Genomic DNA, 72,089 nt, shown 5'->3' with positions numbered 1-72,089 from the left:
ACTTTTAGATTACAGTTAAAGACTGGATTTTATTTTGATTTGTTTGAGACTTTTGTTGTACCGTCTTTTAGATGGAATTTAATTTCTATTTCTAGTTTGGACAAATTTGGTTTTTCTTGTTCATTTGGAAATAATAAAGTTAGTCTCTACCAGAATTCGAATTTGATTAGTTCCGGTTTCTTAATTGATAATCTATATATGTTGGATGTTAATTGCTCCTATAATGAAATATTGCAAACAAATTCACATGGTACAAAAAGAAAATTAAAAGATAATTCAGCCACTTTATGGCACAAACGCTTAGGTCATATCTCTAAACAGAGAATTCAAAGACTTGTGTCGGATGAAATTCTTGAACCTTTAGATTTATCTGATTTTGAAGTCTGTGTTGAATGCATAAAGGGAAAACGGACAAACATAAGGGAATTAGGTGTCGAAAGAGCTAAAGACATCTTAGAACTGGTACATATGGACATTTGTGGTCCTTTTCCAACACCTTCTTACAATAGGCAATAGTTGTAACACCCTGATATATATATCTATATATTATTAGTAATTATGTTTGATGTTTGATTATTTGTTGCGTTATTTTCATCCGTAATTATTTTTAAGGAAGTTAATTTAGTTAATAGAGGGGTGTGGATAGATAAGGATCTAGCTTCTCAAAGAAGCCTGTTGAGAAAGCTTCTCAAAGAAGCCACGAGGAAGCTTCTGGAGGAAGCCTGTTAATGAAGCTTCTAGAGAAAGCTACATGCAACTGCCTCGGTAAAAACGCTGTCCAGCCTTCATTAACCGTTGGATCTTCTCGAAATTTGGTCTTAAACTTCACAAGATACTTGTCCATGATCTGACCGTTGGGATATTTAAGAAGATGTCTGGAGTGTGCTAGAAGCCTCTTAATGAAGCTTCTCGAGGAAGCCTCTTAATGAAGCTTCTAGAGAAAACTACATGAAGCTGCCTCGGTAAAAATGCTTCCCAGCCTTCATTAACCGTTGGATCTTCTCGAAATTTGGTCTTAAACTTCACAAGACAATTTTTCATGATCTGACCGTTGGAATCTTTGAGAAGATGTCTGGAGTATGCTAGAAGCTTCCGTTCCCGAGAGCATCTCTTATTTAAGCATTTCAGCCTTTGCTTTCGTGTAGCTTAGGAAAAACGTCATTTCTTCTTCTTTCTTTCTTCCAAAGCCATTTCTAAAGTTCCAAGAACTTTCTCCATCACCCACATCCACCATTAGCCACCACAAACCATCATTGTTCTCCATTGAAAACCCTCATCGAGAGGAACCCTTCAACCGAAGCGGAATCTTCCAACTTGGCTTGCGGTTCCAGTAGAGAACGAAAACCCTAATCTGACCTTTCGTTTTCTTTCGAGGTAACCATGGTTCTATGCTTGTTTCGTGTTAGTTTCATCTTGTCTTTGCATCTTTTCTGACTTTGGAACCGTCATTGCATGTCTTATGCTTCCTTTGAAAAACCTTAGAGAAAGAGACTTTGTAAACGTTATCCTTTCATGAAATGCATGTTATTTTCGTAACCTACACTGAACCCCGGTCACATTGACGTGGTCGGAATTTCCAAATGATGTTCCTTTGTAAAACCCGAAATGCTCTCAGCTCTTTCATGTAGTGATGTGGGTGTTTGACCCAGAGCACTGTTACTAGCTTTGTTTTTTTGAAATCCATACTAAGTCTCCTTCGTTTTGGCATAGTAGAGGCTTGCGTGGAATTGACGAGCAAGGACGAAAAGGAATCTTCAAGTGACGCGATGAGGAATCCGCGAGGTAGCTCATGATAGGTAAGGGGAGTTTATTATAAAATTTACCATTTTAACACCATAGTTAGGGTCAGGGAACCTAGCTATGAGGATATCTGCCTGTCCCTGTTGCATGCTGATTTTTCTTCAAAGAAAATTACGTTTTAACTAATGGGATGCGATATATATATGTATTGTGATGAATGATATTGTTTTGGTTGTTTGAAATGTGTTGTTTGAAGACCGTGCGTGTGGAAATGATATTGTTGTGTTTGTTTGAATTGTTGTTGATGTTGCTATTGAGGATTTTAATTGATATGTGATGATAATGATAATTATGATGATATTTATTTGAGATGATGTTGTTAATAAAGACCATGTCAACATGAATTGTTATTATTGATGAATATGTGAATATGAAATGAGGTTGTTGTTGTTGTTGATAACGTCATTGAGATGAGATGATATTTATTTTGTGAATGACATGGAAATATGATTTGTTGATTGATGTTGGAAATGCATTGGCATGTGCATGTTGTGTATGTTCGTGGGGGGCACTGTGCACTGACCTTTCAGGGTCTTTGGCACTAGCTTTTGGCCACGTTCATACGTTGGATGTTGTGTATGATCGTGGGGGGCACTGTGGACTGACCTTTCAGGGTCTTTGGCACTAGCTTTTGGCCACGATCATACGTCGTATGAAGTGTATGTCATGGGGGGGGTAGAGTGCACTGACCTTGTCAGATGGCCCAGACGTGGGTAACTAGCGTGGTTAGAGAATCTAAGCATTCCTGAGGGGATGCTTAGGTGCTTTAATTGGTCCATGGTCTTTGGCACTTACTTTTGGTCGTGATCATAGCTCATACGACACAGGAAATAGAGTAACTATGGCCAAGTGTACTTTGTACTAGGGGGCTGTCACCTGGTAGGGAACACCTTTGGGCTCTCAGGCTGATCACCTATGGGAGGGGGGCTGTTACGTGCACAACCGGGTGGTCTCGACAAACTCAGCACAGTTCCCTAAGTGAGAGTGTCGTGTGGACACGCTTAGGCTATTTCCTGATATTTGGTTGTTGTTGGTACGTACCACATTGCATCTGAGTGTTGAGTTAGGTGCATGCATCATTTTGTGCAGTCTTGATTGGGTCCATGGATGGATGATGAGTAATTGTTGGATGTGAATGATGAATATTTGTTGGATATGAGTGTTGAATAATGATTGTTGTGTATGCTTATCATGTTTGCCTATGTTCCTTGCTAATTGTGGTTATTTGGAATTGGTATTGGTTCTTTTATAATAAACTCACCCTTGCAATTTTGTATCGTGTGGTTGATACCTGTGATGATCACGAACCTTGTTCGTGGGAGCAGAATGACAATGGCAGGGTGTAGGGAGTAAGATTCTGGTGAGGAGCCGCCGAACCGACGTGATGACGTTGGCGTTATTTTGTGAGAGAGTTGTGTTTTGTAATCAACTCCTCCATAGTTTGCTTTTAAGTTTTATTTTGTTGAGTTAAAGATGTAAAACTGGAATTTTAATTATATATATATATATATATATATATATATATATATATATATATGAACATATTTAATTTTCGTTATGTGTATGACATGTACTGAATTATTGTTTCTATGTAATTATGCATATTCACTTAAGTAATGGCGTGTTGTTGGATGAATTTATGTTGTGACAAAATCACTTCTATTTTCATAATCAAAAATTAAGGGAGTTCTTTTTATAAAAATTGAAATTATCGAATATTAGAGTGTGGATACCGTAGCGACGAGGCGGGTCGTTACAATAGTACTTTATCTCGTTCATAGATGACTACTCTAGATACGGTTACCTTTATTTGATACATGATAAGTCCCCATCCCTAGACGTTTTTTAAGAGTTTCAAGGCTGAAGTTGAACTTCGACTTGGAAAGAAAATTAAGGTTGTCAAATATGACCATGGTGGTGAGTACTATGGTAGATATGATGGATCAGGAGAACAACGTCCAGGACCTTTTACGCTTTTTCTCAAAGAGTGTGGAATTGTTCCGCAATACACTATGCCAGGCAAACCTAGCATGAATGGTGTTGCAGAATAATGAAACCAAACTCTTAAGGATATGGTGAGAAGTATGGTTAGTCATTCTTCTTTGCCAGAGTCACTTTGGGGAGAAGCCTTAAAGACCGCAGCTTACATCCTTAATAGGGTGCCAAGTAAAGTAGTTAATAAAAACCCTTATGAACTTTGGACTGGCAAAAAGCTAAGCAGTAAGCATTTGCATATTTGGGGTTATTGTTCAAACCCGACATGTGCACCGGATCGCACAAGTAGTATAAAACGATAAGAACCGAGTATCGAACTCCCGGGGAACTTTTGTTACTTGGTAAAGCTATATTCAGTGGATAGGTGTCTAGTATGAAAAGATATGAGTGGACTATGAACATGTATGTAAACTAACTATTAAAAGGAAAATCATGTGAGTAATGATGTGTAAAGACAAGTAGACAATATGTTGGTCTTCCTATTAGGTGCCTGATTTTATAAGGATATTCTCTACTTAACAATGTTCATGTATTCTATGGTGTCTCCTAAAATGCTAAACCCTGATTCCTCATGATAGTCTAGCCTAATACTGATCAAGCATCGTCCTCAGATTCCTCTTGTTGGACTAAACTCGACCAGAACCGCATTATGACAAACATACAAATAACTAGGTTACCGTACCCCGATCCCTCGTGATAATACAATAAACTAGCCTTGTCCTATCAAGTTCTAAGAATCAGACCAGTTTCCACTACTGAATAATCCTAACAAAGCATGCATCTATGTGATCAAGGCAAAAGCACACTGAAATGACGTACTGATAGCACAAAGAACACATAAAACATCATTAAATAGATATACATGTATTTACATCAAGTACCTACAAGGAAGAACCAACAGAGGATTTAGCTCTCCATATCTGAGAAGCTTCCTTTACAACAAAGAGAAGAGAAAAATGAAGGATTGAAAAAATACAAGCAATAGGGATGTCTCATCTACCTCTAGAACCTCACAATCACTCACAGACTCATCTCATGCTCTCAGGATGGCTTCTTCTTCATGCTCAGTTCTCTATCAGTCTTCGCACAGCAAAAGCTCTCAAAAACTCTCTGGAACTTTGACCTTCCTCTCTCTAGAAATCTCTAAACATGCAAAAGCTACGAGAATTGCCCAAACTCCCTTTTCATTTCTGATTTCAAGCTTAAATAGGTGGCCTTGTTTGTGCTTGCACGCTTAGCGTGAATCTGGGCCGCTTAGCGCACATAAGTGAATTTCGGCTTAGCGCTCGTATTCTCGCTTAGTGGATGCATGCAAGCGGTGCGCTTAGTGGGATGAGCCCTCGCTTAGCGCGTGTGTCCAGCTCATCCTTCTTCCAGATTCTTCCTTCCACTCAGCCTCAAGAGCGGTGCGCTAAGCGAATGGCTCGCTAAGCTAGCAGATTGGCTTAGCAAGCATATGAAAATCATCGCTTCACAAACTTGCCTAATTAACCTGAAATTGAGAGGAAATGATTATTAAATACACAAAATTGGAGTACTAAGTATTTATTACCTATCTTTAACAAAAAGTAATTACAACACTACAAAATGACCATAAATTGGAGGAGTTTGATACAACTTACACGGATTTCTTACACAAAAGTTAGTCGTATTCATCGACTAACAGTTGTCCGGCTAAGGCACGGCCTTATAGGCCACATGAAAGAAAGATGGATTCAAGAACAATTAGTTGTTATTTTGTTGGCTATGTTGAATGCTCTCAGGGCTATAACTTTTATGATCCCACTTTAAGATCAATATTTGAAACAGGAAATGCAAGATTTCTTGAGAAAGTTGAGTTTGGGAAGGAAGAGAACATAAGAAAAGTTGTCTTTGAGGAAGAACCTGTTATTGACAGTGCTCAAGTCCTCATACCTATTGTTGTTCAAGAAACAACTCCAGTAATAGAAAACAACGTTCAAACTATTGTTGATGACATTGTTCAAGAACAAGACAACGACGAAGTTCTTCCTTAAATACCTATACAACAACCTCAACAACCTCAAGAAGTGTCATTAAGGAGATTTGATAGAGAGAGGAAAAGTGCAATCCCTGATGATTATATTATCTTTCTCCAAGAACATGAGGATGGCATTGGTTTAACAAAGGATGATTCGATTAACTTCTATCAAGCCATGCGTAGTTCTAACTCTCAAAACTGGATCAATGCCATGAAGGATGAGATGAAATCTATGCAAGACAATGACGTTTGGGATCTCGTCGAATTTCCTGAAAGTGTGAAACCTATTGGTTGAAAATGGATATTTAAAACCAAAAGGGATTCAAAGGGCAATGTCGAGAGATATAAGGCTCATCTAGTCCCTAAAGGATTTACCCAAAAGGAAGGCATTGAGTATAAAGAAACCTTTTCTCTAGTATCTTCAAAGGATTCTTTTAGAACAATAATGGCACTGGTAGCTCATTATGATTTAGAGCTACATCAAATGAATGTTAAGACTACATTTCTAAATGGTGACATTGAAGAAACAATTTATATGATGCAACCAGAAAACTTTGTATCAGGTGACTCAAAGTCTATGGTTTGTAAACTAAATAAATCCATCTATGGTTTGAAACAAGCTTCCCGTCAATGGTATTACAAGTTCCATCAAGTCATTACCTCATATGGTTTTGAGGCAAATGCAGTTGATGATTGTGTATACCACAAGTTTAGGGGGAGTAAATAGTCATTCTTGGTGTTATATGCCAATGATATACTGCTTGCTAGCAACGATATAAGCTTCTTACAAGAAACTAAGAAATTTCTGACGAAAAATTTTGAGATGAAAGATCTTGGGGAAGCCTCTTTTGTATTAGGAATCAAGATACTAAGAGATCGCTCTCAAGGTATCCTAAGGTTATCATAAGAGAGTTATATCGATAAGGTCCTAGATAGATTCGGCATGAAAGATAGTAAACCAGGAGATAGCCCGATAGCTAAAGGAGACAAAATTAGTCTCAAACAATGCCCCAATAATGACCTTGAAAGAATATAGATGCAAAAGGTTCCTCATGCATCAACAATAGGAAGTCTAATGTACGCTCAAGTTTGCACTTGTCTCGATATAGCATTTGTAGTAGGAGTACTGGGCAGATATTTGAGTAATCCTGGAATGCAGCATTGGAAAGCAGCAAAATGTGTGATGCATTACCTGAAGAGAACAAAAGGATACATGCACACTTATCAGAAGTCTGAGAATTAGGAGATCATTGGGTACTCAAACTCTGATTTTACTGGATGTCAAGATAGCAAACGCTCCACATCTGGATACATATTTGTGCTGGCTGGAGGAGCTATCTCTTGGAAGTCTACTAATCAAACTCTCATAGCTTCTTCGACCATGGTCGCGGAGTTCATTACTTGTTTTGAGGCATCCAACCATGGGATATGGCTGAGAAATTTTGTCACTGGTTTGTGTGTGGTTGACGGCATTGAAAGACCATTAAAGATTTATTGTGACAATAACTCAACAGTTCTTTACTCCGACAACAATAGGAGTGCAACCAAATCAAAGTTTATTGACATCAAGTTTTTGGTTGTTAAAGAAATACTTCATAATAGACAGATTTCCATAGAACATTTAAGGACTAATGATATGCTAGCTGACCCACTTATGAAAGGTTTGGTACCTAAAGTTTTTCATGAGCACACTGCTCATATGGGAGTAATTCCTTATAGTACCTTAGTTTAGTAGAAGTCTCATTTATGTTCTATATATGCCTTATGTTGTTTAGATATTTGTATAGATTGTTTTTCTATAAAATAAAGTTGAAGGTTATCATTTCATTCTGAGCTTGTTTTGTTTGCAATATTTATATTGTGTTTGGATTGATCTCTATAAAGAATAGGCAAAATTGTATTTTTGGTCCCCCAGTTTATCTCTAGTTTCGGATTTGGTCCCCCAGTAATTTAATTCACGAATTTGGTCCTCCTATTTTGTAAAAGCATGCAATGTTGGTCCCCTAGGCCATAATTGGACGTTGACTGTTAACAAGTGATGTTGACTACCACATGTCACGTTCTTATTGGATGATGATTGTCACGTGTCATATTCTGCTTGGTCAATGAAAACAACAATGCATTTCATCTTTCATGGAGTTGACATCCAATCAGAACATGACACATGACAGTCATCATCCAATAAGAACGTGACACGTGGCAGTCAACATCACTTGTTAATGGTCAACGTCCAATTGTGGCCTGGGGGACCAACATTGCACGATTTTACAAAATAGGAGGACCAAATTCGTGAATTAAATTACCGGGGGACCAAATCCAAAACTGGAGATAAACTGGGGGATCAAATTTGCAATTTTGCCTAAAGAATAAAGTTTGGACTAGTTGGAAATGAACATGAATGATATCACATTGCATGTTATTTTCATGTCGCTTATCCATATTTGATCTATGTCATCAAGTATATGTGACATTGGTGATCATTGTGGCTCAATCACGTTGGATTGTGAAGAAAACTGCAATGGTTCTGTGTTACTATATAAGATGGACCAGATTGTCTAAGGAAAGTCTAAAAGTAAATAACATACGGTTGCGCGCGTAAAGACTTTTGCAATATAAATGATTAAGGTTAATATGAAACTCAAGTGGGAGATTGTTAGGAATTTTATAATTCCTAATTAATTAATTAGTGTGAGCTACATATTATATTTATCATTTATATTAGTTATTTACATTTATGGGCTCAATAAGAGTGATGTAATTTGGTAAGCCTATTGGACTATCATCAGAAATTAATATGGACTTGATAAGCGAAAACCAGTTTGGCCCGTTAGGGAATAATGCGAATTCTAGCAGGTTAAAACCTAAAGCAAGGTTGTGGTCCCCAAGACACCAAATCAAAAATTGTATTCTCTTCTCCCCATCTGACGAGAAACCTAAGGTCTCAAAAGGAAAACGGTGATTTGGTTGAGAAAGAACATAAAACCAACAATTTCTCAAACTCAATTCTGCTGCTTATCATGAATCTAGGTATTTTTCACAACCCCTCTTAATAATATAACGTAATGTGTTTCCGGTGATTATTGATATTTTATTAGGATTCCTAAAATATCAAACAAGTGCACCACAAGTCTTGTATGGTAATCTTGGATTTTCTTTGAACATTTATTTGTGCATAAAAGATGATGAACATTGTATTATTTATCTGGCCATATGATGCTGCTATAAGATTTGTTTGAAGCTCAAAACTGAGTATCTTCCCCGTAAATAAGGATGCCAATGGTTTTTTTACCTACATAGTGCAATTTGGAGTAGAATTTATCAAAGTAGAGTAACTTGAAAAGTTATTACAGGGATTAGGGATATATGAGGTTGAAAACATCTAAAAATGAAGTCATAATTCCGGGTACAACTTACTATTTTAGTGTTTTTGTTTAAATAAAAAATAAAATAGGAAGTATGATTTCCATTGCCCCTGGTCATCAAGTTCTTTTAAAAAACATTGAAATGATACTATGCAGATTAAAATTTCTGTGATGGCATTGACTGTGTGTTATTCTCTGACGGCATCGATAAGGATGAGATCCAACACCACACCTGCATCCTCATTAGTCATAACTACTTGAGTTTTTCCTTTAAGAAAAAACTAGAGTTTTTTTTTTTTCTAATAAGCCTCGCAATGGAGGTGCTAATTCATAACTATAATGTTATGGGAGCCACGGCCACTGCTTGCTCCTGAAACCAGAGTTCATGAGTTGCTTTGAGCAAAAGAGTTTATTGTTTTGTGTAATTTTGTGTGTAGTTGCAAATTGGGGTTGTCGAGGAGCATAAGGGTTTATTGTTTTGTGTAATTTGGTGTAGTAGCAAATTGGGGTTGTGGAGGAGCAAAACGGTTTATTAAATTTGTTCTGTATATTTATTCTGACTTGTTTGGTAAATTTAAGTGGGTTAGAGAGGGATTGAGTGGATTTTGAGCATTGGTTGGGCTTTCACTTGGGGTTAGGGGACATTGGATTTGTTTTTGGAGTTTAAGCTTTCATTCAGATCTCAGTACATGAGGGGAATTGCTAAAATTGTAGTAAATCTTGGTTTCATAGTGTAAAATGCTTCAGGTTGGATATGCTTCAGCATTGTTGGATGTCTATGAACCTTCAATTGCTCAAAAGCTCTTTGAGCTTAGTTGGATCTAACAGATTGGTGCATAACCATTATTGATCCGTGTTTCTTGAATTTAACTATTTCAGTTATTTTGGATGGACCTTGAGGTGGAATTTTGATTTATGAACCTGCTGGTTGCAGTACTAAAACTACTAATCGACAAAACTTAGTATAGAGGCAGTAGCTAATTTCGTTCATATTAAAGTCTATTTAAATAATCATCGAAGGACAGTTCTGTGTTTTTGATTATTTTGGTTGAATTGATGGGCCTAGAATCGCAGTAACCAAGCTTGGCTTATATACCCTCTCTTTTTGTTTTTCAATTCAAAGTTTATGCTTCTCTCCTTTCAGAATTTTGGTTTCTTGATTATTTTGTCAAAGCAATAATAATTTGATTTAATTTCTCTTTACAACAATAATTTTACAATCAAATACTGTGTAAAACAAAAGTATAAATCTAAACCCCTTCAAAAGCAAGGAGAAATTTCAGGAACGATGCCAAAAAACTTCAAGCTCCAATGGATCATTAATGGTTAAATTATGTATCTCGATCGAATGCTTTTCAAAAAATGTCAACAAACAAATCAAAAGGCTAATTTTGGTGAAAAACATTAACAGATCCTTAAAATAAATAAAGGTAGAATTAATTTTTTAGTCTTCTCATTTATTTTTTAAATTCAATTGGATCTTTTAATTTTTTTTAATAATTGATTCAATTTCATCTCAGTCTAAATAATAAAAAATTATTTTTTGATGGTTCAAAAAATAAATTATTGTTTTGACTGTTTAAAACTTATCGCTAACAATTTTAAATCACTATAAAATACAAATATTTCAAAACAAATGCATCAAAAAACTAGATGATCAAACCCATCACTTAATAATATTAAACCACCACAAATATATATTTTTCCAAAAAAAATATTTTTTTAATATTAGATGATCAAATTGAACCAATTTAAAAAATAAAAGATCAAATGGAAACAAAAAAAAAAACTAATTTAACCGTAAATAAATAATGTGCTTGAGCCTACTAGACCAGCTTCAGAGAAAATCTCAGCAAGTCTGAAGAGCAAAAGCATTTGATTTACGAGTAGTTTAACACCTTTAATGCCATTTTACAATTGTGGCAAGAAGGCTGCCTGAATTACCACTCGATACTTAAAAAAAAAGTTCATACTCACAACTTTGCACTATTAAAAACATTGACTGATATATAAAGGAGGGTAACAAAAAAAATTGAAAAAGAAATGTATCAACCTTACCAAAGAGATCCGCTGGACCCATTGAAAAAACATGGTAGCGAATGTTAGTGAAAAGGTTGATAGGGCTTGGTATTGGGTGCTGCATTCATCTCTAAGGCACTGGGTTTATAAAGCCTAAGAGCCAAACTCCAGACCCTTAACAAAAATAAAATAAAACAGAACAAGAATCGATTGGATTGAAACCCTAACACAGAATCGATTGGATTGAAACCCTAACACAGAGATATGGGACAGACACAATGGTTGCGTTTCGTTTGAAACTGTGGTAGACAAATTACGCCGCTTGTTATCGTTAACCCTAAGCATGAAGTAGGGGGGATTCGTGAGTGTATATATAGCCAACAAGGTAGTGAGTTTATGTCGCTTTGTGTTAATGCCCTGTTGGGCCAGAGTATTTTGGACTTATGTTTGGCCGGTTTAAATATTAAAAAAAAAAACCAACATTGTACTTTGGTTCATGATAATTACTTAATGGAAATTGCTATTTACACTTCCTTTTTCTACTTTATTTACTCCTCCTTTTAATTTTTTTTTTCCAAAACTACCTAGTAAACACACTCCCCCATCTCTATTCCTCTTTTCCATAAAAAAAGCAACCCTAGTTCTATATACACAACCTCAACAGCCTCACCCATTATACTTTCTCTTCCTAAACCCTTAATAAGGCGAAACCCTTCAAACTCAATGTAATTAGGAAACTAAACCTTCCCTTTCATTGAATTGAAAACATAAATTACAGCACCAACGTGATACAATCGACATAGACACGACTAGGGGTGTTCATGAGTTGTTCATTCTAATAACTATAACTATAACTATTTAATAATTAGATTACAAACAATTATTATAATCATAATTATAACCAATTTTGTATAAGTGGATATTATTTTTAAAAATTAGTTACATAACCTTTTATGAATGCGTAACTAGTTATATAACTAGATATATATATAACAGTTATAAATAAATAACTAGTTATATAAATAATTATTTAACTAGCTTTTATGCGAAATTAAATTAATATTTTTATCTTCAATTAATTGTTAAATTAAAAAAAATCACTTTCCTTAATTTTTTTAGTAAGAATGCAATCCCTTTTAATTATAATTTTACTCAAAGTTTTAAGACTTGGAGACCCGAAGTGCTTTTGACTCGGAGTGACCAACCGAGTTTGCGGTCAAATCGATGATCCATCAACCCAGACCAGGTCACTTATCCTTTTTATGGTTGTAGTCATTTTTTTAACTTGTGTTCTTCATATTTTGTTTGTATTTTTTAAGACTTGTGGATTTCAATGTGCTCAGAGAAAGATTTTTGGAACATGGGTGGCTATTTTTGGGATGGTTGTAGGGTTTCATAAAAGGAGAAAGCTATTCCGTTATGCTTTTGTTGGTTTTTATTATTGTGAACTAGTTGAGTGTTATTTTGCTCAGTGGAAAGCAGTTTTATTTGTGATTATAAGTTGAATTTTTTTTCATATTAGGGTTTAGTTGATGTTTTGGTTTATCTAATTTGTTGTGAGTAGGATAATTATCATTGTGTGAACTAGTTGTTGTACTGGAAAAATGTGAGTTGATTAGAGAACCTATCCCAACACCAAAAAATTGGCAATAGTGAATATAATTAGGTATTATATTAAATATTGACCAATAGAAACATATGTTGAACTTGAACTTATTTAACTATTTATTTATGTGTGTAATCTTTGTTATTTATTTGTTTGAACTTGGACAATGATATTTTTTTTAATATTTTGGTATCTAATTATCTGTTGTATGAAATTATATTAATTTGTGATGTTATTTTAAATATTTTAAGATATGTATTAAATTTTTATATTTTTTTATTATAGATCAGGTCATATGGATCAATTAATAACTCACCAATTTAATCCCTGATTGAGTGACTCAGTACCATAATCGGGTCAGTCACCAGGCCAATTTTTAAAACTATGATTTTACTTTATATATTAAATTAAATGTAACACATCTTTAATAAGACTTTATTTTTAACCATTTAATTATCTAAGCAATTAAGTTTAATATAGAATTGATTCCAAATGACAACATTGGAATGTTTTTAAATTAGTTTTTAAAATTTATTTGATATATTTTAGAAACTGATTTCTAAAAATATTAAAAATTTAACATATTCAAACTTTAATTTCTGAAAAAGTTAACTTTTGTTTTGAAAAACTTGTTTCAACAAGAAAAGGTAAGAAACATGTAACCACTGGATCTTGGTTTCTCGCTCATATTATTTATTATCAAAATCATCTCTTGAACCAGAATTCATAGTATTTATTTATTATGAATTTTAATTATAATATATATATATATATATATTTAAAATATTTATTTATAATAAATATTAGTTCAAAACTAAATATTAGAAGTGTTAAAATTTTATTATTTTTTATATTTAGTTTTTTAAAGTATATTTTTTATATATTGAGAAATTATTTTTCAAAATATATTAAACACAATTTATAAACAAAAGCTCATCATATTTACTTATTTAAAAAAACATTTTGAAATTTAGTATTTAAAAAGGGATATTTATTTAGAAGAATACAAAACCCTAAAGGAGGGGACAAAGAAAAATATGAATGGTTCTATGCAATTATTAAAATCCAAATATGAACTATAAGCTGTAAGTTATAACTGGTTCATTATAAAGTAAATAACTAATAAAACAATTATAATTATATAACTAGTTTTAACTAATCAGTTATTATCCTCTTAATTATATACAATTAAGAGTAACTAGTTTTATAATTAGTTTATTTGAGCAGCCACAGGACAAAAGCACATTACAACCTCAAGATTGAACCAAACGCCGAGATCACCCAGGAGTAAAACACGTTAATTGCCTTATACGCATGACCAGCCCTAACAAACACATTTTGGGCACTGATGCAGCAACATAAGGTATTAATGAGCGACTTTCATGGGGACACAGTTGGTCGCCACATTGCACAGAATCGGCACACTCATCATTATGTGGATGAGTCATGAGTCTTATTCCCTAATGTTCTTCCACAGTGGGTTTTTTTTTTTAACATAATATTGGTATGAAGTAGATTTTGTGGAAAATATTAATTATTTTTGTTAGGAATTATAAATATATACAAGATGGATATTTCTTTTACCACACGATTTATTTTATATCTAATAATTAATTAAAATTTAAATCTTAAATCAATTAATTAAAAAATATAATTTATTATCACTTGTGTCAATCACTATAAGTTATTTGATGGCGAGTAGAATTGGTAGTTTCCATTTGTTTTCAGATTGGATAGTTCCAATGTAGGATCAGGGACGGCTGAAACATAAAGCAACCCAAGCCCTTGCTTTAGGCCCCCTAATTAATATCCCTTACAACTAATATTTTATATAACTTTTAATGTATGTTATTCTAGTGTAGTGGGCCAATTTTCTTGTAGGGCCGAAAGTGATGCTGCAAATCTGCAATATTTGGTATGAGTGATGCTCCAAATCTCGAATATTGGTATTTGAACCTAAAATTTATCCCTCATTATAGCGAGCCTCTTTTTTATTATTTTGTGTCACTTAAAAAATTAATTACTCATTAATTATATTATACATTAATGGTATTTTTATAATTGAGTACATGAAAAGTTTCTCTCTAAATATATCAATTATTACTAAAATTAGTCCAAAAATGACTTTTACATTCTCTATTCTAAACATATAAATTCTCAGCAGAATACACTCAAAAGTTATTCTCTCTAATCCTTTTTCATGCTCATCAATATCTAATCATTTTTCTTGCACTTTTCAATTCATCATTTTTGAAAACGCCTAGCGCATGCCGCTGCTCACTTGCTCCTAGAATGCATTTATTTCTTATACAATAATGTTAACCATCCTTGTAAATGTTGCTTCAAAAAAGATTTTTCAAAATAAAAATTAATAAAATCTTATGTAAGATTAACAATATCTTAACAAAAATTGAATGGATTGGCTTTAATATTGACTAAAAAAGAAATGTTAAAGAAAATTGATCACAATAATTTTATAAATAATTTTGCATCTTTAAAAGCTCGAAAAACAAATTTTCAATGATAAAAAATATAGTTATTTTAATAAAATATAATAATTTTTTTTAAAACAAATTATTTTTTTTGAAAAGGCCTCACTTTCAAGATTAGTTTTAGGCCTAGAAATATGTTGAGCTGGTCGTGTGTAGGGTAAGGACATTGTTTGGTTAAACTCAGAGGGGGTGTATGTAACGCCCTAAAATTTTGCTAACTGTAAATCGATGTTTAAATGTATTTATCATATTATTTGATTATATGATTGACTTAGATGAGTTGAGGTATGATGTGAATTAGTCATGTGTGATTTGCTTGATGTGAATGATGAGTCATGTGGAGTTTTATTGACTTAGGTTGAAATTATGATATTTCAAGTTTCACCTAAATGTGTTTTGGTAAAATTACAATCTTGAATTTGTTAACCGTTGGATTGTCTTCCAATTTGAACTGTAGGTTAATAACCCAGGTCTTCACATTTTGACCATGGGGATTTGAAAAATAACATTTTTTTACATCTCGCTTAGTGTGAGAAGCACGCCAAGTGCAATTCTAACTAGAGAGAGAATTGCGCTCAAAACGAAATGTTGTGCTTAGTGAAAGAGGAGTTGCACTTAGCATGAATTGTTGTGCTCAGTGTAAGATGAATTGCGTTCAGTGAAAATTGTCACGCTCAACGCAAATCCCAACTCGAGAGGGATTTGCACTCAGCGCGAAAAGTCTTGCTTAACGCCAAAAGTGAATTCTCGCTTAGCGAGACGAACTCACTAAGCTAGATCTACAAATTATGAATACGTTCTTCAACATGAAAACATGATTTTCATGCCTCCCTCTCTCAAAAATCCGTCAAACCACCCTAGAAACTCCTCCTCCACCACCCACAACCACTGGTGGCCACCACGAGCCATCTTTGCTTGCCGTTGGACCACCACATGGAGAGGAATGTCTTAATCAGAGCGGAATCCTCAAAATCCACCTCAAGGATTTGGTGGAGAACAAACTCTCAATCCTTTCCTTCGTAGTTCCTCCAAGGTAATCTTAACTTCTATGTCTTTCTCCTAGTTAGTTTGAGCTTCTCTTAGTGTCTCTTGTGTTTTGAGTATCATAATAGGATTTTTTACACTTTCTTTGAAAAACCTTTGAAAATGAGATGTTTTAAAAGTTATTTTTTTTTTATAAAATTGATGTTGTTTTTGTGACCTTCGCTGAACCCCGGTCACATTTCCATGGTCAGAATTTCAAAAAGATGTTTCCTTGTAGTAGACATCATTTTGAAATTCTGAGACGATGTTGGTAATAATTGATATGAGATGATGTTGGTGTTTATGATAATATTGATAGGAGATGATGTTGTTATTGATGATTATGTTGATATGAGATGTTGTTGTTGTTGTTGATAATGTCATTGAGATGAGATAATGTTGATATTGAGAATGACATTGAGATGAGATGATGTTGATGATGACATTGAGTTGAGATGTTGTTGATGTTGAAAATGTCATTGTGATGATGTATATTGTGTATGTACATGGGGGTGTAGTGACCATGATGGATATCTCTAGTGGGGGGAATAAAGTGGTTAAAGAGTTTTAAGCATCTCTGGAGGGGGATGACTTAGAATCTTTAATTATCCACGGTCAGTGCATTGATGGTGACCATGTTTCATACTTAATATTGCATGGGAATAGTATAAATTGTCAGTAAGTATTTGTAGTTTCTCATGAAGGGGAATGTTTGTACTTGGGGGTATGTCACTCTGTTTGGAACTCCCTTAAGAGTCAGGTTGATCACCATGAGGAGGGGAGTTGCCTGTGCATGACAAGGTGACCTCGAAATTTGCTGTCTAGTTTTGCTAAGTGAGAGTGTCATGTGGACATGCTTAGACTATTTCCCGATAAATGGTACCACATTGCATTTGAGAGTTAAGATCAGGTGCATGCATCATACTGAGCATGATTGATTGGAATTATAAAAGGTTGATGACTATTTGTTGAGTGTATGTTGGACTAATGGATGTTTGTATATGATTATGGTATTTGTTAATGTTTTCTTACTTATCATGATCATTTGATTTTTGTGTTGATTTCTTCTATAATAAACTCGCCCTTGCAATTTTTGTACCATGTGATTGGTACCTATAATAATCACGAACCTTTGTTCGTAGGAGCAGATGGACAACAATAAAGTATGTGAAGTGAGATTTTTTGGTGGAGCTGTCAAGCTAACATGATGACATTGAGATTATTTTGGGAGATAGTTGTGTTTTGTTAATCAACTCCTCCATAACTAGTTCTATAATTCTTTTTGAATTGAGAATGTAAATGACTGATTTAATTATATGTATGAACTAATTTACTTTCTGTTATGTAAATAATGTGTACTGAGTTAATATATATATATATATATATATATATATATATATATATATATATATATATATATATATATATACACACACATTTAAGTAATTGTGCGTTGTTTGTGAATGTATATCGCAAAAAATTTACTCTCATTTTTCATAAGCAAATTAACCAAGTTTTCATTTAAAAATTAAAATTTACACGATTTAGAGTAGTGATATCGTAGCAACGAGACGAGTCGTTACAGTGTACTGCGAACATATGGGAGGGGTTGTAATTTTTCTAAAAAGGAGAATGATTACCAAATTGTATGGAGGGGGTGTATGATTTTTCTGGAAGTGAGGTTTATCGGAGGGGAAAAAGACAAGGGGAGTGTGTTCCCAAGGGGAGTGTGTTCCCTGGGTAGTTTGGGAAAAAAAATTAAAATATGGGAAATGGAGTGTATAAAGCAGAAAAGGAGAGTGAAGATAGCAACTACCTTAACTTAATGCATTTAATTTTTTGCTTGGGGCATGCCAAATTCCCAATATTCTCAAATATATTTGTTTTACTGATTACTCAATACTCAATCCGTAATGCATAGAAATGTATTATGGATTGAGGAATCCAGGATATAAATGTATTTTTGGATTATACAATTGGGAATTATGATTCTTGTTTCTTTTACTGCCTTCTTTCCCATTATGGCCCTCTAGATTTCTGCCAAGCTCCCACACTACGTCAGCCAGCCTCAGGGCTCAAACCCGTCACCACCCTAAATTTTGGGATTGTATGATTTTCATCAGCTACATCATATCATAACCGTCTCTGGTGGAAATGGGGTGGAGTAAAACACTACCAACAGACATAATAGCACATTCTCGTTCATTATTTTAGCTTATTATGTGATGCACCAAAATAAATGGAGTGTATTAAGTAATTGCCTCAATTCATTTTCTTCCTAGTAGTGGAATAGAATAAAAAACTAAAACTCACTTTTGATCAATATAGTATCACAATTATGGAATTTTTTTTATTAAATATTTTATCAATTTTGATTCTCACTTTTTTTATTGTACAAATTTGAACCTATTGTTAGTTTATTATAAATTTTTTAATAAAACTTACTGACATGACATATAAGTGATGATGGGATGACATCTAATAGCATAACAATCTAATACATATGTTAATATGGCATTAACACACATGCTAAGGTGACACAAACATACTAATATAACATTAAAATATCAAAATTATACTATCGTAGTAGTTAACCAAAATTACACACTTAATCTATTGCAATTTTCTCTTCATTATTTATTTTTATTTTCATAATAAAATTTTAAATTAAATATTTTAAATTTTAAAATAACATTAGTAAATAAATAGATGGTGGTAAAATTGAAAATAAGAAAAGGAATAAAAACGAAACAGAACCAAAAGTAAAATAAAAAAGAGTTTTGACAAAAAGAGAACAGAATAGAGTAAATGTTTATTTAAATAGATACAAATATCAAGAAGAATGGAAAAAAAATTCTATTTGTTTGGATGAGTATAACAGAATAAAAGAAAATAAAAATATTAAATGAAAAATAAATTTATATACTAATTAGATTACACTCAGTCCTTAAGAAATTTAATTTCATTAACAAATATTATTTGTTATTTTTTAATTTTTTATGTTAAAAGAAGATCTACTTTTTAAGAAAATAAAATAAAAAATAAAAATGAAAGAGATTTTTTTTACTCGTTTTATATTAATTTGGAAGAAATTTTTTTCTTCAAATTTCTTTTTTAAACAAACATAAAGTTTTTTTTTTTTTTTCATTTCCTACCTTTGTGTAGAAACTCACAAGCAGTTACTTAGCTTTGAGATAACGACAGGAAATAATTCTAGAACTTCTTTCCATCACGCCAAATCAAGATATCACAAACTACCCTTCACTTACACTACAAGATGTCACTCCATATATTGCGATATTTTCATTGGTCTTTCTTACAAGCAAGAGCAAAAACATGGCTTTGCAGTTTGCCTTATTAAAAGAAAGGAAATTTTCCTCTCTCTCTCAAAAAAAAAAAAAAAACAGTGCCTCCTAATTAACGTTCTCTCTGAGTTTTCTGTCATTCACAACAAGAATTCAAGCGGCAAATTAAACCTCACTTCATTAAGGTTCTCATAAAGGTTAGCATCCAATTATATTTCCGTAGAAAAATTTACATTTAAATACATGTTTAATCTTGCTATTTAATGTTTTTTATTTTTTATCTTTGTAAATTAAAATTTTATACCTCGTAAAGACACTCTAGATATCATTTTCAACCGTGAAAAAAATAATATCTAAAATATTTTAAGGACTAACAATAAAACAAACATAATTTATAATAACTAAAAATAAAAAAAAATTATAAGAATGAAAAACAACAAAATATTAAATTGTATCGACTAAAAATGTGTTTAATTAAACCAAAAATTTGTATTTATTACACCTATTTTACTTCTTTTATGTTCCTTTTGATAATTACTGTAATTCATTGCATGCATATCTTCTGATTTTTCTCTTGCATCCTTGATTTGCAGTGTCACGTTTAGGAATGAAGATCAAATTGGTTCGCCGAATCAAAAAATTGCTTTCGTGTTCTGGTAATCATGTACTCCTTTTCCTTCTTTTTATGAACTGTTTTTCTTTTTCGTTATTGAGTTTGGTCTATAGGTATTGTTACTTGTTAGCATCAGAAAGATAAATTGATTAGGGAAAACAATGTTTCTTTGTAATTAAAAAAGACATTTGTAAAAGTTACAAGTTGATCATTGAACCTTAATATAGACAAATAGTGTGTTTGGATACTTCCTAGAATCAATTTTGATCCAAAAATCATGGTGGGAAATTGAAGAAGTTGAAGTAACTATTTGCTACATTAGCCTTCAACTTTTGGAATTGATTTTGATAGAATTGAAAGTTAATCCAAACACACATATAGAAAACAGAAGTATATCTGTTAGTTTAACTGTTTATGTTTTATTATATACTATCATATTTCTTTCTCTTTTATCTTTGTCTCTTAGTAGTATAATTTGCTACACAAATAATTTAATATATATGATCAATTAGGTAATCTTCATCTTGAAGTACCTTGTTACTACTTAATAACATAAGAAGAACACAACCCAAAAGCTTCCTATTAACCTCTATTCCTTTAACAGACGATATTGCTAACTGCTGCTTCACTTTAACACTAATCCAATGCTAACCCTTTTCACCTACTTTCCACCTCCATGAAAATTCTGTACATTAACCCTTAATCTAGCTTGTAAGTAGTCCTTCACTCTCACCAATCAGTATTAAATACATTATATAACCCTTAATATATCTAGCTAAATAAGTAGACCTTTCCAGAATTCTCTATGTAAGTTTCAGTTGTTACTACTCACACAAAGAAGCTAATTAAGACAGTCCATCCCAAAAAGCTAAGGTTGGTTAGTTGGGAGAATCTCACTGTTTAAGGCTTCTTGTTGTTCTACTCAATTGTCGTTCCCACCCATGTAGCTTTTGCCTCAAAACTTAACAAATTGTTACCTTCAAAATGAGCATAAAGTTCTAGCAAATATTTCTTAATTAGTAACTTGCCCATTTGAAAGACAGTATTGGTTGTACATGTTGCAGACATGTTTTTTTTTTATATAATTTTTTTTATTGTAGTACCCTGTCATTATGGTTTTGGTGTCAAGGCACATTTTCACACATAGAGGATCATCTGTTTGCTTGTGGGCAATAGGACTAGATCATATAAACCTACTGTGCTTTTATTGCTTCCTCTGGATTTTATGTTTCTTTTTTCCTTCAAATCCATTATTTAATCTGAATGTTATAACTGAGTGACTACTGAGGCGTATATGCTGCCTTTATTTGGCTTAGTCTTCCTTGCCAATGATGCGATCTTTTGATATATTGGGTATTTGTTATGTACTCTGTAAATGTTTTTGATAATGCGAGAAAAAGAAATAAAAAAAAATGCAACTTAATGGGGATGTATGTATCATGCATGTGCCACTACACAAACTCATGTACTTGTGTTTATTTCAATTTTGAATTTTTGATTTCATAAAAAATATTGCGGTTGATCAAGAACCTAAGGAATGCTCTTTCCTCCATCTATTAACCCATACCCATACACATCCATTAATTATAGTGTAATTAAACTTAAAAGAATTTTTCTTTTAAAAGAAGTAAAAGTTGTTAAGTACAATACAAGTTATACTCTGTGGGATAGGTTTTTGTTAAGCCTTCCGAAAAAAAAACAAGTTATACTCCGTGGGATAAGGCTCTTGTTTTTGTTGGTAACGGAAGTATCAATTGTTTGGCTCAATCAAAGAAGTTAGCATCAGCAAATTTTAGCAAGTTCAGATTTGTTATGAATTACTGTTACATGAAGGAGAAAACTTATATGCTGATCCTTGAGTAATTTTGATGATGTTTTTCAATTAAAATTAGAATTTCATCTTGATAATCAACACAATAAAACATAGATATTGAAATGAAATTCCATTTTTGATTGGACGACAACACCAAAAATGAAGCAACTATATCTAAGTTTTGTGTTTTTAGAGAAAAAAAAAACGCAATTAATCACCTTATTTCAATATTTACTTTAAAAACGTATTAATGACAATGACATGCAACAGAATGTAGCACCAGTTCCCCAAATCACCAAACTTGTGTGGACGTGCGTGAGGAATATGCCAACACATTCCGTACGGAGTCATACACTGAGTTTTGGACACGTGTCCTTGCATATTCCAAGGATGAATCCTCTACTTGTTTGTCTAGAGAGTCCACCACTTCGGCCAGGCTTCCCTCTTACCGTTTGTTTGCGGAGCATCTCTTGGACCCAGATCAGTCCACGGTTACTCGGGCCCTATCAGAAGCCCAATGTCGGCCCATAATCCATTCTCTCTTGTCTGACTATTTTGCACACACTGCTAATGCTTCTCTTCTTTGTAGTCATCTATTAAAGGAAATTGATCGTGTACGTGTGAAGTATAGGTCACTCAAGACCATCCTTCAATGTGTTCCAACTAATCAAATTCCTTCCCCAATGATAATGATACATTTAACTGAATTTTCCAACTTCTTGAACCCGTTTGGCGCATCCAGCTCGCCGTCGGCCCGGATTCGGGCTACCCAATGCCAATGCTCTGACTTGCAAAAGCGGCTTGAGTCAAGTCGTGACAAGGCGCGAGCCAAGCTTCAATTAGTTGCTAGGTTAAAATGTGGCTCGGCTTGCCTTTTTGTGGTAATTACAGCTTCATTTGTTGTGATTCTTGTGACTCATGGCTTTGCAATGATTGTGGCTGTGTCGGGATTGGCTTCCATGAATTTGGCTTCAGAAAGGAAGTTGGCTAAAGTGACATCTCAACTTGATGCAGCCACGAAAGGAACTTATATAGTTAATAAGGACTTGGAGACAACAAGTCGACTTGTGGCTAGACTAAATGACGAGTTAGAGTACATGAAAACAACAATGAGATTTTGGCTTGAGAGAAAAAAGGATAAGTTTCAAGCCGATGGTGAAGTGATGCGCTTGTTGAAGAAGAACCAATGTAGTTTTAGCGATCAATTGGATGAGTTGGAAGAACATTTGTTTTTATGTTTTATGACTATTAATAGGGCTAGAGACCTTGTGTTGAACCAGATCACTAACTCAACTTGATCCTATACTAAAGTGTCATATAATGATTAACTAATGAATTATTTACTCATTTAGTTTTCAATTATTGATGATGTAAAAGTATTTTATTTACATTACTTCAATATGTTAAAATTAGATATTTCTAGAATATAACTTTCAAGTTAGTTATGCGTGGTGTGTGTATTTTTTTTCCTTTTCCTTTTGTTGGAAGCAAGATAGTCTCATAGTTGGAAGTCGAGACTAACTCTCGATAGTTAGAGATTATCCAAAGTGGATTTTATCTTTTTCAACAATTTTTTTTTAATATGCACAGTCAAAGGATTGAATCACTGTCAATATACTTAAGGAATCTAGTCATTTATCAATTATATTAGACCTTGTTAGTTGGTGTGTGTATTTTTAAGTCCAAGATAAAAACACTTGTACATATTGAATTGGATAACTATATGTAGTAAAGATTTATCTAGTGAATTTTATCACATGCATTTTAAGGACAAAATCAAAATTATTGGTTTGATTAAAATAGTTTTGTGGCATTTGATTTCTTACCTAATTATTATATTTTGTTTTTTTTTTGTTAGAACCATGTTTAGAAGTTATGATATGCAAAATGTGCATCTTTAATCAAACAAAATTTTGCCCACACATTACTTAGGTAAGACACTTAATTTATGCATGTTTTGATCATTTGAAAGAATAGAAAAAAAAATAGGATTGAGGGACATTGACATTTCTTAACTTTTATTTACTTATACATGTGTACTTACACTATTAGAAAATACACTTTCAACATCGGTCATTTGAAAGAATGTATTGTTGTTAACATCGGTTTTAAAAAACCGATATTAACATAAAAACGTTAACATCGGTTTTATAAATAACCGATGTTATAAAGAAAGAAGTACAACAAAATAAGTGTATGCGTGAGGGACGTTGAGATCGGTTTTCCGCTAAAACCGATGTTAATATGCTACATTAACATCGGTTTTTACAGAAAACCGATGTTAATATGTTATATTAACATCAGTTTTTAGAGGAAACCGATGTGAACGTTAATCATTCATGCACCTATTTTGCTGTAGTAATTTATGTATAACATCGGTTATTTATAAATAACCGATGTTAACCTATGTACATTAACATCGGTTTTTTATAAATAACCGATGTTAAGTTGAATGTTGACATCGATTTTTGTTAATAACTGATGTTGTTTTCTTTAGTAACATCGGTTATTGTTAATAACCGATGTTGTTTTCAAGTTTTTTTTATATAACCTTTATGTTTTTACAATAAACCCAAAATTGTACCTGTAAAATGTAATTTCAGACTCAATTCACAGCAAATAAACATTTAACCTGCTTTCAAGCAGTTTTAATCACACAATAAACAATTAATAATTGATTTATCATAAACAAATTAATTCAATGTTCAAATTACATAAGAAATGTCAAAAATGTTAAACCAAAGTAAACTAAGCTAAACTTAATATCCATATACCCTAAGTCTGATCTCTACATCGAAGATAAAACTGTGCCCACTAGATCTGCAACGCCTTTAATCTCTTTGGCTCCAATGGTCTAGGATCATTAAAATACTGCATGATGAAATAAATGATAATAAGTTAATAATGTAATACAAATTATTAAAAAATCATATTTGTTTGAAATAAACGTACCGCTTCCCAATTATTCCTAAAAGTTCCTAAAATGATGGTGGACATCCAGTGCATGACATAGTAGCCGCACTCAGTACTTCCTTTTTGTCTATTACACTAAATACATAATGAAATTTGGATATTAATTAAACAATTAGTGTACAAACACATAAGAAATATATATAAGTGAAAGTTTTATGTAAATGACGTACCTTGACGACAATCCACCTAGCAGAAGCCTTTGATTTAGGCTGTGGAGCATCATCAAGACCTTTTAAAGCACTGTTCCAGATGAGTTACAATTAAAAACTGCTGTTGTTGAGGTATTTCAATGCAAATGTATAGAAAAGAACACTAACCTATTAATAATCCCCTGAAGGTAGTTGTCTGGCCTGTTATGCAATGAACAAAACCAGACAACTAGGTGTTCCTTGGGCAGGATGACCACCATCTGCCAGTGTCCGCTGCAGTGGAGATGAATATGGGTTAGTATATTAGTAAACATTAATTAAATTAAGTTATTTTGTGTGACTTACCCATTTAGGTAGGCTCCAAGATAGACATCGCGCTTTGAACTCTGCATCCAAGTCTTTATGTAACTTTCAGACTCAAATTGCGATTGCCTAGACCTCTGAATGGACTGTGGCTCGAGGAATCCATAGATATCAGAATTCCCCGCTCGCATACTTGTATCAGTCAGATGCCTGTTTATGTTAAGTCAAAGTTAAATATTTATGAATTGAAAGCAATAACTTGGATAATTAAAAGTAATATAAAATGACTTACAGAATCCACAACTGTAACACTGATATGCTGAGACATTGACCACCGTGTGTGATTTCCGAGAGGTCTTCGTGCTTTATGTAGAGCGGGAAATCTGGATTAAAGACCCCGAACACGGTGGCATCCCATGTAACCTGGTAAGGCCTCAAGAAAAGCTCTGGGATGGTCAATGTCATTAGATAAAGTGGATCATTGACCTCCGGATCGGGCTTTGGAGGTGGTTTTGCCGGAGACACAACTACCTGTTCATGAAACAAAGTTAAATGGCCTAATTTGAGACACGCTGAATGAATTAATTTAAAAAGAACAAACATATAGTAAGAATAAAGTACCTGCTGTGATAAAGGATCCCTGTGTCGCCTGCTCCTCAAAGGAATCCTATATAGAAAACACACAGTTGTACATGGCATTCACAAAATATTGAAATATAATTGTAATGGTTAGTTGAAAATGACTTACAATCTTCTCAGTGATTTCCTTTGCAACCTCAGTCGTCATCTCCCCTGTTTTCTTCGTGCGGGCCATCTTCCACTTCACGTGGCGTCTGACTAGGGATGGAGGGTCGATGACGCCATCAACGCTTCCGGACTGTGCAGCTTCCTCGAGCTTCTTCTTCGTCTTCTCAGCTAGGAGCTTTTGCTCCAAATATTCATAACCCCCACGAGACAAAATGTGGGGGGCAGTGTTCTGTTTCTGGATGGCCTGTGCCTTTTTGCGCACATCCTGCAAAAATAAAACAACAATATTTCAAATTGGTAGAATGAATTATAACAAGTTAATGTTTTTTGAAAAACAACTTAAATGGCAAGGAACATACCTCCCAAGAAGGGTCTCTACGAGTCTGGAAAAACTGGGCCCATTTTCTTTGCTTATCCCTTATTTCTCACAGACAATGTCGTCCACACTATCGGTATTGAGTGCAAGGGCCCATTTCATCGTGAAGTCTGATTTAAACTGCCTCCATCTCTCGCCCACAGTCTGAAGTAACTTCCTTTTCGTCCTACTATCAGAAGCCTCTGGGATTTCAAATTCCGTCTGACAATATCAAATAAGGTTTATTGGTTACAATAATGTATTTTTTGGATATTAATTAGACAACATCAAATAAGAAAATATAAATACCTGAATATCCTCCCAAATCAAGTCCTTCTAAGCAGTAGGGACCTCCTTCCAGTTCTCGTACGTGATGTCCACCTTATCACGCGCCACAATCCTCAAATAAGTTCTTAATTTCTTCCTGTGGGGACTGTCAGCCTTGCCGGTAGCAGGATCAATGTGGACCACTGGTCTCTCAGCACTAGTTGGTCTAGCAGACAAGGATCGTAGACGTGAGATTTTGCGTGTCCGCTTCACGGCAGACGGTGAAGCTGATGCATCGGAAATAGGAGGAGGAGGAGGAGGAGGAGGAGGAGGAGAAGGAGGAGGAGGCGAGGCAGGTGGAGAAGTCATGATCCTATATACATCATTAAAATGTAAATTTGGGTTACAGACAAATATCGACATCAACAGTTCATTGTATTCAAAAACTATAAAATAAATATTAAACTTAGGTACACTACTATAAATTAAGAGAACAAACGTAAAAAAAAACATGATGTTAAACATATTTAAAAAATTCAAAAACTTACTTTTGAAGTCATTTAAAATATATTAAACCAGTATAAGTATTTCGTACATCATATAAATAAAGGTTACACAAATAAGACTAAAATAAATCTTTAATTTGGTGTGCTACCATAACGTTGATTGCATCAAATCAAGCGTTGATGGTGAAAAAATTGCTTACGCACAGTGCAAGATATGATGCACTCACACACGCTAGAAAGCATAATTTTACTAATTGAACCATCTAAAGCTTGCAAGTCTCCACCCATCATCATGTTCGAACTGAACATAAAGTACCCACAAACATGCACTAAATTGCCTATAAAGTCAAAACGTGTTTAATTGAATTTATTTTAAACTCTGTCATATGTGTTTGATTACAATTATGAGGCATCTCACTGCTGAATTTGGTTCAGCTTGGTCCTTCTGTCCTTGCTGCAAATGGCTTGCATAATGGTAGTTTAGTGCAGTGTCTATTCTCTTCTAGGGTCAATCTTTAGTAGGACTCTAAGGTTTATATTTTTTATTTATGACATAAAGGCTGATTGGATTAAGATATTTGAAAACTGGAACTTCAAAAGAGTCAAATTACTCTTCATGCCTTATTTTGGAATAGGACAGTTTCCTTTTCCCTGAATTTTTATATAACCTAAAAAATAAATGTAGATGGATTTGGCTTCATTCAGTCATATGGTTTGGACTTTAATCTTAGTTAATGTCCTTAGCATCATTTTCTTAAATAAGAAGACTGCAATGTGCAAATACTTTAGCACCATTTCTGGTTACCTTTCTTCTCCAGCTCCAGGGACTTCAGTTTTTTGGCCATTGAATGATATTTTGGTCTTATATAACAGTAACATTAACTTTTATGTTAGAGGTGATAGAAAGGTAGAATTATCTTTTTAAAGTGACAACCCTATAATTTAAATCTCATGTTACAAATAAAATTCACCTACATACTTTAGCTATGACCAATAACTTATGAGTTAAAAAGGTTGCTGCTGCTGTACATAATAAGTTAAGATACCATCTCTAGGATTTGAGTCACAGTTTGTACACAATAAGGCCGAAATTTTGCCCACTCCCAATATGTGTTGTGTATTTGGTTTTTTGGGTGATGAAAGTTTGTTTGTTGTTAATGTTAGTTATCATTAAGGTGGAGTTGTCCCACTTATAAACCAAACTCCTTTAACACTCATCAGCAGTCACCAATTCAAATATATATACATACATGTATACATCGAATCCCAATACAAAATCCCTTTAACTAGCTGTCTATTTGTTTCTGTTTATGCCCTGTTACTCTGTTTTCTCATCCATTCAACAAAACCAAAGTTCATACTCTTTTCAGCCTTGAAGCAAATCATACCCTTACAAACCATGTTGATTTGATCTTCAGATCAATCAAACCATAGTGTATCTCATCTGTTTCAACTCCACTCAAAGTACTATCATGTTTTTATTTTATGCAAAGTTTTAACAAGCAGTCCGCCACTACAATTTTGGCCTCAACATCAAGCTGTTTGAGGTCTGTCTGACCACAATGTGTGCAATTGTGGTTGCATTTATCCACAAAATTTTCCCTTTATCGAGAATAGTCATGAAACCATGATTGTGACCGCAATTTAAAATCATGATTTAATGGTTTCACTTTGTCATGACCTCGTCCACCCCTTGAAGCTTATTTAGGCTTCAAATTCTTGAAATTATACCCCCCTCCCCACCTCTCCCTTTGATGCTTTACATGGAGTACTTGAAGGAAGTGGAAGGAAAAACTGTGCATGATTATCTTGAGGTAAAGATGTGTAAAATGACAAAGCCAATAGGTGTGGAAGGACCAGTGATAGTGGGTGCTGGTCCATCAAGGCTTGCTGCAGCAGCATGTGTTAAACAGTAGCATGTCTTAAATAGAAGGGCTTGCAGGTGAATTAATACATGGAGTGAAGGGGAAGCTGGATCTTTGAGTGAGATAGAGGAGGAGTGCTTCTTGAAGCAGTTGGATGAGAACAAAAAATGATTCTCAGAGGAATCTGCAGGTTATTTGGATAAGTATGTTAGCACCAGGAGTTTCTCTGGCTATAGCATGGAACCTTCTATATCTGTTACTGATGGCAAAGCAGGGAATTCCAGCTTGAGTACAACACTGACTGATTTGGCCTCAAATGTGTTGGATCGAGTGACCTCAGAATAATTAAGAAGGGGGGGGGGTTGAATTAATTATTCCTAAACCTTTACTAATTAAAAAATTACTCTTCTAAGGCTTTTACTAAATTATTAAGAGAATGAGGAGTAGAAGAGAAACTTAACAGAAAGTAAAACCGAAAATTAAATGCACAGCGGAAAGTAAAAGAGTAGGGAAGAAGGAGACAAACACACAAGAGTTTTTATATTGGTTCGGCAACAACCCGTGCCTACCTCCAGTCCCCAAGCGACCTGCAGTCCTTGAGATTTCTTTCAACCTTGTAAAAATCCTTTTACAAGCAAAGATCCACAAGGGATGTACCCTCCCTTGTTCTCTTTGAAACCCTAGTGGATGTACCCTCCACTAGAATTGATCCACAAGAGATGTACCCTTTCTTGTTCTCAGTCAAACCCAAGTAGATGTACCCTCTACTTGTACCACAAAGGATGTACCCTCTAATGTGTTAAGACAAAGATCTCAGGCTGTTAACCCTTTGATACTTTGTGAATGGGGATACAAAAGAGTTCTCAGGCGATTAAACCTTTGAACGCTTTTGTATTAGGGAATGTGAAGAATCAAAAGAATTCTCAGATTGTATCGTTTGAATTCTTTGACAAGGGAGAAGGGAGACACAAAAGAATTCAGGCGGTTAGTCCCTTGTTCTTTTGGAAAAGAGAGAAGAGAGACACAAAAAGAATTCAGGCGGTTAGTCCTTGGCGAATTCTTTTTGGCAAAGGGAGAAGAGAATGAAAAGATGAATAGCACAAGTTTTCAAGGTTTAGAAAACCAGAAAACTTCATAAAGCTTTTGGTACAAAAGAAGAAGAAGAAGAACTTCAAAGAGATTTCAAGGCTTGTAAAGGATTGATTGGGAAAGCAAAAGTATTCAAGATTGTTGTTAGAAAGATTGATTGGAAAATGCAAAACAAAGCCTTGCTTTTATAGACTCTTCATGTTTGGTCAAGAAGGTCATTCAGAAGAGTTATAACTTTTAGAAAAACTTAAAACCTATTTGAAAAAGTCAAAACCTTTTTGAAGAGTTACATCTTTAGATTTTTCTGAAACAAACACTGGTAATCGATTACCAAATAAGTGTAATCGATTACACAAAGCTTTTGAGTGAAACAATGTGACTCTTCATTTTTAAATTTGAATTTCAATGTTCAAGGACACTGGTAATCGATTACCAAAACATTGTAATCGATTACAGCCTTTTGAAAATATTTGGAACGTTGTAAATTCAGTTTGAAAACTTTTTCAAACTCATTTTGCTACTGGCAATCGATTACACCAATATGGTAATCGATTACCAGAGAGTAAAAACTCTTTGGTAAAGGCTTTGTCAAAAACTCATGTGCTATTCAAAGTTTTGAAAAAACTTTTTAATACTTATCTTGATTGAGTCCTTTCTTTATTCTTGAATCTTGAGTCTTGAATCTTGATCTTGATTCTTGAGATCTTGAATCTTGAATCTTGATTCTTGATTGTAGGCTTTCTTCTTGAGTCTTGAATTTTTCTTGATTCTTGAACTCTTGACTTGTTCTTGATTCACTTGAGATGTTCTTTGATTCACTTGAGTTGTTCTTTGATCTTTTGAGCTTTTTGTTCATCACCTTTGTCATAATCTTTTGTTGTCATCAAAACACCTTTGAATCATTGTTGATTCATCATGAAGCTTTGCTTCCACAATCTCCCCCTTTTTGATGATGACAACTTCTGAAATCAAGAAACACACACATATTTTTTCCTAGTCGATCACTCTTATAAATGCTCCCCCTTTGTTTTTGAATTTATGCTTATCTTAAAAATAAGTTGATTACTCATGTGAATTCTTGATTTAATCCCATTTCTCTCCCCCTTTGGCATCAACAAAAAGCCAAAGTGCGTATCAAATAAATTTAATTTTAACATCCATACAATGTTCATAAAAAAAATATCAACCAAATCATGAAGCAAGAAGCAAGAACCATGAAACCATGAAGCAAACAACCATGCATAGATAAATTATAAACTCCACATAGTCAAATAACATACTTATTCAACCAAACCATGCAAATAAGGAAATAAATTGTTCAAATACTATAGTAATATTGAGATTTATTTTGATAAGTCACTAACATCTATTAGTCCTAATTCTCTTCTTATGTTATAGAAGGTATCTTTACTTAGTGGTTTTGTAAAGATGTCTGCAAGTTTATTTTTAGTATCTACAAATTCTAAAACAACATCACCTTTTAAAGCATGATCTCTAATAAAATGATGCCTAATTTCTATATGCTTGGTTCTAGAATGAAGAACTGGATTCTTAGATATGTTTATGACACTTGTGTTGTCACATTTTATGGGAATGTGATCTAATACTATTCCATAGTCAGATAGTTGTTGTTTCATCCACAAAATTTGTGCACAACAACTATCAGCAGAAATATATTCTGCTTCTGTTGTGGATAAAGCTACACTATTTTGTTTCTTGCTATTCCAAGAAACAAGTGCAGACCCTATGAATTGACATGTGACACTAGTACTCTTCCTATCTGTTTTTGATCCAGCAAAGTCTGAATCTGAGTATCCTACTAGGTTACATAAAGAATTCTTAGGATACCATAATCCTAAACTAATTGTTCCTAATAGATATCTTATGATTCTTTTTACTGCCAATAAATGTGAAAACTTTGGATTTGATTGAAATCTGGCACACATGCATACACTAAACATAATATCTGGCCTACTTGCAGATAAGTAAAGTAGAGATCCAATCATACCTCTGTATTGCTTTGGATCAACAGGTTGTCCAGATTCATCTTTATCAAGATAACAACTTGTATTCATAGGAGTAGCCAAGTGTTTTGAGTTTTCCATTCCAAATCTCTTAATGAGTTCTTTGGAATACTTTGCTTGATTGACGAAGATCCCATCATTTGTTTGTTTGATTTGTAGTCCAAGAAAATAATTTAACTCACCCATCATGGACATCTCAAACTCACTTTGCATATCAATAGAAAATTCCTTACACAAAGATTCATTAGTAGATCTAAAAATTATATCATCAACATAAATTTGCACTAACAAGATATCATTATCCTTCTTTTTTATGAATAAGGTAGTATCTACTTTCCCTCTAGTAAAATTCTTTTCTAATAGGAATTTACTTAATCTTTCATACCAAGCCCTAGGTGCTTGTTTTAGGCCATAAAGTGCCTTCTTTAATCTATAGACATGGTCTAGTTTTTGTGAATCTTCAAACCCAGGAGGTTGTTCCACATATACCTCCTCCTGAATTAGACCATTTAAGAAATTAACATCCATTTGATATAGTTTAAAATTCATAATAGATGCATATGCTAATAACATCCTAATGGCTTCTAATCTAGCTACAGGTGCAAAAGTTTCTTCATAGTCTATACCTTCTTCTTGGTTATATCCTTTTGCTACAAGTCTAGCTTTGTTCCTAATTACTATACCATTTTCATCCAATTTATTTCTAAATACCCATTTAGTTCCTATGATTGGATAATCTGAAGGTTTTTCTACTAATTCCCATACATCATTTCTTTCAAATTGATTTAATTCTTCTTGCATAGCTACTACCCAATGATCATCTATAATAGCTTCTTTAAAGTTTTTAGGTTCTATTAATGAAACAAATGCCATATTATTGCATAAATCTTTAAGAGAGTGTCTAGTTGTTACCCCTTTTGAGATATCACCGATGATGTTATCAAGAGGATGATTTCTCGAAGTTTTCCATTCTTTAGGAAGATTATCATTTTCTTGTGCTGTGTCATCTTGATCATCCTTGTCTTCATCATCTCTCTTTCTTTTTAGATTTCTTTCTTCATTTTGAGTATCTTCCAAAGTATCTGTAATATCATCAACAAACTCCTTTCTCGGGGAGGTAATGTTAGTTTCATCAAAAGTAACATGTATTGATTCCTCAATTGTCATAGTTCTTTTGTTGTATATTCTAAATGCTTTACTATGTAAGGAATACCCAAGGAAGATACCCTCATCTGCCTTGGCATCAAACTTTCCTAGACTTTCTTTACCATTATTTAGAACAAAACATTTACATCCAAAAACATGTAAATGTGCAATATTTGGTTTTCTATTGTTAAAAAGTTCATATGGAGTTTTCTTAAGAATAGGTCTGATTAAGGCTCTGTTCATAATATAACATGCGGTGTTAACCGCTTCTGCCCAAAAGTATTTTGGAAGAGGTGTGTCATTTAAAAGAGTTCTAGCAATTTCTTCTAGGGCTCTATTTTTCCTTTCTACTACTCCATTTTGTTGGGGTGTCCTGGGTGCAGAAAAATTGTGTTCTATACCATAATCATCACAAAACATTTCAAAATCATTGTTTTCAAATTCACCTCCATGATCACTTCTGATGGAGATGATTTTGAGATTCTTTTTGTTTTGAATAACTTTGGCAAGTCTTCTAAATGCATGAAATGCATCATTCTTATGAGTAAGAAATAAAGTCCAAGTATATCTAGAATAATCATCAACAATTACTAATGCATAGTAACTTCCACCAAAACTCATGACCCTAGATGGTCCAAACAAATCCATGTGTAATAGTTGCAATGGTTGAGTGGTAGAAACAATATTTTTAGATTTAAAGGATACTTTTGTTTGTTTACCTTTTTGGCATGCATCACATAACTTATCTTTTTCAAATTTTAATCTAGGCAATCCAATAACTAGATCTTTTGAAATTAACCTATTTAGATGATCCATGTTAATATGAGCAATTCTCTTATGCCATAACCATGGATCACAGTCTTTACTTAAAAAGCATCTATCATTTATAGATTTTTGTTTTAGATCAATCATGTAGACATTATTTTCTCTAAAACCTATATGTTTAATATCTTTGTCATGCTCATGCTTAATAACACATTTTTCAGAATCAAAAGATACTTTATATCCTTTATCACACAATTGACTAACACTTAATAAACTATGTTTCAAACCTTCTACAAGCAATACATTTTCAATAGGAGTAGAAGAACTCGTACCTATTTTACCGACTCCGATAATTTTTCCCTTGTTGTTGTCGCCGTATGTAACATGTCCACTTTTCTTAGGGGAAATAGTTGTGAATTTGGATACATCACCGGTCATGTGTTTGGAACATCCACTGTCTATGTACCATTTCTTCCTTATAGAATCTTCTTTATTATTCTCATCAGATTTTGTCATGAGACACATGTTGACTTGGTCTCCATCATCATCTTTGAGTAACCTGTTCCTGAAAATGCTTTTGAAAAACAAAGAATCTAAAGAGGCCATTGTACAAGAAACCTGCTCTGATACCACTTGTTGGATCGAGTGGCCTCAGAATAATTAAGAAGGGGGGGGGGGTTGAATTAATTATTCCTAAACCTTTACTAATTAAAAAATTACTCTTCTAAGGCTCTTACTAAATTGTTAAGAGAATGAGGAGTAGAAGAGAAACTTAACAGAAAGTAAAAGCGGAAATTAAATGCATAGCGGAAAGTAAAAGAGTAGGGAAGAAGGAGACAAACACACAAGAGTTTTTATACTGGTTCGGCAACAACCCGTGCCTACCTCCAGTCCCCAAGCGACCTGCGGTCCTTGAGATTTCTTTCAACCTTGTAAAAATCCTTTTACAAGCAAAGATCCACAAGGGATGTACCCTCCCTTGTTCTCTTTGAAACCCTAGTGGATGTATCCTCCACTAGAACTGATCCACAAGAGATGTACCCTCTCTTGTTCTCAGTCAAACCCAAGTAGATGTACCCTCTACTTGTACCACAAAGGATGTACCCTCCAATGTGTTAAGACAAAGATCTCAGGCTGTTAAACCTTTGATACTTTGTGAATGGGGATACAAAAGAATTCTCAGACGGTTAAACCTTTGAACGCTTTTGTATTAGGGAATAGGAAGAATCAAAAGAATTCTCAGACTGTGTCATTTTGAATTCTTTGACAAGGGAGACACAAAAGAATTCAGGCGGTTAGTCCTTGGCGAATTCTTTTTGGCAAAGGGAGAAGAGAATGAAAAGATGAATAGCACAAGTTTTCAAGGTTTAGAAAACCAAAAAACTTCATAAAGCTTTTGGTACAAAAGAAGAAGAAGAAGAACTTCAAAGAGATTTCAAGGCTTGTAAAGGATTGATTGGGAAAGCAAAAGTATTCAAGATTGTTGTTAGAAAGATTGATTGGAAAATGCAAAACAAAGTCTTGCTTTTATAGACTCTTCATGTCTGGTCAAGAAGGCCATTTAGAAGAGTTATAACTTTTAGAAAAACTTAAAACCCATTTGAAAAAGTCAAAACCTTTTTGAAGAGTTACATCTTTATATTTTTCTGAAACAAACACTGGTAATTGATTACCAAATAAGTGTAATCGATTACACAAAGCTTTTGAGTGAAACAATGTGACTCTTCATTTTTAAATTTGAATTTCAACGTTCAAGGACACTGGTAATCGATTACCAAAACATTGTAATCGATTACTGCCTTTTGAAAATATTTGGAACGTTGTAAATTCAGTTTGAAAACTTTTTCAAACTCATTTTGCTACTGGTAATCGATTACACCAATATGGTAATCGATTACCAGAGAGTAAAAACTCTTTGGTAAAGGTTTTGTCAAAAACTCATGTTCTATTCAAAGTTTTGAAAAAACTTTTTAATACTTATCTTGATTGAGTCCTTTCTTTATTCTTGAATCTTGATCTTGATTCTTGAGATCTTGAATCTTGAATCTTGAATCTTGATTCTTGATTGTAGGCTTTCTTCTTGAGTCTTGAATTCTTCTTGATTCTTGAACTCTTGACTTGTTCTTGATTCACTTGAGATGTTCTTTGATTCACTTGAGTTGTTCCTTGATCTTTTGAGCTTTTTGTTCATCACCTTTGTCATCATCTTTTGTTGTCATCATTGTTATCATCAAAACACATTTGAATCATTGTTGATTCATCATGAAGCTTTGCTTCCACAAAATGTTGACTCAAGTAGTTCATCAATAGGATGTACCGACACCAAAGATGTGGAGATGATGGATAAGTTTGCAGATTCTATTTCACCAGTGCCACCACTCCTTGCTTCTAGTTAAGAACTGATTTTCTTTGTAGAAGTTTTTTAGTAGCATGTTTTCCAGATTTTGTCTCTACAAGCAGAGCAGGTTTGCTTGTGTAAATTAATACATGGAGTAAGAACCGCTTCCTTGTTGTGTATTGGGACAGGTTATGTTCAGTTTAGGGCTAATTTCACATCAGTAAGCTCTTACAATTCAAAAGCCTTGTTAATGTTTATTTATTTATTTTAATTTAATAACTAAAAAATTCTCCATTTTTTTGCCTTTCCCCTTGCAGGATAGATCTCACATTATCTTAGCACTCCCACTTCATCGTAAGTAACTTATGAAATTAAGATAGAAGCTACTAAAATAAGACTGTGTACCAAAGAAATTGAATACGCTAACTACTAGCTTATAAGGTATTATATTGACTCACCAAACTTTTTTTTTATGAGCAAAACCATTTATTAATCAACTCTAATTACGTACAAGTTGTACAAAAATTGGACAACCATGAAAGTAAACAAGTTTCCTAATACGCTAACAGAAACTACTAAATTCAACACCCTAGTTTACTCTAAACATATGTAAATCCACACCCTATGAACTGGTACCCCTAACAATACCAAAACAAAAGACAGTCTCCATAAAACAAAAATCCCATATCCACTATCATTAATTGGCAGCGAGCATTACCCTGGTCGAATCTCTTTAACAATAACGAAAAAGGACAAACTAATATACAAGTAAATCACCCATTAAACCCCCTGCATCACCCATAATATTATAAATTTAAAAAACCAACTTTTTTTTTGTACTGGATTCTTTGTTATCTGTTTTGTGTGTCCACTTGTCAATGACCAATGATCATATCAAACGCTCAACAACATACAATTTGTTTGCTTGCCTACCATGTGCTTGATTAAATTTGCTAACCAAAACGCCGCAAATGAACTTATTCCAATTACATATGCTACTCACAACTACTTCTGCCCACCCAAACAAATCTTCCACAACAATTGAAAGTGTTTTGAAGGTTTGCCTTGTAAAAAAGCAAAACCTTTCCAATCCACACTATTTTCAGTTTTTCACTATTGGTGGCTGAATCTTTATTGTTTAAAGCAATGAGGTTTGTTGTGTTTAAAATTAAAATCTTCTGGGTGTTAATGTACAATGTGGAGTTGTATAAAAACATATGTTTTATTGGCTTTTCATCTATGCAGATAATTGTTTTGGAAGATACAAAAGAGTACATTAGTTATGTCTCAAAGGAAGAGGCTAAAACTCAACATAGAACTGTTGATCTTTTGGTATGTTTAGATGTTGAGATGAGAAGTACAAGCTATTGCATACCTGTTATTACTAAACAAATTTGTACATGTCTTATGTTCAACATTTTACTGCTCTGACTCTCACTAGGCTAATTTACTGCATGTCTAAAGAGGTAGGTCCATATTGTGTCCTACAAGTTCAAGGAGGATTCAATTCATAGTTTTCCACATCTCAACATTTAATTAAAATTCAGTACGATCTCTAGTTTAAATTAATGTGCAGGAAGGACTCTATAGTCTATACTTTCACCAATTTTTAAATAAAGTTTTTTATAATTTCTTTTTTTTGTTAGAAAACTTTTTATAGTTTCAAAGTTACAATGAAGTTATGATAGTAAATTTAAAGGGTAAATAAAGTGTCTGAGAAATAAATTAATTTTTGAAACATGTAAAAAGTTTTAATTTAATTTTTGAATACGTGGAAAATGATAAATTAGTCTGAGAAATAAATTAGTTTCTAAATTTTACAATTTAATGTCAAATCAGTCCTTAAAAAGTATAACTAATTGCCTATACAAAAACCAAAACCTCTGACTTCATACACATCTAGATGGCATCCTTAGGACTTCATACAGCTCATGTTCGCCAGTTTCATCATCCACCACCCTTAACTTCTCTGTCTTCTCACGTTTATTGTTGTTAAACCCATATTTATGCTCTCCTCCCTTCATGTCTTGTTTTATCACAACTTTAGCCGAATCTCCTATCTTCAACACAGTTGAATCTCTTGTCTTATTCTCCAATGACACACTTTGATGGCCTGTATCTCTTTTCTTCATATGTTCTAGTGCTTCAGCTTTAGAATGCATAGAGCAATCTGAACTTTCCAGTGATCACCAAAGGCTTCTGCATCAGCATTGACACTCTCCACCTTCTTTGCTTTATGCTTCTGTGCTTCCTCCTTATAATTCTCAGATTTATTAGAGGTTGCACTAGAAGAATCAGCACCAATCTGTGCCTCTTCCTCCTCTACCAGCTCAATATCTTTCGTTTCACCTTTGCTTTTGTAAACTACACTGTAATTTACAAAACAAAAGTTGAAAGGAAAGATATTGAGCTGGTAGACGAGGAAGAAGCACAGATTGGTGCTGATCGTTCCAGTGCAACCTCTAATAAATGTGAGATTTATAAGGAGGAAGCACAAAATGCAGCACAAAAGCATAAAGCAAAGAGGGTGGAGAGTGTCAATGCTGATGCAGAAGCCTTTGGTGATCACTGGAAAGTTCAGATTGCTTTATGCATTCTGAAGCTGAAGCACTAGAACATATGAAGAAAAGAGATACAGGCCATCAAAGTGTGTCATTGGAGAATAAGACAGGAGATTCAACTGTGCTGAAGATAGGAGATTCGGCTAAAGTTGTGATAAAACAAGACATGAAGGGAGGAGAGCATAAATATGGGTTTAACAACAATAAACGTGAGAAGACAGAGAAGAAAAGGGTGGTGGATGATGAAACTAACGACAAACATGAGCTGTATGAAGTCCTAAGGATGCCATCTAAAACAAAATACTGATGCCTCAATCAGAAAAAATGCAGCTGTCACTTACTTGCTTTGGTGATCTCTGTCTCTGCAGGAAATTACATTAGACGATGTTAATCAATTCTCCTTCATCATGATCATTACGATTAGCATGAACGTCGTCAGCTTCTTCTTCTCCGACAACGTTAGGAGTGATTTGTGCGGTCAAAGGACTAACATAGGTGTCCATGTATGAATCATCATCTTCTACATTAACACCAATTGTTTTGCCCTGCAGAACCACGCACCACCTTTCATCACAAGGGTCTTGCACGTAAAATACTTGTTTAGCTTGTTCTGCCATGATGAAAGGGTCATTGTGGTAACCAAGTTTCTTTAGGTCTACCAGCGTAAATCCTATATCATCGGTGCGCACACTGATGTTGCTGTCAACCCATTTACATTTAAAAACACATACAGTAAATTTCACATAGTTAAGCTCCCAAATTTCATCAATGAACCCAAAGTAAGGGATGGACGCTACACAGGGATTGGCGTCATTCACACTTGCAAAGTGTTGAGATTCAGCCATTAGGGTGACCCCGCTGTTCTGCATTGTACTTTTGTTATCTTGAGCTTTTGTGTAAAATGAATACTTGTTTATGTCGTATCCTTGCCAAGTTATAACATTTCTTTTAGGCCCATCTGCTAGCTTTCTTAATGTTTCTGAAGCATTGTCATCTACAAAGATTGTATCTTTAAACCAATCACAAAAAGTCTTGTTATGCTTTTTCAACACCTAATTCTTTGACATTTTTGGATTATTCTGTTTGACTAAAGCTTCATGCTTAAGTATGTATGGCAAAACTTCATTACTGTTGTTCAAGACATACAAGTGAGCTTGTAACAAATCTTCTAGACTTGGAGTCATCACATGCAGTCCTCTTGAACCCTTACCACCCACCCTGTCATCATGCCGAGACTAAGGAAGGCCAACAAGTTTAGCCTTCTCAATGTATTCTGAACAAAATTCAATGGCTTCTTTTGCAATGTACCTCTCAACAATAGATGCTTCAGGACGATATAGATTTTTTGTATACCCTTTTAAGATCTTCATGTATCGCTCAACCGGGTACATCCATCGTAGATAAACAGGACCACACCATTTGATTTCTCTGACCAAATGCACAATCAAGTGAATCATGATGTCAAAGAAAGCAGGGGAAAAATACATCTCCAACTGGCACAATATAATTGCGGCCTCATTTTCCAGCTCATCAAACTTCACAGGATCAATGACTTTGCTACATATAGCATGGAAGAAAAAGCACAGGCGAGTTATGGCTAACCTGACTTTGTTTGACAAGATGTCTCGTATAGCCACGACTAACAATTGTTGCATGAGCACGTGACAATCATGAGACTTTAACCCTACAAGCTTCAGCTCCTTCATCTGCACAAGGCTCTTAATATTTGACGAGTATCCTTGTGGAACCTTCACCCGACGAAGACACAGACAAAAACTTATCTTCTCCTTTTTGGACAAAGTATGGCAAGCTGGGGGCAAGTAAATTTTGTTGCCATCAGACCTTGGATGCAACTGTGATCGTATCCCCATATCAGCTAGATCTTGACGGGTATTCAAGCCATCCTTCGTCTTGCCTTGAATGTTAAGAAGTGTCCCAATCACACTGTCACATACATTTTTCTCCACATGCATAACATCATTACAATGTCTAACGTCTAGATCAGACCAGTACGGAAGATCAAAGAAAATGGACCTCTTCTTCCATATGCAACTCTTACTTTTATCCTTCTTTTAGGTCTTTCCAAATACAGTATTCAGGTGTTGAACCCGCTAGTATACCTGCTCACCAGTCAATGGTATGGGTGCTGTGGCGTCCCTAAATTAATGACTGGTTTGATAGTAATGATTTAAATAACAAAAACCATGGTAATTTTTTTTTTCTTTTTCTTTTTCATTTCTTTCTCTCTTCACAATAATTAGGTTCAGAAGGAAAATCCTCACTATAGAGTCCTTAATGGCCAGTTCACAACTCTATTCGGAGTCATTTCTTTCTTATCTCTCATAATCTCTAAACTATTTTGTTGTTTCAAAAGGAAGAGTATACCAGTCATTACTTTAGGTCGTCACGTGAAAATAGTAAAATAAAATACGGTCGGTAAACTCTTTTGCAAATAAAGTTTGCTACTGCTTTCTTTCCAATTAACAAGATTAAACATGAGTACATTCATCATTTAAAATTTGTCCAAAATATGAGAGTTTTACAAAATACATAGTGTCATCCAGAGCAAAGGTGTTCACTGTGGTGGCTTCAACCACATGTATACAATCATCAAATTCCTATACAATAGGTCTACCCATACAAAAATAAAAGAGTAAACCTAACAGTCAGTCCTAGATACACCCACCCTCAAAAGTATATAAAACTAGTCCGAAGAGTTGTCCACTATGATGAAGAGCCTCCGCTGATCGCCATCTCTCCAGGGCCACTATCCTCCATAGAGTTTGCCTTAGATGCCGACATGACGTCCTCAGGAGAATCCACCTCAGGAAGGGGATCCTCATCACCCTCTAGAAAATCAAGAGCATCCACAGCAGGCTCAAGGGGTAGCTCCTCAAGACCCTCCTCAGGGTCTTCCTCGGACGACGTTACCTCGATCACTTGGACTGGCTCCACTAGACGATATGGTGTAGGCGTGGGTAGTATCCACTCCACAGTGCGCTGAAGCGTCCGTGCAGGTTCATCTGGATGCACCAAAGAAGTAGCCGTGAATCGAATCGTGCCCCGAAATTGGCACTTCGCGTTGCCTTCGAGGGTCTCCCAAGCTCCCTCTAGGCACTCCATCTCTACTCGATCATGGATTAGCTGCGCCGCCATCACGATCTACAAGAAAGAAAAGAAAGGGGTAGACTCTTTCACGAAAATCTAACTGCGCCGCAACACAATGCGCCTCATAACCACTACATGCAAGTAAAAAGGGTATCTTAAGGCTTTTCATCTCTGGTAATCGATTACACAGCCCTGGTAATCGATTACCAGAGGCCAAACTTGAATTACACAGCTTCAGGACATGAAAACCTGAAAAAGGCACTGTGTAATCGATTACACATACCTGGTAATCGATTACCAGTGACCCATTCCCCTGTGTAATCGATTACACAGACTGGTAATCGATTACCAGAGGCCTCCACAGTCTTCCAGTTCCCTTTTGAAGCCTGGTAATCAATTACATCCCCTGGTAATCGATTACCAGAAGCTCCCCTAGCTTCCTGACCTCGTTTTCAAGCCTGGTAATCGATTACCAGAGACCATCTTAGCCTCCTGTCTTCATTTTTAAGCCTTGTAATCGATTACCCACCCTTGGTAATCGATTACCAGAGGCCATAACCCATATATCACACAAGATTCACAGCTGGCCAGCCACCACACAAGCCTCCTTGCTTTGTGGTCTTTATTCCTTTTATCTGTTGACTGCCAGGAGCTCGCCTGTTTAGGTACATCACAGGTTCTCATTGACTGACTATGCCCGGGTTGGGTCGGGATTGGTCAAGCTTGGTTTTGGGCAATAGCACCCCACCTGACGTCCCCAAGGTCTCCTGACCCCCGCGACATATCTCCAGGTACCACTCTGTGGTCAACGAATAAAAGCAGGAAGTTTCAACCTTCTACACTTCCTCATCTCAAGCTTGTAGGATTATGGGGTACCCATCACATGTGGTACTAGGTGGCAGTCGGGCGATGGTGCACAACAAGTTTTCCACATCCACAAATCGCGCATAAACCCACCATCCCCTGTTGCCCACCTCCAACTGAGCTCACGTACTCCCACGTAGCCCATATCCTCGTTTCTCTCAACACCGGGACCCCATCAATCCTCCCAAGCTTCCCCAACATCCAGGTAGTTCAACATCCAAATCATCACAAACTAACAAACCAAGCAAAATAGGGCAAAGGCAGAAAACTCTGCCCAAAACTCAAACCAAAATCACAGCTTTTTCTCACTTAAAGACCCCAGTAACATTTCCTTCATTCCAATTCGTTAACCGTTGGATCGACTTGAAAATTTTACTGGAAGTCTCTAGTACATAAGCCTACATTTTGACCGTTGGGATCTACTAGCAAACATCCAGAACTCATTCTGCACTACTCTTTCCACAACCAGCAAATGCATAGCATTTTTCTGCACAAAGCCAAAATTCTGCTATACCTATTTGACAGCAAAATTCTGCATAAGTGCAGATTTCGAAAATCACACTTTCCCTCATCCAATCTTGCCCAAATCAAATCCTATAAGTCCCAAATCATGTATCAATCATGTCTAAACCAAAGTCAAGCTTCAAACCACAACAACACAAAATCTAGGTATCCAAAACCCCTCAATTTGATGGATTTTCACGGTTTGAGAAGTGAAATTGAGAATGGGACAAATTTGAAGCAAACTCTCACCTCACACAAGTCTATAACATCAATTTAAACTTGTTCAAACTGGATTTATGCCTAAAATTTCACCGAATCAAAATTTGACTCTTCAACCCCCAAATTTACCCTAGAAATGGCTCTTTGTTCACTTTGGTCATTTGTTTTTCTCTCTAGCACAATCCAAACTTTCTCATAAGTCCTAAATGGCTTTTCAAGTTAGGATTAACTCATTTTAACCTCCATTTACCACAGAATCCAGATTTAACCTTCCAACTCTCAAAGCCTCACTCTTTTTCCACTCATAACATCACATTCTCACTTTCTAACCCTAGGTTAACTCTACCCTTCATCTCTAACAGTTTTCCATAAGCAATTTCAGCACATAAACATCACAAGCATCATCATAGAAACCCTAAAACTGAATGGGTAAGCTTAACTCATCCAAACATGGCAAGTTCAACATGCTTTCAACAAATTCCTTCACAAATAACTATCATGAAGCAGAAGCTTAACAAAACTACCCATCATATCTCCCAAAATCCCATACCCACGAAAATCAAGAGAGAAAGAAGTCCACCCAAACCTGAAATTTCGAAGTCCCACACGTAGAGACGCGCTTCACGACTCCGAAAATGCCCTCCTTTCGCGATTTGGAGCAGAAATGGGCACTAAAGGTTGAAGCTTTGTTGGGCAACAATGGTGGATGAGAGAAAAGAAGAAGAAGGCTGCGTGAGAGAGAGAGCTTCTGAATTTTCTTTTGGCTGAGTGAGGAGAGAGAACAGCTTTTGGTTTAAAAAAAAAAGGGTTTTTCTCTTTTCCTATTATTTTATTTAAGCTACGCCACGTGTCTCCATTTGAGTGGAGCAAAAAGGGCCCACTTTCTCTTTTGATTGTGACCTATACTCAGCCACAAAAAGTGAGAAAAATCTTACCTTTGAAATGCTAAAATCCTACCTCGGTTTGCATGCCGTTTATCTGGTTCCAGTTCCTCGCGTTTCTCTGCGTCCGTCAGGGCCAGTTTTCGAAAGTAGACAATATATATATATATCAAAACACTCAGAATAAAACCCCGAGCGTGGTTCAGAGGTTGGTTTTGTTAAATTTTAAGTCGCACGCAAAACAATGATTTTTAAATTAATTAATTAAGAATTAACCCATAACCTCCCAGTTATGGATTTCTCTTCCTTAATTAGCCTAACCCGCATATCTTGCCCCCACTATTCCTACTTCTATCAAGAACATATATGCATATACACTGAATAATACTTATATATATAATCATTCAAAATACATCGTTTTCAAAAATTCCGGGTAGAAATTTCCAGGATGTCACAATACTCCCACCCTTTTAGGAATTTCGTCCCCGAAATTAACTACTCTATGAACAAACTTGGGTACAATTCTCTCACCCTATCCCCCAACTCCCATGTTGAATCACCCTCATCGGTTCCCCACTGCACCTTCACCAACACGATCTCCTTTCCTCTCAACGACTTCATTCTTCGGTCAGTGATCTTCTGAGGTTGTGCTTTATAGGTGAAGTTATCCTTCACCTGTACCTCGTCCACTGCAAGTATATGTGATGGATCTGGGTTGTACCGTCTCAGTTGAGAGACATGAAACACATGATGCAAATTTGATAAACTCGGAGGTAAGGCGATATGATAAGCTACAGGCCCAACCTTCTTCAAAATTTGATATGGACCTAGATACTTGGGCGTCAACTTCCTAGATTTGAGAGCTCTTCCGACCCCGATTACGGGAGAAACCTTCAAAAACACATGTTCTCCTTCCTGAAAATCTAGTGGCTTCCTCCTTCTATCATAATAGCTCTTCTGCCTATCCTGAGATGCTTTTATCTTCTCTCGAATCAACTTCACTTGTTCGTTAATCTGTTGTAGCATTTCAGGTCCAAGAAGTACTGCTTCTCCATCATCGTACCAACAAATAGGAGTTTTGCACTTTCGTCCATATAAAGCTTCAAAAGGAGCCATACGAATACTGGCTTGGTAGCTATTATTGTAAGTAAACTCAATCAATGGCAAACAATCCATCCAGCTACCTTGTTGCTCTATAATACACGCCCGAAGTAGATCCTCTAGAGTCTGAATGGTTCATTCAGTCTGACCATCTGTTTGAGGATGATAAGCTGAACTAAGCTTCAGCTTTGTCCCCAAGGCTTCATGTAGACTGGTCCAAAATCGCGAAGTAAACCTCAGATCCCTGTCGGATACAATACTGGAAGGAATTCCATGCAACCTTACTACTTCCTTGATGTACAACTCCACTAGCTTCTCCATTCTATACTTCATATTCACTAGAATAAAATGAGCAGATTTGGTGAGTCGATCTACTATGACCCACACAACATCATGTCCACGACTAGTCTTAGGTAAACTAGATACAAAATCCATAGATATGCTCTCCCATTTCCATTCCGGAATTTCCAATGGCTTCAATTCTCCTGATGGTCGCTGGTGCTCAGCCTTAGCCTTTTGACATGTCAAACACCTCGCTACATATTCAGCTACATCTTTCTTCATGCCATGCCACCAAAAACTTCTCTTCAAATCTTGGTACATCTTAGTCATTCCTGGATGGAAACTAAGACAACTTTTATGCGCTTCTTCCAAGATCTTAACTTTTAAATCATCTAAAGATGGCACACATATCCTCCCCTTGAATCTAATTAACCCGGTTGTGTCCTTCTCAAACTCCACATCCTTATCCCCCATTACATCTAACACCTTGCCTTGCAAAAACGGGTCCTCCCCTTGAGCTTCGCGTATGTGATCTACGAATTCATTGGTAATCTGCAACGCCCCCACAAATAAGCTCTTTGGTCGCATCTCGATTGCTAGATTCAAATCTCGGAATTCTTCTATCAACCTCTGCTCCAAACTCATCATAGTCGCAACATGTAAAGACTTCCGGCTTAGCGCGTCGGCTACTACATTAGCCTTTCCGGGATGGTAGGAAAGACCAAAATCATAATCCTTGAGGAACTCCATCCATCTTCGTTGCCTCATATTGAGTTCCTTCTGATCGAACAAGTATTTGAGACTCTTGTGATCACTGAAAACTTCAAAACGAGTATCGTACAAATAATGCCTCCAAATCTTTAAAGCAAAGACCACCGCTGCTAGTTCCAAGTCATGGGTCGGGTAGTTAACTTCATGAGGACGTAATTGACGTGAAGCATAAGCCACTACTCTTCCCTCTTGCATCAACACACACCCCAGGCCTTGCCCGCTTGCATCACAATACACTTCAAATGGTCTCTTAGGGTCGGGTAAAATTAACACCGGAGCTGTCGTCAACCGCCTCTTCAACTCTTGGAAACTTTGATCACACTTCTAATTCCAGACAAACTTCTCGTTCTTACGAGTCAACTTAGTTAGGGGCAATGCCAATTTGGAAAATCCCCCAATGAACTTTCTATAATAGCCAGCCAACCCCAAGAAGCTTCGAACCTCCGTCGGAGTTGTCGATTGTTGCCACTCCATAACCGACTCCACCTTGTTCGGATCCACCGCAACCCCATCCTTAGAAATCACGTGCCCCAAGAACTGCACTTTCTCCAACCAAAATTCACATTTCGACAATTTGGCGAACAACTTCCTATCCCTCAGGATATGCAACACAATCCTCAAGTGCTTCTCATGCTCTTCCTTATTCCTCGAATACACTAGGATATCATCAATAAACACAACCACGAACTGATCCAAGTAATCATGGAATATACGGTTCATATAGTCCATGAAAATAGCCGGAGCATTAGTCACTCCAAATGGCATGACTAAATACTCGTAGTGCCCATACCGAGTCTGAAACGCAGTTTTTGGGATATCTTCCTTCTTAACTCGGATTTGATGATACCCCGATCGCAAATCTATCTTCGAAAATACCGTCGCTCCCCTCAATTGGTCAATCAAATCATCTATCCTTGGTAGAGGGTATTTGTTCTTGATAGTGACCTTGTTTAATTGCCGGTAGTCTACACACATCCTCATACTTCCATCCTTCTTTTTAACCAACAAGACCGGCGCTCCCCACGGTGATGCGCTTGGGCGAACAAATTTTTTGCTCAAAAGATCCTGCACTTGTGCCTTCACCTCTGCTAGTTCTACCGGAGACATTCTATAAGGCGCGATCGACACTGGATTCGCCCCAGGCACCAAGTCAATAATGAATTCCACTTCTCTCTCAGGTGGTAATTCACAAATGTCGTCAGGAAAAACTTCTGGAAATTCTGACACCACCGGTATACTACTAACTTCAGCGTCCTCTTCCATATACATAGAGAACAACACCATGTAAGTTCGAACATCCCCCGCTCCTTCGTTGGCCGCATCCCCTTTCAAAGATTCACTTGGAACTACATCTCCACCAAACACTAGCATCTTCTCTTTGCAGTCTAGAAAGATATGGTTAATAGATAACCAATCCATCCCCAAGATCACATCTAGGTGAGCTAAAGGTAGGCAAATCAAGTCCACCATAAAAGATCGACCCTCAACAATTATAGGACACTTCAAACACACCCGAGAGGTGGTTACAGGCTCGCTCGTCGGAGTAGACACCACCATATCATATGGTAACTCCATCGCACATAACCCCAACCTCTCCACACATGCATGAGATATGAAAGAATGCGTGGCACCTGAATCATAAAGTACATCTAGTAGTTTATCAGCAATCAAACACTTACCCCGTATCAAATCGTCGGAGGCAGCCGCTTCTAAACCACTCATAGCAAATACCCGGGAGGGTATTTTTGGTCTTCCACCACTAGTGTTGTTGTTGCTAACATTACCGCTCCTTGTGGAATTAGTGGGTCCACGATTGACGGTGTTGGAATTGGCGGTTACCGTCGGTCTCCTGGTCACCCTACATTCTCGAGCATAATGGCCCACCTTGCCACAAACATAACAACGGTTCTTCTGTGTCTGCTGGAGCTGTGGGCAATTCCTCTTAAGATGCGGTCCCCCACACTGAAAGCACTGTACCCCAGTCCCCCTTGAATGGCTCATGTTGGAGGTAGCCATAGGTTGCTTCCCCTTGTTGCTAGCATACGGCTTCATCCTTTTGTTACTATTTCCTCTAAAAGGATGGTTTCTCTACGGTCCTCCAACGCCTCTAGCTTGCCTCTCCTTCATCTTGTCCTAAAAAATCCTACACTTTGTCACCAACTGATTAAAATTCGTGATCTGCATGTAGCTAACCGCCTGTTGGATCTCCAACCGAAGTCCATTCTCAAACTGAGCACATAGATCTTCCTCATTCCGAGCATCTCGGTATTGAGGCCAATACTGCAGAAGCTCATTAAACTTGGCCGTGTACTCCCCAACAGACATGTTTCCTTGCTTCAAATCCAAAAACTCCCTCTCCTTCCGCTTCCTGAGATCTCGTGGAAAGTAATTCTCCAGGAATTTGTCCTTGAAGGCATTCCAAGGAATCACGCCTCCAGGTGCAACAAATGAAGGCTTCACGAACTTCCACCAATTCTCGGCCTCTCCTTGGAGCATAAATGTCGCATAAAGGACCTTATGCTCCTCAAGGCAACCCATCGCCTTGAAAATCTCCTCCGTCTCAGCTAACCACAACCTAGCACCTTCCGGATCATAGTCTCCACTGAACTTTGGCGGGTGGTTCTTACGGAAAGCCATGAGTCCCCGATACTCCGCCGGCTCCACATCACGTTCCTGCACTAGAGTTTCCAGCACAGCTGTGATGCAGTCGAGGACATCACGGTTTTGATCCCTACCACGCCCTGCCATACCTAACCTGTAGGGAAGCTATTAGTACCCAAGAAATCCTAACGAGAGAGTGTACCACACAGGCTATGACAGTTATAACAACATCCTTCTCTTTATACATACTTATACACACAACAATCCTATGAATCAGTCACACATTCATGCTCAAGACAAGAAGGTAGAAATGCACACAATGTGTGACTTAACGTCACTCCCCGAAACCTACTTCCAAGTTTTAGAGATACACAACATTCACACAGCAAGACCATAAACAGGTTCACTAGAATCCAACTTTTGCTCTGATACCACCAATTGTGGCGTCCCTAAATTAATGACTGGTTTGATAGTAATGATTTAAATAACAAAAACCATGGTAATTTTTTTTTCTTCTTTTTCTTTTTCATTTCTTTCTCTCTTCACAATAATTAGGTTCAGAAGGAAAATCCTCACTATAGAGTCCTGAATGGCCAGTTCACAACTCTATTCGGAGTCATTTCTTTCTTATCTCTCATAATCTCTAAACTATTTTGTTGTTTCAAAAGGAAGAGTATACCAGTCATTACTTTAGGTCGTCACGTGAAAATAGTAAAATAAAATACGGTCGGTAAACTCTTTTGCAAATAAAGTTTGCTACTACTTTCTTTCCAATTAACAAGATTAAACATGAGTACATTCATCATTTAAAAGCTGTCCAAAATATGGGAGTTTTACAAAATACATAGTGTCATCCAGAGCAAAGGTGTCCACTGTGGTGGCTTCAACCACATGTATACAATCATCAAATTCCTATACAATAGGTCTACCCATACAAAAACAAAAGAGTAAACCTAACAGTCAGTCCTAGATACACCCACCCTCAAAAGTATATAAAACTAGTCCAAAGAGCTGTCCACTATGATGAAGAGCCTCCGCTGATCGCCATCTCTCCAGGGCCACTATCCTCCGTAGAGTCTGCCTCAGATGCCGACATGACGTCCTCGGGAGAATCCACCTCAGGAAGGGGATCCTCATCACCCTCTAGAAAATCAAGAGCATCCACAGCAGGCTCAAGGGGTAGCTCCTCAAGACCCTCCTCAGGGTCTTCCTCGGATGGCGTTACCTCGATCACTTGGACTGGCTCCACTAGACGATATGGTGTAGGCGTGGGTAGTATCCACTCCACAGTGCGCTGAAGCGTCCGTGCAGGTTCATCTGGATGCACCAAAGAAGTAGCCGTGAATCGAATCGTGCCCCGAAATCGGTACTTCGCGTTGCCTTCGAGGGTCTCCCAAGCTCCCTCTAGGCACTCCATCTCTACTCGATCATGGATTAGCTGCGCCGCCATCACGATCTACAAGAAAGAAAAGAAAGGGGTAGACTCTTTCACGAAAATCTAACTACGCCGCAACACAATGCGCCTCATAACCACTACATGCAAGTAAAAAAGGTATCTTAAGGCTTTTCATGTCTGGTAATCGATTACACAGCCCTGGTAATCGATTACCAGAGGCCAAACTTGAATTACACAGCTTCAGGACATGAAAACCTGAAAAAGGCACTGTGTAATCGATTACACATACCTGGTAATCGATTACCAGTGACCCAGCTTCAGTCCTACAAAGGAGTTTGCTCCTACTAGAGGTTTGAGACAAGGGGATCCTTTAGCCCCTTTGCTCTTTAACATAGTTGGAGAAGGCATCACAGGTTTGATGAGGGAAGCAGTTCAGAAAAATCTATATAGAAGCTACATGGTTGGAAAGAAAAAAGAACCCACTAACATTCTGCAGTATGCAGATGATATTGTTTTTGTGGGTGAGGCTGCTTGGGAGAATGTTTTTGTGTTGAAGGCCTAACTTAGTGGTTTTGAATTGGTCTCAGGCCTGAAGATTAACTATGCTAAGAGCCAGTTTGGGATTATTGGAGGTGTTGTTAACTGGGCCAATGAAGAAGCCCATATCCTGAATTGTAGGCAATTGGAAACTCCTTTTTGTTACTTGGGTATCCCTATTGGGGCTAAACCTTCAAGCAAGTTGGTGTGGGACCCTTTGATAAAAAAACGTGAATCTAAACTATCCAAGTGGGCCCAGAAAAACATATCCATGGGGGGAAGATTACTCTAATAAACTTTGTTCTCAATGCTTTACCAATATATCTCTTATCCTTTTTCAAGATTCCTCAAAGGGTAGTCCATAGATTGGTAGCTTTGCAAAGGAATTTCTTGTGGGGGGGAGACCATGACCATAAGAAAATTCCTTGGGTAAAATGGGAGGTTGTTTGCCTTCCCAAGGCTAAGGGGGGTCTAGGGATTAAAGATATCTCCAAATTCAATATAGCTTTGCTGGGAAAATGGATATGGGCCTTAGCTTCTGATCAGCAACAGTTATGGGCTAGAATTATTAATTCCAAATATGGAGGCTGGTCTGATTTTCAGTCTGATCGTGCCAAAGGGGGGCTTTCCTACTGGTGGAGGGACCTTAGGAAGCTTTATCATCTGCCTGATCACAGCATCTTCCTCCAATATATGATTTGGAAGGTTGGGTGTGGGGATAAAGTCAACTTCTGGATAGATAAGTGGTTAGGGGAAGATTATACTCTTAAAACAGAAGTACAATCAACTTTTTCTGATTAATAGGCAGCAAACAAACCTCATTTCAATGATGGACAATTTCTCTCAGGATAATTGGAGGTGGGACTTGAAGTGGAGGAGGAATTCCTCTACAGATTAATGATGAATCCCTCTACTCCAGCTTCTGATGTGAGAACTTCAAGATTAATTTGGAAGCTGAAAATCCCCCCAAGGGCTGCAGTCTTCACTTGGAGGCTTCTTAAAGGCAGGCTCCCTACTAAGGATAATCTCATAAGAAGAAGTGTGCTCATCCAGGAGGATGTTTGTCCTCTTTGTGGTCAAGAGCAGGAAGAGGTGGGTCATCTCTTTTTCAACTGTAAAAGGATAATAGGCCTGTGGTGGGAATCCATGAGATGGATCTAGGTTGTGGGACCTCTCCCAGCTTCTCCAGCAAGCCATTTTGTTCAATTTTGTGTTGGGTTTGGAGCAGATATAAACCATAGTAGATGGTGTGGGTGGTGGGTTGCTCTAACTAGTACTATATGGCAGCACAGGAACCTCCTGATTTTCCAGGACAAACCTTTTGATTCCTCTAAAGTCATGGAATATGCTTTGTTTCTAGCTTGGTCTTGGCTAAAAGCTAGAGAGAAAGGTTTTAACACTAGTTTTAACCACTGGTCTTACAATATATCAGAATCCTTTGGTTAATCTGTGTGGGGTAGCCTTTCTTGTTGGGTTAGCTTGGGTTTTTCTTTTGGAGGGCAGCACCAGAGGTGCCTTGTATTTTTCTTTCATCCAGTACCCCTTGTGCTGTATTGATTATCCTAATAATATATATATTTTCTGCCTTCTAAAAAAAATTTAGCATGGGAAGCAACAAGAGGAGTTAACATCAGAATCGGTGGCATGCAAAAGAATCACAAAGGAAGAGATTCAAATCGGGGAACCGTTGAGAAGCAGGGGGAGGAGGAAAAGCAAACCCAGAAAAAACACTTAAGAATCATTGATTGCTTTTTTTAATCTTCCTTTTTTTTTATCTTTTTATGATTAATTCCTCTCCCTTTCCAGAACAAAGTAATAGAAAGAAATCATTGGGCAATCAGAATGAATATTCTTGGGTTAGGTTCTTTGGCTTGTCATCTTTTATAAGGATTGATGACATCGAAAACGCAAGCATCCAAAGAACTTTTTCTTCAGGTTCTCTCAGCTTGTCTACTCCCTGTTTTAATAGGGTTATATATATATGGTCCACGAGAAAACTTGAATACGTCAATGTTTCATTCACATGCAGGAAAAAAAAAAGTTTAGGTAAAGCTTAATTAATTAATTATAAAGCTAAGGCTTTGCTGTATGTATTGCTTTAACTATATGTGTGTTGTGATTTTGTGAATTAATATGATAATGATTACTATTATTAGGTGTTTTTCTTGATCTCCCAGTGCTCGCCTTTTACCCTCTCTTGATCTTTAATCGCTGTACTATTAGTCTATCACAATATAATTCTTGGATGTACTTTGATTGTTACTAAATATCGTTGTCTCTTAATGGTGAAAATATTGCTTCATTGTTTCTTTTTTCCTTTCTCTCAATTCTTAGCTGTAGCTAGCTTGTTTTCTCATAGGTTTCGATACACATAACGTTTCTTGCTTATTTTATGCGGGGATCATTCGTTTCAAAGAACGAGATAGAGAAATATAAAAAATTAGTAATATTAATCATCATTATTATACACTACTTTCTTTTTTCTTCATCTCACTTTTTATTATGTATTTTGTTGTACATATATGGAAAACATATCGTGAATCCATGATCATGAAGCTAAAGAGTGTGTACTGTGAATGATGCAGGGGAAAGGAAGATACAGCGACAAGCAGGAAAATTGGGGAAAAAAAGAGGATTCTTGCTAGGTGAATGAAATGGTGGAATGCTTCTGGTGTTATTTTTTTATCACAAGGTGCTGCTTAAGCTTAAAGGAATATTATACAGCTACTTTCAAACCTTCATAAGCTAAGTGTTGTAAAGATAAGAATGTTTCAAGGAGTAAATGGACTTGCAATAAAAAATAAGAGAAAGTAGGAGTAGCACCCATGAAAGAAAAAAAATGGTACAATATTAGAATTACACTTAATAAAGGTTTGGCCATGTGCAAGTAAGACTTATAGATGTCCCATTGTGAGTAGTTGTTTAGATGGAGGATAGCCCAGAAGTTAGAGGTATAAGATCACGAATAACTCAAAGTGAATTATTTAAAAGGACTTTGATCTAATTGGCCTCTCCTTAACTCTTGTTTTTTTGACATAACACTGGACATGTGTGATATATGTAGCCAACTCTGTCTAGTTGATACTTTATCTTCTCCCCCTGAAGGTTTATAATCTGTTTTCAGCCTACACCTGTTAGTATTTTAGTTTGAAATCTTCAAATTTTCTCCTTCTAACTGCACAATCCTTATTAAATTGTTAGTGTGCCATGATTAATTTAATAAAACTATCATAAATGATTTTTCATTCATGGATCTGGAAATAGGTTTTTGATAAAGACATTGGGCAAGATAAGCAATTGGGAATAGTAAAATTTCCACTTAATGACTTGGAACCAGAAACTGAAAAGGAGTTTGAATTGAGGCTGCTGTCATCACTTGATACACTGAAAGTGAAAGACAAGAAGGATCGAGGAACCATAACCATAAAGGTATAAATAAGACATGCATTGATTTGTTTGCATTTGGCTATGATTAACATCACTACATAGTTTCTGGGGCTATAGTATAGATGTAAATTGAGAGTGACCCCCCCCCCCCCCGCTTTCTTTCCCTCTACAATTTCACTGGATTAAAAGTCTTAATCTCATTGGAATTTTAGATCTTTTATCACCAATTTAACAAGGAAGAACAGTTGGTTGCACTAGAAGCAGAGAAAAATATACTAGAAGAAAGGAAGAAACTTAAAGAAGAGGGAGTTATAGGAACTACAATGGATGCACTAGATGGAGCAGCCTCGGCAGTTGGGTCCGGTGTTGGAATGGTTGGTACTGGTGTTGCTACTAGTGCTGGACTTGTGGGGACTGGAATTGGTGCGGGAGCTGGACTTGTGGGGACTGGAATTGGTGCAGGAGCTGGACTTGTGGGGATTGGAATTGGTGCTGGAGCCAGTCTTGTTGGCAGTGGCATCGGTGCCGGAGTTGGTTTTGTCAGCAGTGGTCTTGGTGCTGTTGGTAGTGGACTGAGCAGAGCAGGAAAGTTCATGGGAAGGACAATCATTGGGCAAGGTAGTTTTAGAAGGAGCGGCTCAAATACTCCTGTCAATGTGAGGGGGTGGGAAAACGATTTTAATGTTCCTTTCCATCAATGGTCCTCAGCTATGGCTATGGCTTTTAATTAGTGTGTGGTCTGTAGGGTTGGGCTTTTGGTGATTTATTGTTGGGCTGATGTAATGCTGTTTTTGTTTTCTGCTTCTGGAGATCTTATCTCCTGTGTTATCTTGTAGTACCTCTGGTACTACTTATCTTATAATATATAAATTATTTTCGCCGTTCAAAACACAAACCCACAAAGGCACAGTGCAACTGAGGTCCAGGGTCAACAACGGTACCATATGAATTAGTAAATGCTGGGTTCAACCATTTTTCTATCATGGAACGAAAATAAATGTTTCAGGGACACTGTCGTACTTACCTTTGATGGAAACTTCACTGATAGGTGAGCTCCAGGGTCACTGTAAACACAAACCCACAAAGGCGCAGTGCTGTTGAGGTCCAGGATCACTGTAAACACAAAGCCACAAAAAGCATTGAATCCCCAGGATGGTGAAATAATGAAACTCGAAGACAAACATTTAAGATGTTATTTTACCTTAAAATTTGTAGCAAAAATCAGAAAGCCAGCTTGCAACGAAAACCATTCAAACAAAGGAAGAAGCAGACGCCAATCGAAGCGAAGCAAGGTGCTGACTCACACTCTACAATGGGGGAAATGACGACACGATTTATGACCACAAAGCACAGAAAGAAACAGGTTTTCCCACGTACCTAAATGCGACAGTGACGACCACGAACTCGAATGGGAACTGCTGCGAACTCGAACTCGAACTCCAACACGTACTCAAACTCGAACACCAACTCGAACGGGAACTGGTGCGAACTCCAACTCGAACACAAACAGGAATGGTAGCTTCAGGAGGACAAATAACCTAAGTGATGAGGAAGAAATGGAGAAAGAGTTTTGGTTACTGAACGCGTGGAGGGAAAAAGGATTTTCGGGGTTTTAGTACTTATGAAAGAGACAACATCAGTTTTTTAAACAAAACCGATGTTAAGTAGTTCATGTCAACATCGGTGTTTTAAAAAACCGATGTTAACTAGTGAATGCTAACATCGGTTATTTAAAAAACCGATGTTGACATCGCCATCACATTTGTGTTAACATCGGTTTTTTACAAAACCGATGTTAACAGTTACATGTTAACATCGGTTTTATGAAAAACCGATGTTAATAAACGAATCTTAATTACAAGTATGTCACCGCGCTTTTGTTAACATCGGTTTTTCCGGAAACCAATGTTAACATGCCGATGTTAAATGTATATTTTTTAGTAGTGTTAGATTGATCATAAATAGGATTGGGGGAAGATGATCATAACTCATAAGATTCATATAAACAAATAGTATTTGTGGGAAGGGTTGAAGTCTACCCGCATTTTGAGAGTCTCACTTTTTTCTAAGAGAATTACAAATCATTTTAGATTTGCTTTAATTTTAATTTGTATGATGTAAGTTCAAAGATTCATTTTAAGATTTTGTTTTACCCACCTAGACTATCCTCCCCCCCCCCCCCCCCCCCCCATTTATTAATCAAACTAGTCAACATTAGTGATTTTTTTTCCTAGGTCACAAGTGTTTCTTAACCCACTAGGTTAGAGATGAATCTCGCTTGTGATGCGTAACTGTCGTTAGCCCAAGCGAATTTTGCACACGGTGGAAATCGAACACAGGTTCTTCCATTATATAGATCGTTCTCACTCATATAAATGTAATGAAACTTTACACTACTACACTAATCCCTTTGGATTATTCCTAGTGAAATTTCGTTGCTGCCAGTCTTAAATTCTCAAGTCACATTTGCTTTTGTGTTTTAAAAACTGGTTATGAATTTGGAATTTCCATACCCAAATTCTAACCTTATTTTTGTTTTTTTACTAATAAAATGAATAATATTTCTTAATAATATAAATATATTAAAAATATGTTTAAATAATATAAGTGATTAATAAAATTGTAAAATAAACCCAAGTAATATAAATAATTTTTTATAAATAATAAGATAAATTACCAAATAATATAAACAATAATTTTAATTGATCATATTCAAATAATATATTTAATTGGTAAACAATACGTAAAAGTATTATTTTCAATCAAAAAAGTATTTTTTTTAATACAAAGTTTCGGAAGAAAAAAAATCAAATAAAACGATAAATGAGATGTTGGAGACAACTTCACCTTCACCATGGAAACTTACCCCACCCTCGAAACTTGTTAAGATTAGAAGAAGAAACTTTTAATCAAACAAATAACTATACTTTATTGCTCTTGTGTGTGTTGTTTTAGGTTATCATTTCCCTATTTTCGTCGTCATTGAAGTTTATTTTTGGGTTCACTTGTCTTGCTTATTATTGTTATTTGTTTTTTTAGGTTATGATTTTCAATGTTTTATTTTTAAGTTATCATATGCATGGTCATTTTTTACGTATTATTTTTTCAATAATATTAGTAATTTTGATTTACATCGTTTATTGTTTAAAATTGATATATTAACTCATAATTACCTTTTTTTTGCTGAATACTAAGGATACGTTTGATCCACTAAAAAATAAGGGACTGAAACAACACAAAAAATATTTGTCTAACGTATGATTTAAAAGATGATTGAGAAACAATACAAAATAAAGAATGATGGACTCAACAAATACCCCAAAACTTGTAACTCATTAAACCGGTACAACTTTTTATTTAGTCTCTAACAAAAGTAAATATATAATATTATTCCTATTTTCTGGTTTTTCATTATCCAATACCTTTTTTCTTTTCCCATTTGTGCCTCTTTCTTTAAACCTCCATCTTCAAACGTCTTACCTTGGCTGCCGGCACGGACACCTTGGCCACTGGCGAGGGCTGCCGTATGGACTGTTATTATTTCCTTTTTGCTCAATATTTCTTTCTTTAATTTTCATTATTAATTTATTCAAATGTTTCAATCGTCATCTTCCTCTTTCTTGTTATGCTTTTTTTTTTTCTTTTGGCCAACTTCGGCGAGGATGTGTTGCGCTGCCATCGTTGTGACCCTATGGTTGCCTCGTGTTGCCAGGCCCTCCACCCGATGACATCAGGGGCCGCAACTCCTTTGTGGAGGTGTCTCTCATTTATTGCATCGTCAAGGTGTTGTTAATACACCTAGGATTTTATAGTAAAATTTACATTATTTTATTCATTACATAAGCACATCAAACAAAATACAATAGAAAACTACTTACTTTACATGGACCACCAACAACAGCGTATATTACAAAAAGTTATCTTGTGACTCAACTACTTGTCTAGTGTTATTTTGTTTATCATGTTTTCTTAGCAAATCAAATGCATCCTAAGAATTACATATTTATATTCAAATGTACAACTTTGTATTTAAATATAGTTGAAAAATATAATTATATTTAATAAACATAGTAAATAGAATTTAATGTAAAGAAATTAATTTAATTACAAATAATTGCTTATATTATTTCGTTATATGATTTATATATACTAAAAATTTAATAATTAATTATACTACAGATTAGAATTCGGTATGGGAATCCTGAATTATTTAATATATTACTATTATTTTAAGAAAAGAATAAAAAAGGTTAGAATTTGGGTATGGGAATCCCGAATTCATAACCATTTTTTAAACACAAAAGCAAATTTAAATGTGTCTTGAGATTTGGGGATTGGCAGCAACGAAATTTCACTGGAAACAGGAATGGAGGATAGTTTTGTCAATTAAATGGGAAGGAGGATAGTGTAGCCTAGGGGGTTCAAAATTGAACAAAACTGACCCTAAAATCTAAAATCGAAAATTAATCAAAAAAATAAAAAATCATAAAAAAATTGATGATCATTTGGTTTGATTTTATTATTTTTCAAATCGCGTGGTTCTTTTTGGTTTATGGTTTGATACCGGAAAATCAAACTATACCGCAAATATTCCTATAAACTATTGTTGCAATTAATGTTTTGTTGTTGAATATTTATTTTCTAAATTTTTATGGTTGAAAAATAATATTATAAATGTTGTTTTACTTGATTATTACTCAAGTAATATTATTCAATTTAAAAATAATTATTATTTTATTTTAAGTTCAATTGTTAAGGCTTTTGTTATTGAAGATTGTTGAATTAATTATTGTTCATATTTTATTCAATTAATAACACCTTTTACCACACCGCAAATACGCTAAGTATAGGAAATAAAAATATTAATAGATATAATTGAGTAAAAAAATCCTATTTTGAGTTGACTTGATAGTTTTCCTTAATACTCAGGCATTTGTTGTTATATCTACTTGTGATTTTAATTACTAATTCCTTTTAATTCTCTCAATCTTGAATTAAAGTCGACATAATTACTTAACCTAACCCAGAAACAGCTTCAAAATAATCTTTTCATATCCAAAATTTCATGCTTAATTCAACCCTTCACGGCCTCAAATCAATTGAACCGAAACTTCAAACGTTGACTATGAAAAGAAAAGGTTACACACTTACACTAGCCTCCACTAACAATAATTTTTCGTAGTGCTTCTCATATCCAAAAATAAATAGTATTAAAATGCAGTGATAAATAAATCAAAGATATTTAGTTAACGAAGATATATATATTTTTTAAAACATAAAATGTGCTTGAGCTTACTAGACCAGCTTCAGAGAAAAATCTCAGCAAATCTGAAGAGCAAAAGCATTTGATTTATGAGTAGTTTAACACCTTTCATGTCATTTAACAGTGGCTAGAAGGCTGCCTGAATAATCAATCAATAATTACATCTTTAAATTGTTCAATTTTCACAATCTTAAAAAACAGAGACCCAATTTTTTTTAAAATAAATAAAATCGTATCAACCTTTACCAAAGCGATTCACTAGATTTATTGAGCAAACGCTTGATGGAAAGGTTTAAGAAAGTTAGGTATAGAGTGCTCCATTCATCTCTAAGGCACGGAATCGTAAAGAGAAGTAACACAGAACAAAGGAGAGGTGTGGATTGGATTGAAACCTTAAAAACAGAAACATGAGAAAGAAGCACGGACGCGGCTCATCACCGGCGTGTCCCGCGTCGGACTCGCACCGGACACGCATGCGCGTACGACTCCGGTGCGACACGGTGTCCGTCGCCTCCGCCGTCACCAGACGCGGTTGAATAAGAAGACACCTCTGGTTGGACGCGGCCCACCACGTAGACACGCGCGTCGCAGCCCATTAAGAGCCTTAGGTTTTTTTTATTATTTATTTTAAAATGCTTACCAAAAAAATACCTCTTCTGCCGTTCTGTGTCTTCTCCTTCTTGTTCCCGCAAGCGCCTCCATTGCCGCATTCGTTTCCTTCCCCGGCAAGTAGGCTTTGCTTCCTATTTCTTCTCTGGTTTTTCTTTTCTTGTTGCCTCTGGTTTTTCTTTTCTTGCTACCTGATGCCTCTGGTTTTCCTTCGTTTAGTGTGGACTGTGGTGTTCCACTTTATTCTTTAAACATTTACACATTCTCTCTCTTTCTTGTTATTATCCATTGGCTGTTATCCGCTAGGTATTACATGTTTCTCCATTTTTTTTTAATTGTAAAAAGCAAGCTTCTCATTGTAAAAAGCACGTATTGGAGTTTTGAGGAGTAAAGGAGTGGCATAAGTGAAATTTCTCACGCATTGGAACATCTTTTTTCATGCACACACATACAAACATTTTTTAATAATAATAGGGGAAGTGACTTGCAAGTTCTGTAAAGTTAATTAAACCACTTTCATTTTTTTTTCCCCTTTATTTTGCATTCCAGATTTTCTTTTTTGTTTCCCTCTTTTTTTACTTTCTAGTAATGGTTTAAATATTCTTTAAAAACCAACTCCAAATTATTGTTGCCCTTGTAGCTTCTTCGTTTCAAAATCTTCCATGGAGTTAAGTAGTTGCCATCTGTATTGTGTGCCCTCCTTCTCTTTAACTTGGAAGACAACGATGATCATGAGTTACCAGTACTAGTTTTTTTTTTCATTAATGAATAACTACATCACCAACCTAGTCATAATATAGGTAGTAATTGAATTGCAAATACTGGATAAATAGTAAAGTCTGATTTCTTTGTTTGAAGATAATTGTTAGTTTAAAAAATTATTTATTTATTAAGAGAAAAATATTATTTTATTATATAAAAATCACGAGGAGGCTTCTGATCTTGTTTGCACTGACCCTTCCACGAAATGATTACACCTATGCATTGCAATGGGTAGTACTATCCTTCCCACCCTACGGTGTTGCAATTACTCAACTGCCTCGCTTTGACCTTTGTTTCTCTCTCTCTCACACACACATACCACTTTTCCCTTCTCTCTCCAAAGACTTATTCATTAGAATATGACCACTGCTACAATGTAGCAGCTACATACGCCAACGTCGTCATGATCACTGTGTAAGACCCCATGAAAATGCTTTTCTGATTTTCCTTCTTATTATTGTTTTATAGTATTCGTACGTATGAATGAATAATGTGCGAATGCGAGATCATTATTGTCCAACACAATATGACAGATTTGCCCTTGTTACAATGTTTCAAAGATGATTTTACCCTTTCCGTGGGTCCCACGCTGTTCCCGCTCTAAGTAAACTTGGGTTACCTATGTGCCAAGTAATACGCTGTCTGTGGTGCCACCTGGACGTGCATGACAAGTTGTAGAGTTACAAAACTTACATATTCTATTTTCCACCCTAAAAATTAAAATTTTGAAATGCATTTACCTTTTTTGCTGTGAAATAGTCAACTTCACTATTTAATTATTTATCCATCTTATTTCAAATTTCAAACAAACCATACATGAACTATGCAGCACGAGAAGCTTCTAAATCTTTATTATTCTTTTCAGTTAAGCTGGAGATAAATTTGTTATGTATTTGTCATGTACATGTTTTTGGAACGTATTTATTTTCACATTCCCGGTCAACATTGATTACAAATTGGTTTTTGTTGTTTGTTTTTTATTTAGAAATTGTTTACATTAATTTTTATTTTTTTAAATTGTTGTAAAGATGAGTGCTTTTAGTCCTAGTCAAGTTAAAGAACAAGATGATGATATCAAACCTTTATGAACCTATGTTACAAAGATAAAAAGTGTAGCTGGTGGTGGAAATTATGAGATAAAATGCAATATTTATGATTTTACCTTTAATGGGTCTTACACTAGAGTGAGGGCACACTTGTTGAAGATGACAGGAAAGGGAGTTAGAGTTTGTCAAAAGGTAACAGTTGCCAAACTTATAGATTTGAAGAAGATAGACAATGAGGCTACATTGAGGGTGGAGAGGTCAAAACAATGTGTCATTGCCTCCGGTTTCTACTCAACACCAAATGGATACAAACACTCTTGGTGTTGATCCAAAAAAGAGAAAGACATCATCTGTAGAAAATGCCTTTAATTTGCAAGCTAGAGAGACACTTGATCATGAAATTGCTAGGATGTTTTACTTTCGGGGCTGCCTTTTCATTTAGCAAGAAATCCTCATTATAGGAAGACATTTGTCTATGCTGCCAACAATCAGATCAGTGGTTACCAACCTCCAAGTTATAATAAATTAAGGTCAACATTACTTCAAAACGAGAGAAGACATGTGGAGAATTTGTTACATCCAATTAAAAATGCATGGAGCCAGAAGGGTGTGAGCATTGTTAGTGATGGATGGAGTGACCCGCAAAGAAGATCTCTTATTAATTTCATGGTTGTCACAGAGAGTGGACCTATGTTTTTAAAGGCCATTGATTGTTCAAATGAGATCAAAGACAAGGATTTCATTGCCAAACATATGAGGGAGGTAATTATGGAGGTTGGGCACTCAAATGTTGTGCAAATAGTGACGGATAATGCAGCCGTTTGTAAAGCAACAGGTTTAATAATTGAGGTTGAGTTTCCTTCCATTTATTGGACTCCATGTGTTGTCCATACATTAAATCTTGCTTTGAAGAAAATATGTGCAGCCAATAATACATAAAAAAATAATGTTGCTTATGAAGAATGTTCTTGGATCACCCAAATTGCGGATGATGAAATGTTTGTGAAAAACTTTGTCATGAGTCACTCTATGAGACTATCAATTTTCAATTCATTCAATTCATTGAAATTGTTATCCATTGCTCCAACAAGATTTGCCTCCACTATTGTAATGCTCAAGAGATTCAAGCAATTGAAGAAAGGACTCCAAGAGATGGTCATTAGTGACCAATGGTCTTCTTATAAGGAAGATGATGTTGCAAAGGCTAAATTTGTGAAAGATACTTTGTTGGATGATAAATGGTGGATAAGGTTGATTATATTCTTTCTTTCACTAGCCCTATCTATGATGTTCTTAGAAGAACGGATACAGAAGCTTCATCTCTCCATCTAGTATACGAGATGTGGGATTCAATGATTGAAAAGGTGAAGAATGCCATATATCAATATGAGAGAAAGGAGGAGAGTGAAGGATCAACCTTTTATGAGGTAGTGCACTCTATATTAATTGATCGTTGGACTAAGAGTAGCACTCCTCTCCATTGTTTAGCTCATTCTTTAAATCCTAGGTAATTGACTCTATACTTTTTTACTTACATTTTTTTTTAGAATTACATAAATTTTAATCATGTATATATTTATCTTTAATTGTAGATATTATAGTCATGAATGGTTAAGTGAAGATTCTAATCGAGTTCCTCCACATCAAGACATGGAACTCATTCGTGAAAGATTAAAATGATTCAAGAGGTTCTTTCTTGATGTGGATGTAAGGAGGAAAGTGAATATTGAGTTTGTCAACTTCTCGGATGGAAGAGAAGGTTTCGATGATCTTGATTCTTTAAATGATAGAGATCAAATGGATCCAAAAGCTTGGTGACTAGTTCATGGCATTAATGCTCCAATACTTCAAAAGATTGCCCTTAAGCTACTTGCGCAACCTTGTTCATCTTCTTGTTGTGAAAGAAATTGGAGTACATATTCATTTATCCATTCTTTAAAGAGAAACAAGATGGCACCACATAGAGCTGAAGATTTAGTATTTGTTCATAGCAACCTACGACTTCTCTCAAGGAATACTCCACAATATCATCAAGAGAAAACTAAAATGTGGGATGTAGCTGGAGATGATTTTGGGTCACTTGATGATTGTGGTATTCTTGAAATTGCTAGTTTGTCTTTAGATGAACTAGAGTTAGAGGGTGTCTTTTTCAATGATGATTGCTAGTTTGTGGAATTCTTGAAGACTTGAAGTAGCTAATTCATCATCTTGCTTTATAATTTTTTTTTTGTAAAAAAACAAAGCATACAAATTGTATAATGAGGTCTCTTAGTATTTTTTGTGACTCATTATCATAGGAAAAGTTCTTTTGAGATGATGATGAATATATAAATCTTGATTTTCAATTTAGATCTTTACATATCGCTCATATTCAATTTTATGTAATTTTATTTTATTTAATTATATATATATATATAGCCATGTCCGTGTCCTACATTTTCAACATTTCAGGTGTCCACATGTCCATGTCCGTGTCGTATCCGGTGTCTGTGTCCGTGTCGGTGCTTCATAGCATGAGACAGACACATCACAAAGGTAGGAAGCAGTAAACTTGAAACTGCAGTATGCAGCAAACCCTAAACACCAGCACGAGGTTATATGAAGGCCTAAGCAACAAGGTAGGGTTAGTTGGTGGGTGTTGCTAGCTGCACCCAGCACTATTGCTGGTGCACCCAGCATATTACATAAATGGACAAAAATGTCCCTGACTTAAATTTTAAAAAAAATAAGGCCCACTCATCCGTATGACTCATATGGATGAACTGAATGCAATCCTATCCCGCAAGGGAATTGGGTAGAAGACTCTAAGTAGATTGGGCTAGAGATCCAAGGGAAGGCCCTAGGGTTCTCATGAGCCTTAGGGTAGATTTCGAGCCCATAGGCTAAGTATGAGACCGCTTATCTTTGTAAATATTAGAATAGGTTTTTCCTTCGTTTGGGCCTTGTATTTTGGCCATTCTAGTAGTATAGGGTTTTAGCCTTGTATTTCGAGGCATTTTGAGTAGTCTTTGTAGTAGGGATTTTTTTTTTTTGTATTTTCATGTATTTTTTCATGGGGGTGAGCTTAGCTATTATAGGGGGTGTGTAGCTAAGCTCTAGCTTCTCATCTCAAGGAGGTGAGCTTAGCTATTAGAGAGGTATGTGTAGCTAAGCTCTAGCTTCTTTAGGAATCTTCTTAAGGAAGCTTCTCAAGGAGGTGAGCTTAGTTATGAGAGGGGTGTGTGTAGCTAAGCTCTAGCTTCTCAAGGAAGTTTTCTCAAAGAAGCTTCTCAAGGAAGTTTTCTCAAGAAAGCTTCTCAAGGAAGCTACCTAGTCTATAAATAGAAGCATGTGTAACACTTGTTGTAACTTTGATGAATGAGAGTCTTGTGAGACACAACTCAAAGTTCAACTTCTCTCCCTTTTTCTTCCTTCAATTTCGTGCTCCCCCCTCTCTCTTTCTCTCCCTCTTTCTTTTTCTCCATTGAAGCATCCTCTCCAAGCTTCTTATCCAAGGCTCATCTTGGTGGTGAAGCTCCTTCTTCCATGGCTTATTCCTTAGTGGATGGTGCCTCCTCTCACCTCTTCTCCTTTGTCTTCCGCTGCATCTCCATGGTGGAAAATCACCATTGAAGGACCTCATTGAAGCTAAAAGATCCAGCCTCCATAGAAGCTCCACAAGCAAGCTTCCATCAAGTGGTAATCAGAGCACAAGAGCTTCAAGTAGGTGCTCCTTAAACCTCCATTAATTTTTTTGCTTTACCTTCTCTTCCATTGTTGTTTCTTCATTTTTCTCCATGTATCTCCTCTCATGTCTTGTGCTAAATTTTGTTAACATGATTCTTTAGAGTTTCCACCGATTAAACTTGCTATAGAAGCTAGATTTGATTTTCTATGGTTCAAATTTCTTGTTCTTGTTCTTGAACCATGAATTGTGTTGAGTTTAGGTTCCTTTGAGTTTTGTCTTGTTATTTTTTGTGGCTGAAACCTAAACCATAAAATTCTTACAAAAATATTAAAGTAGAAGAAAAACTCAAAAATCTAGAGTGACTTGTTCACCTATTGTAGTTTTGTCATAGAAGTCATGTCTAGTCATGAAACTTGTCACATAAGATTTCTTATGTTGTGCTGAATTTTATTTTCTTGTTTCTTTGTCTAACTCATTTGTTCATGAGTGTATGAAATTCTTTTAGCCTATTATTTGATTTGAGTCAAATCTTTCATGTTAATTAGTCCTTAACATATTCATGCAAAATTCTTAGAGAGTCTTTGATTGTGAACCTTTTCTTGAACTTCTAGGTTTCCTTATGATTGTGTCTATTGTGAATTTGAGTTTTGGTGATTGGATTGTTGGCTGAAATGTTGATCCTAAGTGAATATTGAACTCCTAAAACTGTGGTAAACAATCCTAGTGAGTTCAACATACATAGGAAGGTTGAAAGTAAGCCCAAGGCAATCTATATACCATGCTCACAAAAAAAAAAAAATCTCTGGTGCTGGCAGCTTGGACATACAAACTTGTAAAAATTATTGAGAATTGGTTACTTCGAATTTTGAGCTGAGATTTTTACTGAATTTTCTAGACATCTGGAAAAAAGTTAGAAAAAAGAAACAAGTGATTTGGATAAAAGGAAAAAATACGAAAAATCACACAAGTTGGCAGGAAAAACAGTATCCAAAAAAAAGAGGTGAAAGAGAAGTGTGATTGTTGTTTTGGCTCAAAATTTATTCTATAATTGGAAATTTCAATTGAAAATTAGTGTGAAGACAAGTGCCAAAGCTAGAGGTTTGTTGAGTTTTTTTTATTTTTTTTTACTCCACTCTAGAGCCATTCTAAGTTTCTCTTTGAGTCCTAGCTTGCTTCTATGTCCTTTTCATTGCTTTAATTGTTGAGTAATCCCTGAAAAATTGTCTTGTTAAAACTCCATTGGTATAGCTTTCATTTCATTTTTTTTGGTCTTTGGTTATTGCTTGTCTCTTTGTTTCCTTGTTTGTGGTTTGCCTTATAGGGAATTGTAAGGAGGATTGGTGTCATCCCTTGAAGAATTTGAGTCAAGAAGAAAGGGGCCAACCACCTTAAGAGCTATTGGACTAAGAAGCACTCCAAATTGAGTGAATCACCAAAGAGAGAACAACCACCAAAATTGAGGATCGTTTTGTAATTTTGTAATTTGCAATTTACTTACCTTCATTGCTTTCAAGTTTTGTAACAAAAAGGTCTTTCATTGGAAGTGTGTTGGGAGCCTCCAATAGGTTACCAAACTTCCATTTGTGTGTAATAATTTTAGGCAATTTTTCCTTAGGATAGTGAGTGTTTTGTTGGGAACCTTGAATGTGGTCATCCAAACACTCTTAGGATTCACCTAGTTTATTTTTCTTGCTTACTTTCATAGCTTATTTCCTTTACCTTCGCTTGTCAAACCGCCTAGATAGCTTGCATTTTACCAATTAGTTTTTACCTTTTCTTTCACACCTCTTTTAGTGTTTATTTTGGCTAGTTTCAACCATAGTTTCTTTTACCTTTTGTTTACAAACCTCCAACAAGAAAGAACCACAACTTAGGAACCAACATGAGTCATCATTCATCTAGTGTTAATGGCAAGGGTACTAGTCATAAAGACCCTTTATCTAGAATCTTAGATGAGTTGAGTTCCCTCAAGTTATGGAAAGAAAAACAAAAGAGAAAAGAAAAAGGAAAAAAAAGAGTGGAAGAAATAAGTCAAGATGAAAGAAAGAAAATAAGAGAGGAAGAAAGAAGAAAAATAATGAAAGAAATGAAAAGAGAAAAACATGCCTCCTATAGTAGTCATAACTCTTGCAAGAGCCTAAGTGAAGAACTTCGTGACTATTACGAAGGAAGGCATAGGTCACATCTTAGACCTCACTCCCATAGAAGAGAAAAGGAAAGAAAGCCTCAAGAGGCTAACATTAACCTCTCATACTTCCATGGGAAGGACAATGTAGAGGCTAACTTAGATTGGGAAATAAGGGTAGAGCAACAACTTAAAAAGAAGTCTACTTCAAAATCTTATGGCTCTCACTCTTATCCAAAGAAAGACCAAGGTCAAGGCATCTTAGGGGTGACACCTTCTAAGCCCAAAGATGATAAGGGGAAGGCAATAGAAAAGCAAGCCCCTAAGGCTAGTATGCAAGAGAAAACTAGCTCTATAAAGTGCTTTAAATGTCTTGGAAGAGGACACATTACTTCTCAATGCCCCACCACAAAAACCATGATTATGAGGGGCCAAGACATTTATAGTAGCCAAGATGAGGCTACTACTTCACCTTCCTCTAGTGAAAGTGAAGAAGCAAAAGGGGAAGAATCTAGTGAAGAAATCTACCCCCAAGAAGAAAGACAACCATTAGTGGTTAAAGAGAAGTGTAAGGAGGTAAGTGTCTCCTCAAAGAGTTTAGCTAAGAAGGAAACTCATTTTACAATAAAGACAAACATTAAAGAAACTTTCCCTCTTAGACAACCTCCACATTTTCTCTTTTGTAAAAAGACACTTGCTAGCATTGCCACACCTCTTGGGCTTGAGTTTATTCCTCAAGTAAAGAAGTTTTTGGATGAGGGTTTGGTTCGCAAGAGCTTAAATCCTTGTGCTTTTTTGGTGCCCAAAATAGGTATTATTAGGCACCAAGTCCCTAAAATAGGTGGTATGATGAATGTTTTGAGTGGTGCAACCCTCTTTTGTAAAATCACTCGTACACCTAACATCTTCATGGTGTGTGTACATAGGGACCCATTAGGTAGGTTTGTTCTTATTTTTAGTTTCAATACAAACTTAGGTACTCATATGGGACACCTTAGGTTTGTCATACTTTTTGGTAGGAATAATCAATATGAAAATACAGAAAAAGGTATGTTTTATTGCGTTACTTTTCTTAATTTTTCAAAATAGTGATCAAGGGGTTCCCATGAACCCTAAGAGAATAAAGGTCATTCCTGAATGGCCCACTCCACCAAGTATAAGAAAAATTTGGGGCTTCCATGACTTAACAAACTTTTACAAAAGGTTTGTCCCATATTTTTCTATACTTGTAGCACCACTCATTGAGTTGGTGAGAAACCATGTTCCTTCATGGGAAGATGCCCAGGAAATGGGTTTTCAGACCCTACCTTACTTCAACATATCAAACACCACTAATACATATGTTTTTGTTCTTTTTACAAGTGTTGAGGGAAGGAGCCCAGAGTATGAAGAACCTCGGGATTTGAGGTCAAATCCTTTCCAAGGTGGAGGGAATGATGCAATCCTATCCCGCAAGGGCATTGGGTAGAAGACTCCAAGTAGATTGGGCTAGAGATCCAAGGGAAGGCCCTAGGGTTCTCATGAGCCTTAGGGTAGATTTCGAGCCCATAGGCTAAGTATGAGCCCGCTTATCTTTTTAAATATTAGAATAGGTTTTTCCTTTGTTTGGGCCTTGTATTTTGGTCATTCTAGTAGTATAAGGTTTTAGCCTTATATTTCGAGGCATTTTGAGTAGTCTTTGTAGTAGGGATTTTTTTTTTGTATTTTCATGTATTTTTTCATGGGGGTGAGCTTAGCTATTATAGGGGGTGTGTAGCTAAGCTCTAGCTTCTCATCTCAAGGAGGTGAGCTTAGCTATTAGAGAGGTGTGTGTAGCTAAGCTCTAGCTTCTTTAGGAATCTTCTTAAGGAAGCTTCTCAAAGAGGTGAACTTAGTTATGAGAGGGGTGTGTGTAGCTAAGCTCTAGCTTCTCAAGGAAGTTTTCTCAAAGAAGCTTCTCAAGGAAGTTTTCTCAAGAAAGCTTCTCAAGGAAGCTACCTAGTCTATAAATAGAAGCATGTGTAACACTTGTTGTAACTTTGATTAATGAGAGTCTTGTGAGACATAACTCAAAGTTCAACTTCTCTCCCTTTTTCTTCCTTCAATTTCATGCTCCCCCCTCTCTCTTTCTCTCCCTTTTTATTTTCCTCCATTGAAGCATCCTCTCCAAGCTTCTTATCCAAGGCTCATCTTGGTGGTGAATCTCCTTCTTCCATGGCTTATTCCCTAGTGGATGACGCCTCCTCTCACCTCTTCTCCTTTATCTTCCGCTGCATCTCCATGGTGGAAAATCACCATTGAAGGACCTCATTGAAGCTCAAAGATCCAGCCTCCATAGAAGCTCCACAAGTAAGCTTCCATCACTTAAATTTTAAAAAAACAAGGTGCACTCATCCGTATGACTCATATGAATGAACTGAAGGTTTTAATTTTGTTTTTAAAAAGTATTTGTAACGAATTAATTTAAAATTAATGGTCCAGGCAAGAAGCAAACCTGTGACTTTTAAGTTATTAGCACAATGCTCTAACCAACTAAGCTAATGAGCCAATTATATTTTAAAATAAATAATGTTGCTATACATAACACTAAAATTTCTAATGTATATTTAATGTGCATGTTAATTTAAATAATAAATTTTGTGACAATTAATTTTGATATAACTCATACGAATTATTTAATCTATATATTTTTTATATAAATAAAAAAATATTTACTATTACAAAATTTAATATAAATATTAAATTTTATAATAGTAAAATTGTTTTAATGCATAAATGAGTAATTTAACATATTAATAATTAAAAAAATAAAACTTTAAGAAATTAAAAAAAAATCAAAAAACCAATACGGATGAACTTCATCCGTATGGTTTGTACGAATGAAGTTCATCCGTATAAAACATACGGATCAAGTTCATCCGTATGCTTTATACAAATGAACTTCATCCACATAAATCATACGGATGAACTTCATTTGTATAAATCATACGGATGAACTTCATCCGTATGCTTTATACGGATGAGAACTACATTCGTAAGTACTAATTGAACCTTACGGATGTAGTTCATCCATAAGTACAAATTGAAACTTACGGATGTAGTTAATATGTATAAATCATACGGATGTAGTTTATCCGTATTAATTATACGGATAAACTATATCCGTATGTTGTACTTCGTACTTACGAGCCAGGGATATTTTGGGCATTAACAAAAAATGTTGGGTGCCCCAGCAATACTGTTAGGTGTACCTAGCAACACCCCTTAGTTGGTGTTGGATGATGGTGGGCCTGCAACCCTCTTGTTATGGGCTTGTTATTCACACACTTTTTCTTGCTAAGTTTACACCAATTTTTTGTTTTTAGAAAGACTAAATTATCTCTACCCCTTCCCTTTTGAATAGTCTCCCACCCCCTACCTTTTATAGCCTCCATGGTTTTCCCCGACACCTGTTTTTTCATTGCACCCCTTTTACTCGTTTCTTTCTTCCTTGCTCACATTTTGCACTTTGCCTCTTCACATTTTCATTTTTGAGCTCCATTGCAGGTGAGCTTTGTCCCTGTTTCCATTTTGTTTATATTTTCTGCATTGGTAGATGCACTAAAAACATGCTTTTAATGTGTATCAAAGAATTTTATTATTTTTAAATTCTTATTATTTTCTTAAACTTTTATTAATTATCTATACTATATACATATAAAAATATTTCATAAAAGAAATGTTGACAGGTAACATCAAGAGCTCTGAGCAATAAATTGATTTGAAATTTAAAAAAACATAATTTATTGGCAATTACTGCAAGTAAAATTAGCAAATCAATTTGTATTTTATCTTTTGATATAACACCATTTCACAATACTAGTTTAATGTCC

At 35.7% G+C, this 72,089-nt stretch overlaps 2 protein-coding genes and 2 non-coding genes across 4 annotated transcripts; 2 read left to right on the top strand and 2 right to left on the bottom strand.

Annotated features, from left to right (window-relative positions):
- Window positions 1-10,966: 10,966 nt before the first annotated feature.
- Window positions 10,967-11,093, bottom strand: LOC114394315. The gene has a single exon (XR_003662720.1). It is a non-coding gene; the product is annotated as a small nucleolar RNA snoR77 (small nucleolar RNA).
- Window positions 11,094-19,631: 8,538 nt separating this feature from the next.
- On the top strand, window positions 19,632-23,386 carry LOC114393152 (UPF0496 protein At3g49070-like). Its single transcript, XM_028354412.1, has 3 exons — window positions 19,632-19,798; window positions 20,195-20,257; window positions 22,298-23,386. Exons 2-3 carry the CDS (start codon window positions 20,209-20,211, stop codon window positions 23,323-23,325), a joined length of 1,077 nt encoding a protein of 358 aa, XP_028210213.1. The 5' UTR covers window positions 19,632-19,798; window positions 20,195-20,208; the 3' UTR covers window positions 23,326-23,386.
- Window positions 23,387-52,279: 28,893 nt separating this feature from the next.
- On the top strand, window positions 52,280-55,548 carry LOC114391631. Its single transcript, XM_028352614.1, has 3 exons — window positions 52,280-52,471; window positions 54,644-54,808; window positions 54,979-55,548. Exons 1-3 carry the CDS (start codon window positions 52,280-52,282, stop codon window positions 55,495-55,497), a joined length of 876 nt encoding a protein of 291 aa, XP_028208415.1. The 3' UTR covers window positions 55,498-55,548.
- Window positions 55,549-60,045: 4,497 nt separating this feature from the next.
- On the bottom strand, window positions 60,046-60,170 carry LOC114394317. The gene has a single exon (XR_003662721.1). It is a non-coding gene; the product is annotated as a small nucleolar RNA snoR77 (small nucleolar RNA).
- Between the last annotated feature and the right edge of the window lie 11,919 nt (window positions 60,171-72,089).

This window comes from Glycine soja, chromosome 17, assembly GCF_004193775.1.
Source record: "Glycine soja cultivar W05 chromosome 17, ASM419377v2, whole genome shotgun sequence".
Taxonomy (NCBI): domain Eukaryota; kingdom Viridiplantae; phylum Streptophyta; class Magnoliopsida; order Fabales; family Fabaceae; genus Glycine; species Glycine soja.
The sequence above is the reverse complement of the archived record's forward strand: the minus strand, read 5'-3'. Positions and strand labels throughout refer to the sequence as shown.

Coding starts and splice junctions, on each gene's coding strand:
- LOC114393152 (XM_028354412.1), top strand. CDS start 20,209: ATGAAGATCAAATTGGTTCGCCGAATCAAAAAATTGCTTTCGTGTTCT. Junction 20,258..22,297: donor AAAATTGCTTTCGTGTTCTG/GTAATCATGTAC, acceptor GACATGCAACAG/AATGTAGCACCAGTTCCCCA.
- LOC114391631 (XM_028352614.1), top strand. CDS start 52,280: ATGAATCCCTCTACTCCAGCTTCTGATGTGAGAACTTCAAGATTAATT. Junction 52,472..54,643: donor GTGGTCAAGAGCAGGAAGAG/GTGGGTCATCTC, acceptor ATCTGGAAATAG/GTTTTTGATAAAGACATTGG. Junction 54,809..54,978: donor GAGGAACCATAACCATAAAG/GTATAAATAAGA, acceptor TTGGAATTTTAG/ATCTTTTATCACCAATTTAA.